The sequence below is a fragment of the Lontra canadensis genome, unplaced genomic scaffold, assembly GCF_010015895.1.
Source record: "Lontra canadensis isolate GAN:19392208 unplaced genomic scaffold, GSC_riverotter_1.0 scaffold98, whole genome shotgun sequence".
NCBI lineage: Eukaryota > Metazoa > Chordata > Mammalia > Carnivora > Mustelidae > Lontra > Lontra canadensis.
In genome coordinates this window covers 7,612,131-7,683,045 of record NW_022631092.1, presented here as the reverse complement: position 1 = coordinate 7,683,045, position 70,915 = coordinate 7,612,131, and the positions used below count along the sequence as shown (strand labels likewise).

The 70,915-nt window shown below is 50.5% G+C and overlaps 1 protein-coding gene across 10 annotated transcripts; it reads right to left on the bottom strand.

Annotated features, from left to right (window-relative positions):
* Positions 1-27,867: 27,867 nt before the first annotated feature.
* JDP2 (Jun dimerization protein 2) lies at positions 27,868-66,803 on the bottom strand. Of its 10 annotated transcripts, none has more exons than XM_032837270.1 (5): positions 66,734-66,803; positions 55,846-56,069; positions 49,036-49,173; positions 35,503-35,607; positions 27,868-28,558 (listed from the first exon to the last, which is right to left on the bottom strand). In XM_032837270.1, exons 2-5 carry the CDS (start codon positions 56,044-56,046, stop codon positions 28,373-28,375), a joined length of 630 nt encoding a protein of 209 aa, XP_032693161.1. In that variant the 5' UTR covers positions 56,047-56,069; positions 66,734-66,803; the 3' UTR covers positions 27,868-28,372. The 10 variants fall into 10 exon arrangements, 8 of the variants coding, with proteins under 8 accessions (XP_032693161.1, XP_032693160.1, XP_032693163.1 ...); XM_032837269.1 differs by lacking the exon at positions 66,734-66,803 and adding an exon at positions 66,558-66,576; XM_032837272.1 differs by lacking the exon at positions 66,734-66,803 and adding an exon at positions 65,892-65,910.
* Positions 66,804-70,915: the final 4,112 nt, after the last annotated feature.

Below are 70,915 nucleotides of genomic sequence, written 5' to 3'. Positions count from 1 at the left end.
CTCTGTCCAATGAATGGATAAAATCTTTTTTTTTTTAAATCGGGAGGTGGGGAAAATGAGGTAAAACATAACCGAATTAAATTCTTCAATATTCAGAGTGAGGTGGGGGGGTCTTTAAATAATGTCTAAAAGGGATAAGTTGGGAAAGAGAACTACAAACATATTTTAGAATTCTGGATACAACCACCAGAAGCACAAAGCCCAAACACAGTTTTAAACATTGGCTTCTAGAGAGTAAGTCTAGGAGTGTAGGCCTGGAAACTCAGTAAACTTTCACATTTTCTTTATCTTTTTCACAATTCTTTGAAATGTTATTACCACATCCGTAAGTCATTTTTACAGTAGTTAAAACCAACAGCAACAGCAACAAAATTCCACTCTGGTAATCTTGTGGACAAAGGTTCTCCTTTTACCTCAATCCAACAGACCCACTGATCCTGTGGCTCCTCCCACCTCGTTCCCGGGTAGAAGGCCCACCAGGGAGGCAGACAGCGACTGGGCTTACAAGGTGCCCCACAGTTTCATTTGTTAAAAATCTTAGATTTAACTTTTTACTTATTTAAGCAGAAAAGAGAACGGTGGCTGATAGGGAGTGGGAGGAGGGGAAAGGAGCAAGTTGTTCAGTGGGTATAAAGTTAACGGTTGTACAAGATGAATAAGTTCTAGAGACAGGCTGTACCACATAGTGCCTATAATTAACGAGATGGTGTTGGGCATTTAAAAACCTGTTGAGGGGCGCCTGGCCGGCTCAGTCAGTGGAGCGTGCGACTCTTGATCTCAGGGGTTGTGGGTTCGAGCCCCATACTGGGTGCAGAGATTATTTAAAAATAAAACCTTAAAAAAAGAAAATTTGTTGAGAGGCTATAACTCCTGTTAACTGTTCTTAACACACACACACACACACAGAGAGAGCAAAAGGACACGAAGAATTTTTTGGAGGCCAGATAGGTTTATTACCTTGATTGTGGTACTGATCTCACGCAGTATATACATGTGTACTAACTCATCCAAATGTATACATTAATTATGTGCATTTTTGTGTATCAATTAAACCTCAACAAAGCAATAATTTTTAAAATTTTTTACCATTTAAAATATTTATTTATAGGGCGCCTGGGTGGCTCAGTGGGTTAAGCTGCTGCCTTCGGCTCAGGTCATGATCTCGGGGTCCTGGGATCGAGGCCCGCATCGGGCTCTCTGCTCGGCAGGGAGCCTGCTTCCCTCTCTCTCTCTCTCTCTGCCTGCCTCTCTGTGTACTTGTGATCTCTCTCTGTCAAATAAATAAATAAATAATATATTTAAAAAAATATTTATTTATAAAACCATTTTATGTCCCACAGTTCTGAGTAAATACCATCATGCCACCCTTTTTCCCCTGACTTGCTTTAGTCCTGGCTTGGTGAGCAGAACCTAAGAGGACAGCAGCTTGCGAAGATACGGTGACAGAAGTCGGGGATCTAACATCCAGTGTTTGGAGATTTCTACTGTTGGGAGAGCCGCTGGGGTTGGGAATCCTCACTACCAGGGGTCTGCATTGACGTAACTCCTAACTGAGGAAGGTTCCCCCGGTCTCATTTCCAGTCTGGGGAGTAGGGATCCTAAGAGCAGCACCCCTATCCCCGTGGGTTTGCAGAGGGAGTTAGAGGAGAAAAGGACTATAAAGAATTTAGCACAGTGTGCCATTCCTCCCACGTTGGTTGTGCTGGTGTCATTGTGGCCTTGTTTAAAGCCCGGGGGTTGTGCTCTGCGAGCCCTCGTAAGGCATTTCATCTGGAAGGAGCTCAGCCCCAAGGACAAGAGAAGGCTCCAGTGCTTCAGAAAGCCCTCACTCTTGGGCCAGAGGCAAAGAAAAGGGGAGGTCCACAGGAAGAGATCAGCCTTGGTGAGTTCTGCACTTTTCTGTTGACCGCGCTCAGGCCATAAGGTCCAAATTTCAGTTACCTTCTCAGAAAAAGAAAAAAAGCCCTGTCTCAGGGGTACGCACATCCAGGAATTCAAACTGGGAATCACCAGGCACAGGGTTTTCTAGAAGTCTAGGCTATTGCTCCTGAGGTTTCCTGATCTGAATCACCCAGCACAGGGACTATCAGCTGTGGCTGTGACTCAGGCCACCGCTGCACATCTGGCTGATTCTGAGGAGGAGATGGTGGCCCAGACTCTTCAGGGCTCCCGATCACATCTGCGGAGCAGTTCTCCACAGGCCCTGTGGGGTGGGGAGATTATGTTAGAATTTCTGTGTGTATAAAAAAAAAAAAGGTAAGAAGGAAATGAAGAAGCTATGATCATATTTAACATATTAGTACTTAACATATTAGTATAAGAACTAATATCTATCTTGTCAATAAATGTGCACATAATGCTTCAGAAACACGTGTGTTTTGTGTCAATGTTATAAATATGCGTAGACATCTTTCGGATGCTCAGAAATATCGAACAAATTAGGTACACAAAGCGGTTTGGAGACCTCGCTCTGCCTGTCACTCTCCTAGCTGGCAAGCTTTCTGGCCAAAGCCTGGAGACGTCACGCAGCGGCGGCTTTAGTCACCTGTTGTCCTTCTCGGAAGCCACCATTGGGTTTCTCAACACTGCGCTTCTATACCTGCTGTTTCCTCTGGGTTGTCCCTTACGCTCTCTGGCCTGGCCAACTCCTGTCTGCCCCTTGGGCCTCCGCTCAGTTGTCATCCCTACTAGGAAACAGTCTCTGACCCACCAGGTTGGACATTCTTCAGGGACCATCTTTGCTTGTACCTTTACATCTACTGGTTATGAAGTTGTATCCCCATGTCCATCTCGCTCACTAACTGGGAGCCAGGAAGGTCCTACTTCATCTCTGTTCTCCAGGACCTAGTGCAATGGCTGAAGTGACCACTGGGGTCTCTTCTCTCCCATTCATGCCACTGTGAAGACCACTGACTAAAAATATATATATAATCCATATATAATATGGATTAACATCGCTGAAGTCCCATTCCTTTTGGAGACTGGGTCAAATTGCCATCACCAGGCCTAGGGTCTCCCTTTAAGAAAAAGCAGAAAGTTCCCCTTCAACAACATGCCCTGTTTCCGGACTGTGGTTCCTCCAGCACAAAGCATAACCAAGGACTTCCCCTAGTGGCTCTGTGAGAGACCTGGCTGATGAGCTCCTTCTGCAGAAACTCGATAACATCAGACTATGGTAAGGGTTCCAGGCAACAGACTGCCCTTCTCGTGTGACTGGAGGATGTGCCTCCGAAGGAGGTAAAGGCCTCCTCTGGGCAGGGGTCTCCCCAGGCACAGAGCAGTTGGCTTCTCGGGGTTCTCTGCGGGGTCTTGGGGTTTCTCCTTGTTACTGCGCCCTGCGTATCTGCTTCACCTGCCCCCTCTGCCCTGGCCTCCTCCATATGCCTGAAGACGGATGGTTCCCTGTACCCGAAAGAGCCCCACCTCAAGTCATCAGAGGAGGCTGAGGAGCCCCTCAGGTCACAGTTCCAAACCAAGAAAGAGAGGCTATCCTGGGTCCATTCTGAGTCCGGAGCCCACTCCTGGGCCACTCAGCCACTCACAGTGGGTCTGGGATTGGTCTTACAAACATGGCTGCCGGCGGCTGATCATTCTCAGAGATCGTGGCGAGGCACACCCTCTCAGAAGTACCAACCATGGGAAGTAAAGAAGGAAGCAGAAAGGAAATAGGCTGAGTTTCTGTTTGGTGCCAAGCGTGTCAGCAAGTATCTTAAAACAAGGAGTCAGATCTGAGAGGATGTGAAGAATTGAGTCTCATCCAGTTCCCCAACTGTCCCTTTGTGCAAGCCCCGTACCAAGAACTCTGAAACGGGGCAGAAAGTGGAGAAGACAAATGCCTACCATTGAGGAGTTAATGGCTCAGTTAGGAAAAGTCACAAAGGAGCCTAAACTGGCATCAGGAAGCCTGGCCCCCCTCCTAAGGCCACCCATGACACTTCCATTCCTTCAGGCCTGGTCATTCCTCCTCCTCAGGGAGGCCTTCCCTCACTACACCTGCCTGGATAATGTGGTATGACAGAGAGAACCAAGAACTTAGAATCAGTCACCACCAAGGACCTGGCTCTGCCTCTGCCTGCCACCAACTAGCTATGTGACCTTGAGGGCGCCATTCGTCCAGCCTCGGTTGCCTCCTCTAATGGGCTGAGGAAGCTTGAGTAAAATATAAAGCCTGTGTGACACAGTTGTTTCTCCCATTGACTTGTGAATTATTTCAAGCTGAAAAAATGTAATACGTACGCTGGTTAAGAGCATGGGCTCTGAGGATTCTGAGGTCTCTTCTCATTGCAGAATGATCTAGAATGGGCTGACCTGCTGTCTCCTGTGGCATCCCAGGCTTTGCAAAAGGAGAAGGCCTCCCACCTCCAGGGCTTTCCCACACCTGGGAGCGTATCAGCTCTAGATGACACACGTGACATCTGGCTATGCTTGGACTTCGGCCGGCATTATGGACAAGGCCCTACAGCTCTGAAGGATGCAAGCCTGCAGCCTCTGTTGCTGGTCCCAGGATGGTCCCAATTGCCAAACTTGGAATTATAATGTGAAAGAAATCCCATCAAGGATATCGCATGTCTGTTTGGACCATTGTGGGACCGGAAATCTGCCCGTTTCCATTTTTTAGTGTATGAAGAAAGATGAGAACAGAGGCCCTAAGTATTTTCCAACGTCTTGATTGTTCATCCAAGAAGAGAAAGAGGAGGAGAAGGGAAAGAGGTTGGTGAAGGAGAAGGGGAAATGGCAGGAGGAGAAGAAACAGGCGAACAGGGAGATGGGGACAGGTGAGGAAGAAGAAAATGACGCTGTTGGGGCGCCTGGGTGGCTCAGTGGGTTAAAGCCTCTGCCTTTGGCTCAGGTCATGATCTCAGGGTCCTGGGATCGAGTCCCACATCGGGCTCTCTGCTCAGCAGGGAGCCTGCTTCCTCCTCTCTCTCTGCCTGCCTTTCTGCCTACTTGTGATCTCTGTCTGTCAAATAAATAAAAATCTTAAAAAAAAAAAAAAGAAGAAGAAGAAGAAAGAAAATGACACTGAAATTAGAGACAAAGAAAGAAAGCAATCACTAAGAGCCCGGGGTCAGGGCCGTGACTCTAATCCAGCACCAAGCCTCCCGCACCTGGGTCTGTGAATAGTGATGATGCCGCTGCTTTCTGTGCCCCTAGATAAAATCTCAAGTTGTCAAATGTCACATGTCTGCAAATTGGAGCCTTGAAAGTCTACTCGGAGGGATATCAAGAAAGGAAACCCTGCTACCTTGAGATTTCAGCTATCTCTTATGTCCATCTATGCACAGACTTCATTTGAAATTGTGTTAAATGAAATCAAGAAAGGTTTACTATAACCAGCCCCCTCCAAAAAAGTGGGGGTGGGGTTGTGGGGCAGGATCAAGAGTCAGACGACTGAATGGAATCACAGCTGCACCACCTGCCAGCTCTGTGACTTGGGGCAAATTAGTTCATGCTTCAGCACCTTTGTCTTCCTCACCTGAAACCCAAGGATATTTCCAGTGTAGACGTCATGCCGCCGTTTGGAGGGTTCTGTGAGATTTTGCATTCGGTGCACTCGGGGGACGGCAGCCACTGCCATCGTGAACATGACCACAGGCAGCATCCTGTCTCTCCTCTGGAGCTGACTATGTGGCCCCAAGGGCGGGGCCCCATCACGGTCATGGCGGCATTCACGACACTGCCTGGCACAGCCAGGCAAAGGGCGTCCATCCTGTGAACTGAACTGTTGAGGTCCTGGACCAAACTGCCCGCCCCTTGGAGCCTCTGATATAGAATCCAAGGGGATGAAAAGTTGTTCCGACGTGGGACCAGACCCGAGAGCCCATGTCCAGTGACCTCCTAGTTCCCTCCCCAAAGCCAAGGATAATTTAACTCCACGACTGGACAGTTTTGCAGGCCGCGTGGCTGGGATGAGAGAACCGAGTCTGAGAGAGACCGGTTTTGTCTGGGTTGACCATCTTGAGCGTTAAATTCTATATCTATATGTGGTTTCCTTTTTTCCAATAGTCTCCTGGATATATGCATTCGCCTGGGTAGTGGGGAAATGCAGCGTGAACACCTGGTGAGGCCCTGGCTCACCAAAGCCACAAATGAAATCAGAAAGAGCCTCCACCAGCCCATGTTCCAAGGCAGACTCTCACCTACACAGAGGGGCACCCACTAGCACTTTCCCAATGCCGTCCCTTCTCTGCAGTGTCATAGACAAAGCGCAACACTTGGATTTCCCTGCACCAACGACTAAAGGTCACGTCTCCAGGAGCACATAGTGAGTGGGTGGCTGCCCTGAGATTGCCAGCAGGCTTTAATTGTCCTTCCCAGATGATCACAGGAACAGGGAGACGGGGTTGTAGAATCCACCTTTGAAGAAACGAACATGTCCTACTATCGTCCACTCACCCACTCAGGCCGAAAAGGCCTCGCCTATAATGAGGGTCTCCCCGCCACCCCCCATAAAATCTCCCCAGGTCAAAATGAGTGTGAGCCTGCACTGGGTCTCCCAGGTGCCAAAGACTGGGATCCATGCCAGTCTTTAAAGTCTAATCATAAAAGATACTTCACTGTGACCAGACTTCTTTTAAAATAAGTTGTTCCAATTTTCTTTATCACATATGTATAAAAAAGCTGAAAAATTCTAATAGTACAGAAGTACCAGTATTGGTATTAGTAGAATGAAAACGAAAGAGATGCTTCCAGAAATAATAATGGCAGCTACCGTTTGCTGAACACCTACTATGTGCCATGCACTTTACAGTCGTGATCTCCTTTCAGGCTCACACCCATCTGCGTGGTGGGGGCTCTGAGAATCCTGTGCCACAGATGAGGAAACTGGAGTTGCCTGACATCACACAATGTTGAAGGAAGAAAAAGAAAGTTAAGATTGTAAGTGCGGTCGGGCCATGGTCGAACACAAAGACTAGGATGGAAGAAGCCCAGAAAAATGAAAACCGTTGATTTGATGGGATGATAAGTTCATGGGGATTTTTTTTCCTCCTTGGCCAACATCTGTGCTGTGGTGTGCCATACTGAGGAGAGAGAAATTAGTGTAGCTGTCTTGGGGGTGATGCCTGGGAAGCCTGTGGGAAGGGGTCGTGGGCTGTTCATCTGGTGACAAAGGCCCCAGCTGCCTGTTCCCCCCAGGCCACCTCCCTGCATTTTCTCAGCATCTTTTGTCGATTGCTGAGTGTATGGAGGGACAGTTTAGGGGAAACCCCTTCTCCAGCTCAGATTGGCTTTGGTTCTTTTTTTAAACTTACTGCAAATTTGTTTCTTTGGAACCTGGAACCTAGGGGGGTTTTTCCCTTCCCTTTTATGAATCAGCACAGAACTGGCCTATGTAGGCCAGAGAAGCTTCTGGAATATAAACATTGTTGAGGTCCTACTGCTCCTCAGCCTACAGATTCTCCCTCCTGCCTTGGATTCACTGGCTGGGTTTCAGCCCAGGCTCCCAGCTGCCTCCTGTCCCCAGAATCCCAGGCCCAGAAACAAGTTCCCACACCCCTAATCCCAGAAGCAACCTGCAGTGTCACTGTAATCCACATGCCTTCTGAAGGGAGAAGGCAGCGGGGAAACTCTGATCCCCCTCTCCCAAAAGCTCAGCTTTCCCTGTGGGTATCATGAGAGATACCCCGTCCTTACCTCCAAGAAGAACCCTAAGCCAAGTGGCCCCAAAGTCCATCCCCTTCCCCCACCCTCCCCCAGGCTCCAGGTTCCCCGCCCCTAGTTGGTACTGAGAGCAGTAGCCCCATACACTTGCCCTTGTTCAGGTGTCTGATATAATACGTTGTCCCCTGGGGGCATTTTGTGTCATCGACCACTCATACCCACCAGGGGTCTCTGCTTTCAATGAGCCCATTTCATAGATGAGCTGATGGAGGCTCAGAACCATAAAGTAACTTGTCAAGGCCACCAGCTGGAGGCACCAGGCCGGGATTCCTGCCCTGTCACCGTGCTGGGCCATCCACTCTGTCTTGTTAACTTGAGTTTTTCATATAAGGGTAGTTCTACTGGAATTGTGGCTTTTGTTCATGGATATAACTTTTTTTTTTAAAGATTTTATTTATTTATTTGACAGAGAGAGATCACAAGTAGACAGAGAAGCAGGCAGAGAGAGAGAGAGGGAAGCAGACTCCCTGCTGAGCAGGGAGCCCGATGCAGGACTCCATCCCAGGACCCTGAGATCATGACCTGAGCCGAAGGTAGCGGCTTAACCCACTGAGCCACCCAGGCGCCCCTGGATATAACTTTTTTTAAAAAAGATTTTATTTATCTATTTTGAGATCGAGAAGGAGCACGAGCAGGGGGGTGTTGAGGGAGGGCCAGAGAGAGAGAGGGAGAAGGAGGAGAGCAGGGAGCCCTATGGAGGCTCCATCCCAAGACCCTGAGCCACCCAGGTGCCCCGAAACTACCTTCTTCTTAACATCAAGCTGTGGGAGGGGATTTGTAGCACAAGAAGAGGAGCAGGGATGAGCCTGAGGGATTGGAGCCGAAAAGGGTCTTGGAACCCCTGAAAGAGGGGCAGTGAGTTAATCCTGGTCCCTTCATTAATCCCAATCTCAGCTACAGGCCAGATGCTCAGGGACAGTGAGGGGAAAAGGAAAAAAAAAAAAGACCAATGTTAAAAACACTAAGTTTTGTCCCAAAATAAAGACTTGGCTTATAAGGAAAAAACCCTTATCTTGTTATTTCCAGAGTCACCTGATTTTCAGTGATCTATGATCACCTGGACTAGTTTTTCTCTATGATTCAGGTTTCTTTCTCTTATTGCATTCATTGCGTAAGTTACTGCAAAGTTTCTGGGGGAAGTGGATAAGATATAAATCGCAAACAAATAAATGTGAGGCACCATTTTATCGTGAGGGTGGTGGTTTGTTTCCTGAGTTCAAAACCAGGCCCCATAGAGTACATGTGCTGGAACCGATTGAGGGAAGAGACATCGGTGTGGGGCCATCCTCGGGGGCAGGTGCAAAGACACAGACAACCTGTGACCACATGCGGTGTCTCGGTTCCACTCTTAAAGTACAGACGCCCTGACCTCAACCTCAGAGGGCTTTCCAGCCCTGTTCCCATCCATGGTTCTGAAACTTACTGGTGACCACTCCCACCCACATCCTCTGCCTCCCCGGCCACTGGCCCCAGACATCATCCATTCAACAACTATTGAGCGCCGGCTGTGTGCCAGACTCCGCACAAATGCTGGGAATTCAGCTGTGGTGGAGACCGGCTTAACCCCTGCTCAAATGAAGCCCCCAGAAGAACGGAAGGATAGATGAGTAAATAATCATTCCATGCAATGAATGCCTCAGGAAAGGAAGTCTAGAGGAGGGGCACCCAAGCCAGACCTGAGGGGTCAAGATTTCTTACGAGGGGAATTATAATTTAAACCCAGATCTCACGGCTGTTTGACATAGGCATGGCAGAGACTGGCAGGCAGGTCCAAGTTCCGTTACCTTCGGGTGCGGAGTCAGGCTACATTTCCCAGCCTCCCCTGCGGCAGAGCTGTGTGTTAAGGGACTACAGCTGGGGTCAGTAAGCACCAGTAAGCAGGTTCCATGTTCTTTGCTCACTCATCATCTGAATGCAGAAGACTCCAAAGGCCCCCCGGGAAGAACAGGACCACTAGATGGGAGGAGCCTGGGTCTCGGACTCTCCATGGGGAAGGCCTTTCCACCAAGTGGGAACGCCCTCATGACTTACCGTACACATGAGAAATGAAGTTCTATTGTGTAAAGCCATGGGCTCTGGGGTGTGTGTTATAGCAACTGTGTCACCCTAACTTATAATCAAGTGGGAGTGGGGGATAAAGCGTTCTAGAAAAAAAAATCTTAGTAAAAACAGCCTACCCTTAGGAAGTAGCAGTCAACCAAACAGAAGGAAGGAACAGAGGCTCCAGAGCCAAACCAATGGGATCGAACTCATGTTCTCTATTTCCTAGCTGTGTGATCTTGGGTGAATTACTTAACCTTTATGAATATCAACTTCCATGGTTGTAAAATGAAGATAACACCTTCCTTGAAGGATTGCAGTGATTATTAAATAGTACCTAGAATGGTTCCTAATACAGGAAAGGCTTTCCAAATAATCCCTTTCTCCTAACTACATGCATTCTTAGAATGACGTTGAACTAATAATATGCTTTGGTAACTGGTAATGGTAACAATAATAATAAAACATTTATTGAGAACTAATTATGTTCCAGGAACTGATCTAATCACAAGCCTCTGAATTAGTCACTACTTTCCCCCAATTTTACAGATGAGGAAACTGAGGCACAGAGATGTTAAGTAACGTGTCCAAGGTTAACAGCTGGTAAGTGGTAGAGCCTGGTAAATCCAGGCAGGCATGGTTACAATTCCCTTGTTACAGCTGAACAGCAGAGTGACACAATTTGCTTAAAGCCACACGGTCTCAAAGCATCCCACGTTGGGGGCCTAACTGCTTGTGATTCTGGTGGAGAACAGAGCAGCCATCTCAGACCGTGAGAAGCTCCGTCCTTTTGCAGATATGCGGGTGGCTTTGGTAGTAATGATGCTGACCAAAACCAAAGATGGCTTTCGTCAACTGTAAGAAAGTAGCAGGTGAGCACGCTCCGGGTCCTGGCCCGTGGTGAAACTCAAGCCCTCCGGCCATGAAATAAAGACCGAAGAACTTTGGTTTTTACAAAAGTGACATTTTATAATTTTCCTCTTATTTTCTGTCAATTCTTCACATTGGGAGTGATCATTTTCTCTTTATAATACCTTTTTACTATTCAATTCAGTTTTGTATTCCAAAAAAAATTCTATAAGAGCTTTAAAACTTAGCTGGGGCAAACTTCACTGATTTCAACCTTGGGGATAGGGGGGAGGGGACAGTTCTAAGAAATGGAACTTAAGAGGGCAAATCTGAAGTGGAAGTAACAGCCCAGAGGCGTCTGGGTGGCTCAGTGGGTTAAAGCCTCTGCCTTTGGCTCAGGTCATGATCTCAGGGTCACGGGATCGAGCCTTGCATCTGGGCCCTCTGCTCCGTGGGGAGCCTGCTTCCTCCTCTCTCTCTGCCTGCCGCTCTGCCTACTTGTGATCTCTGTCTGTCAAATAAATAAATAAAATCTAAAAAAAAAAAAAAAAAAAAGCCCACCAAAGGGTGGGGGGCGAGTTGGGGGTTGTCAGACTTGCTGAGGTCCCAAATAACCACCAGAGGGCAGCAAAGGCATTGGTCAGAGAAGACAGAGGCTCCTTTGAGGTTCTTCCAACCATGGAAGGATGGAAGGTGAACAGGAAAAATGAGAAAGGGCCTCCTCGATCACTCAAGGAGCATTTCCTAGATTCGGGATCCTAGCCATCTAAAAGAAAATTGGCTTTGAACTTGCTGTTCAGATCTTCTAACTAACACATGGTAACCGTAGAAAAATTGGAAAATACAGAAATATGTCAAGCAAACCCCTGTAAATACCAACATCCAGAAAAAACTGTAGTTATTTTAACATTTAAAAATATTTTTTAATTTAAATTCAATTAATTAATATGTAACATATTATTGGTTTCAGAGGTATAGGTCTGTGATTCTTCAGTCTTCTGTAAAACCCAGTGCCCATCATAAAACACACCCTCCCCAGGGTCCATCACTCAATTAATTACCCCATCCCTCCCACCTCCCTCCCCTCCAGCAACCTTCAGTTTGTTTCCTATGATTAAGAGTCTCTCATGGTTTGTCTCCCTCTCTGGTTTCGTCTTGTTTTATTTCTCCCTCTGTTCCCCTATGATCCTCTGTTTAGTTTCTTAAATTCCCCATATGAGTGAGATCATATGATAATTGTCTTTCTCTGACTGACTTACTTCACTTAGCATAATACACTCTAGTTCCATTCACGTTGTTGCTTTAATCAATATCTTTCTGGATAGATGTAGAAATCAATGTAGATTTAGACACAGAAACACACAGAGATTTACATATTTTTTTGGCTTCATGAAATTGATATCAGTATATACACATTGGTTGTCCTTTTCTAGAAATTCAACAGCAGCAACAAAATGTGCATATATATATCTATATACATAGATAGAGATATACAGATAGATAGATAGATGATATGACATTCTCTTGTCCAAATGTCTCTCGCTTGCTCGCCTGTGAGGCCCTGGAAAGCCAGCCCCTGTATCCAGACAGGGGATGGGGCACAGGCAGGTGAGGGCTGGCTGGGCAGGAGCAGTGTCCTCGGAGGTCCACTGGCCACTCTGCTGGGTCTAAGCTCCTGCAGTTTGGCGGGGGGGGGGGGATTTGTGGAGTTTTCTAGCTAAAAAAGGCTTTACTTAGTGAGCAGGTGCTCAGAGTTCGTTAAATTTCATCAAAATGAGTCACACTGAAGGTGTGAAGGACTGAGAGTTTTAAGGAGTTACCACTTCCTGCTTCCACACCAGCCCCGCATCCTTTACCCCAGACAGAAGCCAGGTGGCACTGGGGGTCCAGGCAGTGGCCACAGGCATGCCTATTCTCTCCAGATGCAAAGCCTCCATGCCGTTTCTTCATCTTCAGGTGTGACATCTTTCCCCCAAAGAAAATCACCACATCCTGACTCTGCAACCTCCTCCATCACTGTTAAATGAGATTCAAACCTGAAAAAACCACTGAAAGTGTAGCAGTGCCTAAACGGAGTCTTAAGTTCGACACAGGTGCTCCCCAGGTGAAGGGAAGGGGGAGGGGTGCTGCATGGCACTTGCCTAATTCACACGACTAGATGGGACACCACTGATCCCCTAAGGGAATTCTCTTGGCCATGTGCTTTGGAGTGAGACAAATCTAGTTTTAAGTCAGCTTCATTCACTTCCTAATTGTGTGTCCTCAGGCAAGTCACAAAACCCGGGTTGTTCTAGGGGAGGGGTCAAGGTGACCAGGTTGGAACAGTTTTGGAGGCAGCGTTGCCTGTTTTGTCAGGCAGGAGGGTAGAATGAGGAGCCAGAGCAGGAGGCAGCCTCGTATGTCACACCGGGGAAGATTGGCAGGAGCTATGGCAAGATTTGAAGGAAGGTTAAAAAACGTGATAATATACAATATAGTCTGTTTGTACCAATCTCACAAGGGTTATGGTAAAAAGCAACAAAACGTGTTGGAGGAGTCTTTGTTGACAGAAACATACGTCCCTGGCACCCTCCTCTTGTACTTGGGTGACGACGGTCAGCTCCGTGGTGCAGGTGGGAGTGTTTCCCACATGCCTCTTCGTCCTGGCCACGCCCATGAAACACTCCCAGTGCGTGTGGTTCACGCCTCTCACACCCACTGTGCTGACGCTCACAGCTCAACGGGTGCTCTTCCCGGCATGCTTCAGGCTAGCCATGTTGGGGTGAGGTGTGGAGGGTAAACCGGTGGGAGGAAAGGAAAGAGGCCTCCCTCCCGGAGCCTGGGGAAATCTGGGTGCTGAGGAGAGAGACAATGGTCAGAGGCCAAGCCTCCCCTGACCTCAGTGTACCCAGACCCTCACCCTGCTCTGTCAGCAGTGACCCTGACTTTGAGCGCCTTCCTCACGCCCCTGTGTAGCAAGTTCTCAGTCCACCTTCCCCACTACGGTCGGGAGGCAGCGTAACAGGGACGAATCCAGACCTGTGGGTTGCAGACTGAATCCTACCCCGGTCCCCAACCAGTGCATCGCAAACAGCACATCAAGTGGGCAAGCAATGGCAAAATTCTGGGTCTCAGTGTCCTTGCCTGCCAAGTGAAACTAATATTAGTTACGAGTTCTTAGTTTATTGACAGATTTAAAAGCACTTAATACATCTAAACTAAAATCGTTGTTACTAATATTAATTGTTTTCTTTTTCTAGCTCTTCCCCTGGCAGGGGACCAGATTATATCCCATTCAACTTCCTATGATAAGCATATGGACCGTGCCTAGGGCCATGATACTTTTAGGAGGCCATGAAAATGCTGTAATTTCTTTTGAGAAATTATACAAGAGGAAAAAAGGAACATAACCCAGCTGGGGTTTTAGTTGTCTTTATATCAGTACAGTTTTAAAAATATAATTTTTAGTATATTTTTTAACGGAGGAAAGGACCCACAAAGTGTGTAGGGCTCTGGAGAGTTACGCGGAGCCCTGAGCACAGGGGCTGGACATGAGGCAGATCGGGTCTGAGTCCCAGCTGCACCACTTGGCTAAGAGCACGAGCCAGAGAAACATAGTGAATTTCCCTGAGCTGGAGCTTTTCCGCCTGATAAAAGGGCCGTCTGATAACGCCTACCCCTTACGTCATTGAATTCCACCCCCACATTTTTTAATCACTCACTATATCTCTAATTATGTATTTGATGTCTGTCTTTTCCCACTAAGCTGTACGTTCCACAAGGGCAAGAATTGTGTCTAATTTCACAGTTCCCATACAGAACACTTAAGACACTCTTATTATGTGCCCTGCATTGTCCTAAATGCTTTCCATGCGGGACATCAATTCTGAAGGGTTTTAGCCCCATTTCACAGATGAAGAAACTAAAGCTAATCAGTTAACTGACTTGCCCCAAATCAAAGGGTAAGATGTATGTCTGTGTGTGTGAGAGTAGGTGGGTGTGTGCGAGTAGGTGGGTGTGTGCGAGTGGGTGGGTGTTAGGGTTTTAACCCCAGGCCAGGGGAAGCCATCCTCTATGTGACTCTGATAATCTGAAATGAAGATTTGTTTCTGAGCAGGAGGCTGCGAAATGGGGGAGGCAGAGGTCATTAAAGAGAAGTCTTCCTAGCAGACAAATGTTTTCGATTCCTGAAGAGGGATGAGTTCAGGTAGAGAGAATGATCTAACCACATCAGGACTGGGGCTTTAGAAGAGAACTGAACTTTTTTTTTTTTTTTTTTTTTAAGATTGTATTTATTGGACAGAGAGAGACACAGAGAGAGAGGGAACACAAACAGGGGGAGTGGGAGAGGGAGAAGCAGGCTCCCAGCCAAGCAGGAAGCCGGACACGGGGCTCGAGCTCAGGACCCCGATCGTGAACTGAACTCTTCTTAAATTAAACCATTGAGATACAGAGACCATCTGTTTCAGCACCTAATTAGCACTTAACGTAAATTTGTTTTGTTTCCTTAGACTTTGCCTGTGGGTGTTATGTTCTATTAGGTAACAGTCTTCTTTCAAAAAAATAGAATCCCCCTAGAGAAATGATCCCTTTCACTGCACAGAGAGCCCTGATCCCAGAGAGAAGTAATCACATTCCTTGGGGCTTAAAAACAGAGTGTAAGAGAATCAAGACACAGAAAGCCAGGGGACAGGAGGGTAGTGGAGCAGGTGCAGAGATGAAGAGAAAGACACTTCAGCAAAACCTCAACAGGAACATGAGCATCTGAGCACAGCAATCCCACACAGTGAGTCCCTATTCCCCTAAAATACAGAGAAAAGAAGACACCAAAGACAGATCAAGAAAAGCAAAGGAAAGTGATTTGTCCACATCACTTGAGGGACGGATGCTATAGAAATCAACATACAAATACATAAAAGCATGCATGTATGAAGATGTTCGCTGTGGCCAGGTTTATAACAGCAGTGAGGAATGGCGGGGAGAGAACTCAAACACGCAGCAGTATGGGAAGGGTTGAATAGCGTATGTTTCGTGCGTACCATGGCGCTCTGTGCGGGTTCATTCTAGCAGACCTGAAATTGGCATGAGCTGATTTACGGAAATACAAGGCATTCACGATAGTGCAGACCGCTGCCCTGGGCACGATCGGTGCTGATGAAGAGTGTTGTTTTGTAAGCATGGATCTGAGGAGTTTCATCGTGGCTTTTACCAGCTTGTCAGCAGTGTTTGTTTTCATTTTTACTTTTGGGGGCATTATTTGTTGATCACAGTGAAATTAATGATTTGTACCTGGTTTTGGAGAGACCCCACCTTTGGAGGTATCTGCTGCTCGTGCAGGTTATACAGAAAGCAGTATGTTTGTATGGCTAGCAGGAAAGAAGAAGCCCATGTGGAAACTCCATCTGGGGGCACCTGAGTGGCTCAGTGTGTTAAGCCGCTGCCTTGGGCTCAGGTCGTGATCTCAGGGTCCTGGGATCGAGCCCCACATCGGGCTCTCTGCTCAGCAGGGAGCCTGCCTCCTCCTCCTCTCTCTCTCTGCCTGCCTCTCTGCCTACTTGTGATCTCTGTCTGTCAAATAAATAAATAAAATCCTTAAAAAAGAAAATAATAGAAATTCCATCTGGGACTTTCTAGATCTGAGGTGTTCTGGGACACATCTGCGACCCAAGAGAGAAAGTGCTGTCTTGCAGGGGTCTTGCAGGCGAGGATGATTGAAGCTTACACCTGGCCTGTCTGGAGCCCTCGCTCTCTTGCTTCATTGCTTGTAGTGCTTTACCTGAAGTAAACTGCAGATCTGCGAGCATTGTCCATTTGTTCTTGTGACTCTTCTTTAGCAATCAAACCGTTAGTGCCCATGACACCGGACAGTTTTCAAAAAAGTTAGATCTACATGTACAGCCTGGAAAGAGGTCCATAACATGAGTGAAATAAACACGTTGCAGGCTAATATGGTATGTAAAGCCTGATTTCATTTTAATTTTTTTAATGTGTGGTGCTGTGGATAGCTAGATACAAATATAGCTATATTTGTGGAAGCTTAGGGGAAAAGTCAGGAAGCGCGCACACCAGATTATAAACAATGGTTACTTTATTGGGGATATGTAGAGTGGGGTGATGAAATGGGCTGGAACGGCTACTTCTTACTTTACATGATTTTTTTTTTAAAGACAGAATTATAGTTTTTTTCAATTAGTAGATTTTTTTAAAGGTTTTATTTATTTGACACAGAGAGAGAGATCACAAGTAGGCAGAGAGGCAGGCAGAGGGAGAGGGGAGAAGCGGGCTCCCTGCTAAGCAGAGAGCCTGATGCAGGCCTCGATCCCAGGACCCTGAGATCATGACCTGAGCCGAAGGCAGAGGCTTAACCCACTGAGTCACCCAGGCGCCCCAACAGATTTTTTTTTTTTTTAAGCACTTTCATGTTAACAGAAAAGTTGAGCAGAAAGCACAGAGAGTTCCCATAAACTCCCTCATCCTTCCACACCACAGCTCCCCGCAACAGTTTCTACACTATTAATATCTTAGTATTAGTATTAGTTTGGTGCATTTATTATAATTGACAAACCAATATTAACATATTGTTATTAATTAAAGTCTATAGTTTACATGTGAGTTCACTCTGTGTTGTAAAGAACTATGGGTTTTGACAAAGGTATAATGTCACAGATGCACCGTTATCCCGAATTTCAGTATGGGGCAGAATAGTTCCCCACCCTAACAACCCCTGTTCTCCACCTGTTCCTCCCTCCCTTCCCTCAGCCCCTGGCAACCACTAACTTTTTACTCTTCCCATACTTTTGCCTTTTCCAAAACAACATATAACAAACAATATACTATGTAGCTTTTTCCTGCTAGCTTCTTTCACTTAGTAATATACATTTAAATTTCCCACGGCTTTTCAGATTGGCAGCTCATCTCTATTTGCTGCTAGGTAACATCCCATCTTCTGGACGCTTCACTCACAGATTGAAGGACATCTCGGTTCCTTTCAATTTTGGGCAATTGTGAAGAAAGCTGCTCTAAACATTTGGGCGGACCTTAAGTTTTCAGCTCATTTGGGTTAATGTTAAGGAGCACGATTGCTGGGTTGTATAATACATCTAGCTTTGTAAGAAACCGCCAAACTATCTTCCAGAGAAACTTACCAGTTGGCTTTGTCACCAGCAATGAATGCCACCTATGTCCTCGAAACTCTGTACCCCCACCAGGATTTGGTATGACCAGTGTTTTGGATCTTGGCCATTCAAATAGATGTGTAGTGGGATCTCCTTGTTGTTTTAATTTGTGATTCCCTGGTGACATACAATGCTGGCATCTTTTCCCATGTTTGTTGGCTCTCTGTGTATCTTCTTCGATGAGGTGTCAAGGATAGTTTTTCCTTTTTTTCTTACAGTTGAGTTTTGGGAGTTCTTTGTATAATTTGGATGCAAGATCTTTTTCAGATACGTGTTTTGCAAATATTTTCTCCCAGTTTTTGGCTTGTCTTTTCATTCTCTCAATTATAAGTCATTTAAACACTTTTTGTGTGTTTTTCAAGTTAATGTTCAAGTAAAGAAGATGAAGGTGACCAGGAATGACTTACTGTAGCCTCCTTGCCTGGCTGGACTACTAGTACTAATTCCTAGTGAGGAGGAATTGACAGCAAAATGTATTATGCTTGTAAACAGTTTTTGTATTTATGTAACAAATTTAGCAAATCCTATTAATCGTTTAACTATAGTTTATGATGAAAGACACCCCCCCTTTTTTTTTTTTTTTGCAAAGGCTTAGTGAAAGAATGGCAGTCCAGTAGGAGGAGTAGAAATTGTGGATTTCAGGGGACCCATTAGGTCATCTGCTCCTTGGTGGGGAGCCCAGGCAAGGATGGAGGCCAACCGCAGGGGGCTACCCGTACCTCCACCTACCTGACGCAGAGTGGGACCCCACAAATCTGTGCCCCAGAAAGTGACTATTTTACTGGAGCTTACTTCAGGAGTTCCACAAGCAGTGACCTTGGACTCACCCCCCTCCCCTTTCTAATGAGGGAAAGGAAGTCTCTAGAGCCGGGGCTACAAGCTGCTTTAGAAATGCAAAGGTTCAGCGACTAGAAGGAAATGCATTTGAGGGAAGTCTCTCCTGGTTTCCCCTGAACCTTCAAAGAGAAATAGAGCTTTTTCAGAAACCCTGTAAAAAGACAGAGTTCAGAGGCCCTGGGCCCTGAGGAGATTTCTTCCCAGATGGTGTTATGCAAATCTGGCTTAATAGAAGAGTGGACTGAGTCTGTATTTTAACCAAAGAAAGGCAGAGGAAGGAGAATAATAATACCCTTCAGATTTGGGCTATAAATACCACCGTAATAGGGCTGGGAGGGAAGGATCTGGGGCCTTCAGGGAGCTTGAATGGGCTGTGAGGCCTGTGGCTGCTTTGTCAGGGTTTTTCTCACAGGAGGGCAGTAGAAGCTGGGATTGAATGACTGTAAGGGGCACCACGTGGAGAAGCCTGAGGACACAGCCACCACCACAGGGCAGGCCCTTGGCCACCAAAGAGGGCCAGGGCAGCTGTCAAAGATTAAAACACTGACAGGAAAGCTACTCTAGGGCAGTAAAATGACAAGATGGTCACCAAACCGTGGTGGATGCCCACCCAAAATGGGGTTTTCTTTTCCCCCAGGAGGAAAGGGCACAGCTTGAGGGTCACCTGACAGGAGGTAGAAGCTCCCTACCTTGCTCTGTCTCCTGAGGGACTGCTCTCCTCAAAGGCAGGGATTCTGTACCAGGTCCCTGTTTGCCTTCCAGCCTGGCTCAGTAAATGGTTCTTGGACTGAATCCCGGGGTGCTGTCGCAGTTTCCTCATCAATAACGTGGGACTTGAAGCCACCCACCTCACAAGAGCATATGGTAGATACTCAGTAAAAATTAGGATCTGTCCTTCAGTTCATTGGTGAACCATAGCGTCTGCGCGAGGGGGCAGCCATGTCTTAAAGAAGCGGAGTTACATGAGTCAGTGACCCTCTGAAATCCTCACTGCGATTTAACTCCAGAAACAATGTGCCCAGGATGTTAAAATTAAAGATTTGACTGAAACACCAAGGCACAATAGATGTGAAGCCCCATTAGCAAGTGCAGGCTTTATAAATTTTAAGGAATGGGTTCCAGGATGATTGGACCCTTCTCCAGTTTGAGGGCATGAAAAGGGGTCCCAGGGACACCTGGGTGGCTCAGTCGGTTAGGCCTTATGCTCGGGTCATGATCCTGGGGATGTGGTTTTGGAATACAGGTGAGGTTCAGTGGGGTGGGGTCTGGAGCTGATGGCCAAGAGTCTTTGGTGCAAAAAAAGGTGATTTTGTTAAAGCTTAGGGAGAGGACCCATGGGTAGAAAAAACAGCTATATTGTGAGGGGGTGGGATTGTGAGGGGGTGGCTGATTACATACTTGGGGGTTGGGGGAGGTAAGGGAAAGGGAGGTTTCAGAAGAATTTTCATGTATTAAAGAAGACTCCCCAGGATACTGGGAGGCCTTGCCATTGTCAAGTTAAGGTTGTTTTTCCCTCTGGCAAGGCAGAACAGGAGCATGAAGACAGTTGGGAGCTTTCAGGAGGAATGTCACAAATATCCCACGGGGACAGGGTGGGGGCAGGGTGGGGGGGGTTGCAGGTTGTTAGCTTGTCCTCAGCTTTGCCTTCTGCTTCCTCATCACCGGTGAGTCCTGGGATCCAGTCTTGCCACCCATCCCTCACCCCGACCCGTGGCTCAGCAGGGGGGAGCCTGCATCTCTCCTTCTGGCACCCTCCACTCCCCCCCCTCTTATGCTCTCTCTCTCTCTCTCTCTCAAATGAATAAATAAAAATCTTTACAGAAAGGAAAAAGCGGGCTCCAGATGTAGAGAGATGAAAAAAACATTTGTAGAATCATTCTTTTGGAGAGAAGTGTGGTGGTACAGAGTTCCTATTCTCTGCCAGGCAGGAGGAAGGGGCTGGTGCCTCCTTTCCCTAGAGCCAAGACAGAGGGAGCTGCCCTGGGACCCCTTGAAGAAGCGGTTGTTCTGGGCCAGGTCCATATGTCCTGAGTGTCTCTGGACAGGGCACAACCAAGAGGATCCCAAGGCCAGTGTGGGCTGGTGTAGCTGGCCTTGGTCCGTCCAATAAGGCCATCTAGAACATGCTGGATTGCACCAGAAAGAAGCTGGAGGTAGACAGTCTCTTGGGCCTGAGGAGAGCACTTCCTACGGATACATCTGCCCAGTTTGCCCTCAAGCTATAGACTATCAGACTGAAGCTGGCCTGTGTGGGCAAGGGGAGAAGATTTGAACACAAAAACTTAGAGGTTTTGCTTTCTTCTTAGACTGGACCTTCTAATGAACAGATGGAGAATGGAGATTTACAAGGACACAGGGCCATTTCTTACCTGACAAGGAGCATGAAAGTTCCAGGCCTGCAGGAAGGCAAGGAAAACTGATCCTCATGGATACATTTCACGGGGACCATGGGAGACAATACATAAGGTTTTATTTTAATTTTTCATGGGGTGCACATTCACAACAGCCAGCATCTTATGCACCGTGGAAACCTCCAAACCCCTGGGTGAGCCAGGTGATATGATGGCAGAGCCTATGGGGACATGTCCCATGGTGGTAGAGCTCTCTGCACCACAGCCTGAGCTCCTCAAGAGCCCCACTCCAGACTGGCAGCTTTCCAAGTCACTGTGAAAGGGGTCAGAGCAGTATTGCCTTTTTTTTTTTTTTTTTTTTAAGATTTTATTTACTTATATGTGAGAGAGTGAGAGAGAGTACAAGCAGTGGGAGCGGCAGGCAGAGGGAGAAGCAGGCTCCCCATTGAGCAGGGAACCCAACGCAGGCTCAATCCCAGGAGCCCGGGATGGTGACCCCAGCCGAAGGCAGACACTTGATCCACTGAGCCGCCCAGCCATCCCATGAGCAGTATTCCTAAGTGAGGTATATATGCTGCCTCCAAAACCCAAAGAGGTCCCTTAGGCCCTGAGCCCCTTTCTCAGCGGTGGGGTGCAAGGTGCAATTACCTGTCCTTTATCTTGAAGGGGGTGCTTTGGAACGCCGGGACACAGGACCACTAAAAACTCCACCCACGCGGCAGGCGCCCAAACACTCATGGGGCTTCTTTCCCATGGGCTGGTGCTCCCGCGCCTCACTGGGGCATCCAGAGCGCGGGCCACGTCCTGCTCTGCGGGTCCTATTAGCATCTGGCCTGAGTATAAGGCCAGCAGTTGAATTCTGTGGAAGGACAGAAAGATCAAAACTCTGGAAAATCATATTCCGATGGGGAGCTGGAGAGTTAGTACAGCACCCGCCCCGCCCCCCCCAAACCTGGCCAGACAGTGAATGCTATTTCTGCTTTCCTTGCAGTAAAAGTGAGCTGTTTTTGATTCTCCTTAGTGATGGGAATTAAGAAGCATCTACCAATTATTAGCTGCTTACCGGACGCCAGAGGCTGGACCATCTGTTGGAACAGCGCTAACACATCAAACACGCAGCGGTGACTGGGAGTAACAGGAGCCCACCGCTGCCCCGCACAATCCACCGGGTCTCCCCCGCCCCGCCCCCGCCAGGAATGAGTCCCTCGGGAAAAGGATAGAACCCGCCCCCATTTCCTTTCATCCCGGGAGTGATCGATGGGGGCGCTGTTCTCCGCAGCAGCTCTTGGCACATACCCATCACTTCGGATTCACGCAGGTGGATAGAGGGGGCAGTTTCAAGCATTTTGGCTCAGGTTTTCCTAAAACCTTCTTATCGGTCAGGCTCTGGGTAGAGAGCTACGGGGAGGGTCTATGGGCGCATTGAACCCACTGACAGGCAGACTCTGGACGGAGTACCCTTGACCTCCTGGCTTCACTAAACCCGTCTCTAGCCAGGAGAGCATCTCGCCCTTCAGATACTCCAACATCAGGGTCATCTCATACCCGGAGTTTTAACGGGGATGTGGGATGCCGTGGTGCTCAAAAGATGTGAGAATTCCACCTTCCTCGCTGACTAGTTACCCTTTGGGAAGGTTCCTGGATGTTTTACTGAGTATGTGTAATAGTAATGCAGGCTCTTCCTCAAGGGGACCCAGCCTACCCTGCAGTCAGTGGGTTCTGGCTCTGTGAACTGTCTTAGATCTAGAAAGGGATGAGGGCCTTGCTGTCCATGATGCCGGTTAATTGCCTTCTCCTGGCTTCTACTGTTCTGGAACTCGGTAATCCCTACTGATATTAGGGAGCCCCAGTTTTATGGCAGCATCTTCTGTCAACCCTGACATGTTCAGAGCTTCTCTAGGATGCTAGTGGCCCCTCTCCAGTAGCTCATCATTGCACTAGTGAGCATTCCTCTGGCCCTCCTGAGGACCATGGTCCAGGTCACGGGGACTTCAGGCTCATATAACAAACCCATGCGAACATGGCTTCCTCCCTGGACCTTCTGACCCCTTCCTTGATTCTCTGCCAGCACTGTTTCAGGATCTCCACTTCCCATACTGTGGGTATGGGAAGGAGGAGCAATACTGGCAATGCACTAGGGTACATTCCGGTGCCAATGCCATGGCGTTGAGCCCAGAGTCACAGCTGAGTGCTCCCGTGCACGGTGCTCCCCTTCCCAGACTGACGTCCAGGCCCTGCTGGTCCAACACCCTCGAGGCACCATCATCCCCATATGCCTCCGCTGTGCCTGTGAATCCATATCACCCAGGTCTCGCAAGTCCTTTGACAAATAGGTGATTTCCTTATGGGGCAGCGACTGTATTTCTCCTACTCGGTCTGTCCTGACACATGATCCTCTCTCTCTGGTGGTCATGAGTGTGGCGGAGGTGGGTCCTGAGGATGACCACCGTGCTGCGGGGCACCTGCTTCGAGAGCAATCTGCCGCAGGTAAGGGGCAGGGGGCCGCTTCTGCCAGTCCAGAGGGTTCAAGGGATTCTAGGATTTCAAGATTCACATTTACCTAAACGGTAAATGGGTTTCAGCTCTCAAGGTCCTTTTTCCCTTTAGCATACTGACTTCGATATGGCAACATTTTCAAGGGTAGACACTCATTCTCTTTAAGGATTCTGCCACCTTTGCAGTTAGATTCTGGGCCTGGTTCTCAGCACTGTGTTCTGGGACTAGAAGAACCAAACATCTCTTTAAATACTGCCGAGGATGTCTTCTGGTTTTGTGCATGTCTTAACTTTACGGTTGGCCAAACTAAGTTTTGCATCTTTTTCCCCCAAGACTTCCAACACAGTTAATAAAAGAGAACCCACTCAAACTCCATACCTTAGCCTCGTACCATACAGATGCCACAGATAACCACTTCCCTTCCCACTTGTATCATATCGCAATCCACACAGGAGACAACCGAGTAACTGTGATGCTTCTATAGGTCAGGGATTCTCTCCATCCCACTTACTGTCCCTGCCATCTGGCTGGCAAGTGAATCCCTCCATATATCCCATCCTGCGGGTCTGATTTCTAGGGCTACTTCTGACGCCAGCTCTTTTCTCAGGGTTCCCCCTGAGACCAATGCTTGTGCTCAGGTTCTTTATTTGGGAAGTGATCCCAGGGAACAGAGGAGTGAAACAGGTCAGGAGAGAAAACCAATATAAAAACACCTACTAAGTTGGGCCAGCTCTGCGGGTCACTTCTACAGGACTTGCTTAATCTTGCTAAACCTTTTGAGGAAGCTTAGGAAACACATCCCAAAACTCTCCACCTGGACACTCTCTACCTGGAGGATGAAAGGGAAAAGAATTTATCCATTGTTCCCTCCCCCCAGTTAGTCAATGGAGGACCTACAGGCACTGACTCCCCTGAATTTCCAGGTTGCATATATGTAAGTTTGGAGGAGATCACCAGAGTATCCCAGGACAGGAAGTGGGGAGTGCAGGGCATGCCTGGGGTGGGGGTGGGGAGGGCATGATCAGCTTGCACCTGTGTGAGGTTGTCCATACCTGCTCAGACCCAGTCATGCAATAGAATTAGAGTTTGAGGATTTTAAATGGGGCACAATAGGTGCCCAGGACCGTCCACCCATATAAGGACCAACCCACAGAACTGCGGAGGCTGATGCTTCAATGTTAATTTCACTGCAGGTGGTCCAAGCATTAGGACTCCACGTGTTTCTTCAGGAATTGCCCCCAGAGCAGTATAGAAACCAAACAAGAAACTCAGTGACATATTTAGGTTTTTTAAGCCAAAACAGTATGCCCAGCTTAATTAACATTGTCATTAGCCATAACAAGCTCTTCCCAAAGAAAGATGATTTGCCAGTATGGAGAAGTTCATTCCAAAATTATAGAAATGTAATATACAGGAGTAAGACTGGTGTCAATCTCATTACTTCATGCTCAGTCACACCTGACGTGAATAACTGTGTCTGTGTATCTGCCTGTGTGTCTGTGTGTTGTGCACAGCTGTACCTGTCTGTGTCTATACTGTATCACGCACATCTGTGAGTGTATCTGTGAGCTTGTGTGTCTGTGTGTATGGTGCTTGTGTGTTGACCATCAGCTCCGTGCCAAGCCCAGTGCCAGGCACGAGGGACGCCCCGCGTAGAGACTCTATTCTCATAACACTTAGATGCAAAACAGCCTAACTTGCCAGGGAGGAGAGACATAAGAACCTCCAACTCCTAAATTATTGTTGCAGGAGGCGAAGTTATGGCCTCCCAGGGACAGAACCTGTGAATATGTTATGTAACATGACAAGGGGGAGTTGCGTATAGAATTAAAGCTGCTAATCACTTGACCTTAAAATAAGATTGTCCTTATTATCCAGGTGGGCCCAATATAATCAACACCGGTCCTTAAAGGATGGAAGAGGGAAGGCAGAGGAGTCGTGTCAGAGTGATTTGTTGTGACAGAGACTCAGCCAGCCACTGCTGGCTTTAGAGAGGGAGAGGGCCACAAGCCAAGGAATGTGGGCAGCCTCCATAAACTGGGAAGGGCAAGAAAACAGATTCCCGCCCCCCACCAGAGCCTGCAAATGGAACGCATGCCAGCTGACACCTGGATTTTAACCCAGTGAGACCCATTTTGGACTTCCAATCTCCAGAACTTTAAGACATTAAAATCTGTATTGCCTTAAGCCACTAAATCTGTGGTGATTCCTTAGGGCAACAACAAGAAATGAACATGCCTGTGGAAACGGCATTCAGCTCTTTAAAATGCCTCCCCCTCGCTCTGCTTCGAGCCTTAACTTAAAGGTGCGGTGGATTATATTTTACCTCGGGTTGGGATGAAAAGTCAGCATTTAAGGAGAAACACGTATGCCTTTCATTGCGCAGTTTGCAGAGAGCCGGGACCAGAACTCAGTGAAAGCAGCAGATCAACACTCCCCAAGGTGCCCTCACTCCTGGGCTTGGCCTTACTGACTACAAGGGCCAGCTAAACAAATCACACCCTTTGAATTATCTCTCTCTCCCTCTAGGCATTCCATTAAATTTGCATCAATTCAAAGAGCACTTGCTGGAACTCCACTGTAATTTCAGATTTTGTATTTTATTTCCTGAGTTTGCTGTGGAAGGAATGGAAAAACAAAACCTATTTGTGCTGTGGCAAGTTTTCTTTTATTATGAAATATACCAAGCATACAGAAGAATGTGACCATATCACTCCCCTCTGACAAATTCTAACATTATTCTATATTTGATTCCTGTTTTTTAAAATAAATGAAATATTACACGTACAGTTGAAACCCAGTGTCCTTCTTAGCCTTGCAGATGCTGCCTTCGGCCCCCCTCTCTCCCCTCCCCCCAGGAGCGTTCCCCATTACTGATTTTGGTATTTGATTTTGAGAGCAGTCTTGTGCATGTTTTTATAACTCTACTATCCAGTTCTGTGTGTACCCGTAAAAAAGTAAAGCATCAGTTTACATGTTCAGGAAGATTGCACACATGGTAGACTGCATATAAACTCTTGCAAATTGCCGTCCTCTCCGGCTCAACACTGTGTTCCTGAGTTTTATCCGCACCGACACCTGTAGCTCTGGTTCATTCTTTTTAGCTGCTGAATAATATTTGATTCTGTAAAAATACAATTTGTTTATCTGGTCTTCTCTTCACATGTATTTAGGCTGTTTCCAGTTTCTCTATTACAAACAGAGCTTCAGTGACATCTTGTCCATTTCCTCGGGCCCCTGTGCTCGAGTTCCTCCAAGGCACAGACTTAGGAGGGAAATTGCTGGGTCAAAGGATGCGTTTTGGGTTAGCATCACCGGTAATTGCCAAATTGCTTTGCACAGGAGTCACACCAATTTCCCACTAGTGGCCTCTGTAAGTTCCCTTTAATTCGTATCCTGACTGACACATACTGGTTTCTGCCCATCTGATTGCTAATGGGTCTTGTCCTTCTTTGGGGTTGCATTTGTTGATTCTCACAGCAACTTTGGGCGGAGGCCTTATTTATGACCACCTGGCAGGAAGGCACGGGGAGGCCCAGGGAGGGGATGAGGAGCTCAGCACCGATGACTGTGGCCATGCAGGAGCCGAATGAACCTAGGAATCATGAATCCCAGCATTTGTCGCTAGAGGAGCTGAATACAGAACACAAACTCCGCAGCCACCTTTAGAGAACAGAAGATAGGAAATCATTGGCACTAGGTCATAAGTAACAACTATCCACACTGGCAGAGAACATGATAATTGTCATTTTATGGTGACTGCTCAGCTCCTTGGAGACTGACTGGCACACACAGGGCATGCACTCGGGACACTTGCAGAGGAAAGAAACTAAGGAAGTACTGCAGAGTTCTTGAACCTCTCCAAGTCTTGACTTCCGCATCTGTAAAATGGGCACATAAATACTTACCTGGGAGGGCTGTGGTGAAAACCAAGGGCCCACAGCAGATGCTCCAAACATCCCCTGATACCACACACTGGGAGGCCCCCCGAGCGTGGCTGCACCCCACTCCCTAGGCAGACACCACAAGAGGCAGCTGAGTAGGTAAGAGTAACGTTTACTGAGCAATAAAGGACTGAGTACTATGAAGGGTTTACCAGGATGGAAATGCACCCCACGCCCGCCCCGGCCACCCCCAACACCCAGAGACGACTACAGTACTTAGGGTTACACACAATGGCCATAACTGCTGGATATCTGCTCGTAACAAACAAACCATAGCATATTTATACTATATCACATCGAGTGATTATAGAAATCCATATATATATTGCTTGTATAAAATCTTTTTTTTTTTTTGTAAAAAATATTAAAAAAAAAAAAAAAGAAAGTATAAAAAAACATGTGCAGTTGAAAGCCCTGCCAGGACAGCCAGTCTGTAAACATTCGGTGAGTATGTGCTTTGGAAGGGCGCCCGCGCCTCGTGCCCGCAGCAAACTCCGGCAGGGCCGCGGAGGGTGCGTCCCGGCTGCCGCTCCCAGCTGGACCCTGGTGGCCTCGCAGCAGGGTCGGGAGGCAGGGCCGGGGGCAGGCAGGCTGCAGTTGGTCTCTGAGTTCCATGCCCAGCCACATTTCGTTTGCAACTCAAGGCTTTTCCTGGCTGCTCCGAGGTCTCTCCGCGGGCACCCAGTGGAGAGGTCAGAGCGGCGCCCCAGGCCATTCGCTGGGGTGTCTCTCTGGCCAGGGGTCTCTGTCCTGCCTCCTTCGAGCTGGGCCCCCGGCAATGGCAGCTCCATCCGAGGGTCGACTTTGGTCTCAGCGCTTGGTCCTTCTGGTTTCGTCAGCCCATTCTTCCCCTTATGTGGCTGATCGGAGTTTCACAAAAAAAAAAAAAAAAGCCCGGCCAGCGCTGGCTGGGCTGAGCCTCGTTGTCAAGTTTGTCATGCAGCAAGGAAGGGCCCTCTGGGAGCCCTGGTTCTCTCCCCTCTTCCCAAATCCTCCTCCTCGTCCTCCTCGTCTTCCTCCTCCTGTTCCCAGCCCATGGTCACTTCTTCTCTAGCTGCTCGAGCAGCGGGTTGCCTTCAGACTCAGGGGTCTTGACGCTGTCTGTCCGGACAATGCAGGTGGGGCGGTGCCGGTTCAGCATCAGAATGAGCTGCTGTCGCTCCTGCTTCAGCTCCTCAATCTGGGTCTTCAGCTCCGCATTCATGAGTTCCAGCCGCTCAGATTCCTGGAAAAGAGACGGGGCTGTCAGCTCTCGCTGGGGACCAGCTCTACCTGGGGAGGTACAAGGCATCCCCGGCTGGCCTCTGCCTGTCTTCTGCCTGTCACATTCCCACTGGAGGAAGCATTGGGCCCCTGGGGTAAGTGATTTTCTGCAGCAGTGCCCGTCACAGTGGTGACACGGGCCGGGGTCAACGTGGGATGAACCCGGGTTATATTCCGGGGACCAGCCCGTCTCTGGTCCCACCTCCCTCCCCTCACTCAGTGCACTCCAGCCATAGCGACTTCCTTGTTATCACTCAAATATGCCAACACACTCCAGCCTCCTGGCCCTTGCCCCAGAAACAAAGGGTGGGAGAAGAATAAGGGTCCAGGGTCACTACAGCAGGGGCAAGAAGGGTCCAGAGGGGGTGAGACGTGGCCCACAGTTGGCAGTGCGGTGCTTAGATGTGTGATGTGTAACTGTACGTTGGGGCCAGTGGGATCCCCGAGCCCAGTGGGGTCATGTCATTCCTCCTAAAACATGGGTTTTCTGATTATTAGCCCCAAATCATTTAAACAGCCTCTTCTTTATCCTCTGTTATCTAGAAGTTTTGCCCATTGGGAGGCACTCAGCTGCCATCCTTCTGGATCCAAAATAAAGTTTCACATCTCAAGTGAGATTCCCAGTGAACTTCTAGCTTAGCGGGAGTCCCTTTTTCCAAGGAAAAGGAGCCATGCTGGCCATTTGATTTTGGGGGCGTTCACCTGTTCGGAGTGTGGATAGGTGATGAGCATATATACCAATTCAAGGCTTGGGGGTCAAAACAGTGAAGACTGGAAAGCTCCTGAATGATGTTTATGGGACTGTGTCTGAAAACCGGCAACCAGTTCGAGAGCTACAATTTACTCAAGGGCCGGCGACGTTTTCGCCCACTGGTTCTCAACTAGGAGTGGTTCTGCCTACCGGGAGACATTTGGACGATGACTGGGGACGTTTTTGGTTGTCACAACTGGGGAGGGGGTTGCTGTTGGCATCAAGTGGGTAAAGGCTGGGGGGGACGGCCAAACAAGAAGAACCATCTAGACAGAATGTCCACAGCTGAGGCTGAACAACCTGTAGCAGGCAAAGGACAAGCTGTGGTTGCGGTTGCGTGTGCGACAACTGAGCTGGGTGATGCCAGCTTGGGTCCGGGGGCTGGCCCCTCTGCCCGGCAGGGCCAGGCTGAGCTGCCTCCTTCGGGGGGCCCTCGGGGGGTGCCCACACACATCCCAGGGCTGCTGACTGTCTCCCACCCGCTGGCCTGCCTGAACTGTCCTTGCGCTGGTCTCTCAGGTCACAGCATGGGAGCCCAGGCAGCTCAGACGGCCAAGACGCACAGGCCTCGTGACCAGACACTGGGGGAGAACAGCCTCGAAAGAGGAAAAAAATGCTCAGGGGGAAAATATTAAAAACCAGCTATGGTGGTTTTTGGTTCAACAGGATGAAGCACGGCGGGGAGGCTGGCCCTGTCCCCTGTTCTCAGAATTCCAAGAGAAGTCATCTCCGGGAGCCGGGAGAGAGCCCACGTGAAACCATGAGTCCATGACCCATCAGTTGGGGTCACGTAGGTGCTAATCTTGGGTGCCTGCTCACTGGGTCTAATGAGCTCGTGACCTTGGGGACTTCTCGCAAACCCTCTGACCGTCTGGTTCCCCCGAGCCAAGGTTTTAGCTCCAAGTTTGAGTCCTCGGAGGCTCTGTCTCTAGGAGTCTCTGCTCAAACACCCACCAGCATTTGTGAGGACTTGCAGGTCCAATGAATGTCTTAGGGACCAGGACCCACACAGCGGGGAAGAGCTTACTATGGGCCCATCAGGGCTGCAGGGCTTAAAAGACCTTCCAAGAGGCCTAATGGCTAGGTCTGGCCTCAGGTTTAAAAAACGGTTGAGTTGAGAGGGTCGGTTGGTGTGGAGGAGAGGGGACATCAGGAAGGGAGCCCTGAGTGAACACGGACACAGACACGGGAAATAAGCTAAAGATGTGTTTAGGAGATGAGATCTTCCACTGTGACCATAGGTCACTTTAAGACAGAAGGCCAGAAGGAAGGTGAATTTAGAGCCAACTAAGACAAAGCTTCAGGGTTTGGAATCAGAGTCTAGAGCAAGTTTCCTCACTACCCTGAGTCTTTGTTATCTTAAATATAAAAGATGATGCTTGTGGGGGATTAAAGGAACTCAGGGAAAGCACTTGTCAACTGAAAGGTTAGGGTGGCTTAAGGAGGAGGCTCAACTTTAAGTGTTGAGCAAGGGCCTTTGAAGAGACAGAAGGAGAAGAGGAGTAGGATGGTTCAGAGAAGCCTGGCAGGCCCAGGTGACTGGATCTGGAGAATGAGAGAGGCTGCCTGGGGGAGGGGTCCAAGGACTGCGGTGGGGGACAGGGCTGCTGTTTGGGGGTGGCAAGGAAGCTGCTGGGTTGCGCGTGAGTGGACGTTAAAAGTGGACGTGCGAGGTCCGGTGTCAGACACGCCGCAATCCGCACCACGCCTCCCCGACCTCCTTGACCGCGCGTCGGACCAACGTCATAGACAAACATCTGTGCCACACAGAAACCCAAGTAGGCATGTGGCTTCACACATTCATTCATCACTGGAATGGCACTGCGTTCTGTTGGTTTTAAAATCTTAGAATATACCGTGGACCATCCCAAACTCTGACCGGCCAACTGTCAGAACACAACTAAGTGCTTTGTAGTTTTATTTCCTTCTGTTTTATGGGGTGGTGCTATGTCTTTATTTATTGGGAAAGTAGAACTGAGTTCAGAAGAACCTTTTTTTTTTTTTTAACCACGATTGTAGAAGTTGTCTGTGGTTTTATAACAGCAACTACCTGGTCTGTTTTCCTCATTAATTAAGAAACGTGGGCTAGGATCGTCACATGTTAATTACGAAGCAAATAACTTTGCTTGCGTTTTTGTTTGTTGTTTTGCCTTCTGGTAGATATTTATTGCCCTGGAGAAAATGAAACCATTTGTTGTTTTAGAATAGAATTAGTGCAAGCGAATGAACATTGTCTCTTCCACGGCGCTCAGCAAAGGCCGGAGAAAAGATACAGGTGAGGGCTGGGTGTTCTGGCTTTTCATCCTGGCTGTGGGGCCTTGGCCAAGTCAATTCCTTTCTTGGGACTTCCGTCTCCTCCCAGAAAATAAAATGATTGGCCCAGGGGACTTTCAGCATTAAGATTCTCTGATTTTATCTTTTTTTTTTTCCCCAAAGATTTTATTTATTTAGTTGACAGAGAGAGATCACAAGTAGGCAGAGAGGCAGGCAGAGAGAGAGGGGAAAGCAGGCTCCCCGCTGAGCAGAGAACTCGATGTGGGGCTCGATGTGGGGCTCGATCCCAGGACCCTGAGATCATGACCTGAGCCGAAGGCAGAGGCTTAACCCACTGAGCCACCTAGGCACCTCTCTGATTTTATCTTTTAAAAAATAGTTACCCTAATGCACATAAAGTAGAGTTCTGCTTCCCAACTTTTTTGGTAATTATTGGGAAGAAGGCTGGTATGGCCCCTCCTGAGCCCAAAAGACCTGTCTGAATTAAAATCCCAACTCTGCCACTTGAGCTATGTCCCTGTGAACCAGACCCCAATTTCCCTGAGCCCGGCAACCCGAACAGCATGTTGGCAGGAGAGGAAGCCCCAGGCTCTAAGTCCCGCCTCAGCTGCTGTGGGGTCTTGAGCAAACTTCCAGCTCTCTAAGGCTCCGAATCCTCACTGGAGAGTGGGGGCTACCTCACCACCTTCAGGGTCGTGAGATGGAGCCCCATGTTGGGCTCTGTGCTCTGTGGGGAGTCTGCTTAGGATTCTCTCCCTCTGCCCCTTCTCTCTCTCTCTCTCTCAAATGATAAATAAATATTTTTAAAAATAATAAATGAATAAATGGCAAGAGAATTCCTCAGGTCTGTGGAATCTCAGCCATCTGCGTCTGTGTCTTAAACCTCACACCCAACTCTGTTTCCGAGGCCAGAGGGGAAGAGAGGAGCACGGGAGGAGACCGGAACTGGGCTGGCTCCAGACAGGCCTGCCCAGACCTCCCTCCCAGACCCCGAGGCCACCAGGGACACCTCCACAGTCAGGTAACTGGGCTTCTCACTGCCCCAATCCCTGTTCCACACTGCAGCCGGAGGGATCTTTCCAAGGCCTGTCTCTCTCCAACGGAAACCTTCCATTGCTGTCCATGACTGCATAATCCATCATCATAACGGGGACACTTGTGAGAGTGAAAGCGGGAGCTATTGATAAATAGGCCAGGACCAGAGGCATAAAAGGGGATTGCCCTAGACTGCGCAGCACAGAGGATGATCCTACATAGCGAGGACTGGGGGCTGCCTGTCCCTCCATTCTCCCCCTTGTACTGTACATTGTAGCTACAGTGTAGCTACAGCTACACTGACATGTTTTTCAATTCTGTAATCACATCCTTAAACACCGCCTGCCTCTAGCCTTTGCTTGCACTGTTCCTGCTAAGCCCCTGTTCCTGCTAAGCCCCTCCATGCTGTCCTTCATCTCATTAGCTCCTGCGCCTCTTTTATGTCTCGATAAGCAATCTTTCCTCAGCGGGGGCGAGGCTAGGACCTCGCGGCATGTTCTATCAGCCCGCCCGGCTTGCCCAGTACCCGACGCAGCGCGCATGACCAGTCCCCGCTTCCATCTGCTGTCCCATGCAGACGTCACCTGCTTGTCTGCTCTGCAGCGGGTACTCACTACACACTGCATGGGAGGAGGGAGGGATGGAGAGCTGGAGGCAGGGGTGGATGGATAAACAAAGGGATAAATGAATTCCAGCTCTAACACTTGCTAGCAGTGTGACTTTGGGAAAGTAATGTGACCTCTTCTGAGCTCTAGGTCAGTCTCTACAATGGGGATAACCAATGTTTATCTTACTGGAATGTTGTAAGATTAAACGAGGCATGTGAGATGTCTGCATACAGTAGGTGCTCAGCAAATGTTCCTGGAATGTGAAAGACAGCTAGCAGCATTCATCGGGCACCCTTCACTGCACCAGTGTGTGTTCACTTGGCATATCTTGCCTGCTAACAGGCTGACAAGCCCTGGAAGGCGGGCATCTGGTGTGAGACTTCTCCACTCCCTGCTATGCCCTGCCCAGCTCTTCAGGCACTCAGGGCTGGAAAGGAGGTGCGGGACCCTCCATCCATCTTCGGGCCTGTGGGAGACCTGTGCCTTGGAACCTTCTTGAAAACTTCCAGCCCAGTGTTGGTCCACCATCTCTTCCAAGAAGGCTCCCAGCTCTTGGAGTCTAACTCCGACCTATCACGGCCATTTGCCTACCTCAGATACTCACAGCCCACTGGTGTACACATGGCCCCATGCTATCTACACCTGTGACCTTGGATTTTCTCTCTGCTTGTTGCAAGCATGAGAAGAAACCCATATATTCCTCAGCATCAGAGAAAACCAAGGCCACGTGAGCCTTTTGTCTCCAGCTCCCACAGGAGAGACTATGTCTGCTCCTTCCTATGTGTCCCCCATGGCAGCTGGCACAGTGCTAGGAACTTAGTACATGTCTAAAAATGTCTGTTAATGAATCAACGACTGAGTGAAAGAATGAACACACGGATGGGGCGCCTGGGTGGCTCAGTGGGTTAAAGCCTCTGCCTTCGGCTCAGGTCATGATCCTGGGGTCCTGGGATTGAGCCCCGCATTGGGCTTTCTGCTCAGCAGGGAGCCTGCTTCCTCCTCACTCTCTGCCTGCTTCTCTGCCTACTTGTGATCTCTGTCTGTCAAATAAATAAATAAAAATCTTAAAAAAAAAAAAAAAGAATGAACACAAAGATGAATGAATGAATGAATTAGAACTAGCAGAGTGTTAAGAACAAATGCTTTGAAGTAGCCTCAGGCTTGAATCTCAGTTCTACCACTCAGCTGCTGAGGGTCCTGGGCAAGTAACTTAACCTCACCGTGCCCTAGTTTCCCCATCTGTAGAGAGATGATAATGAAGGCACCAACCTCACACAGTTATCAGGCCAACGAAGAGATAATACACTCACAGGACTCGGCACACTGCCCAACTTTACAAATGTTAGCAACGGCTGCTACCTGCTGCATCCCACAGAACAGAGCCGGACCCACGGATACTGGTGTTACTATCATTACCTGGTAATGAACAAGCTATCCAGGGTAGGACGCTGGAGACTACCAGCGTCTGGACTGATGAGCGTTCCTGGTCATGTCCCTCCACCGCTATCTATCATTTTTGAGACATAGCAAAGGCTTAAGAGCTGGGACTCTGGTTGGGGGCTGGGGGGTGGTTTGGAGAACAAACACCCTGCTTGGCACGGTCCATGTGAAAGGGTCAGGACCCGCTTTGAGGGCCTGGGCGGGGGGTGGGGGAAGGTGACCCCCTCTGGTGGTCTTCACGCATGCAGAGCTGGGTCGGACCCCAAGGTCCCTGGGGGCAGAGGCTTGGGGGTCCCCCTGGTGGGGAGGGGAGGCTGAGGCCAGCCAGATGAGATGCGGGGCTGGAAGAGCCCCCTGCAGCTCAGGGTGCCAGGTGCCTCTCTGGTGCTAGGAGACTCTCCAGGTGCCAGGAACACGGCTCCCAGCTCAGCGGCTGTCGCCTACATGTTTAGCGTACGCCCTAGACGACTTTGGCAGCCACCAGGGTTTCGAAATGAGTAGGCACCGTCCTAGGCCATGTGGGTCAATCAGCACCAGGTCTGATCTCATAGAGGGGACTTGGCTCCTCCCAGCTTCTCTGGTCTTCCAGGGATCTGGCTGGGCGGGATCTGAGGCCAGTGGCCCTGGGTCGTCTTGGGCTGGGGAAGGGGCACTGGCTGGGAGTCAGGGGAGAGCCGAGGGGTAGCGGCCGTGGGGACAGATGCCAGCAGGTCCACCTCGATCCCACAGGCTTTGGTGACAAGCTCACTGTGAGGAACGAGACGGGTGCCCCGGCCCCCCCCCCCCCACCCCGCTCACCCGCTGCAGAAACTCTGTGCGTTCCTTCTTCTTGTTTCGGCATCGGGCTGCGGCCACTTTGTTCTTCTCCCGTCGTCTTTTCCTCCGTTCCTCTTCTTCATCTAGCTGTGAGGGCACAGAGCCGTGGTCAGACGGGGAGGCAGGCCTGGAGGACAGCGTCCCTCCTGACACACACAGACGGACGGACCGCCCCCTCCTAACTCACGTCTCAGCAGAACGTAAGCCGTCCCTGCCTGACAGCCGGCGGCTTCCCGGCTGGTGGGATGGAAACGTCTCCCGGCTAGCTCACCGGTCATTCTGGAGCAGGTGGGCAAACCTGGGAGGGGTCAGTGGCCCAGGAGAGCAGGGCGGTCGGGTTCTGCCAGAGTTCAGGAGGCTCCGAGCCTGGCACGTCTACTCACACAGAGGTCTCTTGCCCAGCCCAAGCCTACTGGGCACTATTTTCCAGGCCAGTGGTTCCCAGGCACTTCCTTTAAAAAATGCCTTGGGCACGAACACAGATTTCACATTCTACTCCCACGCACTTCCACCTCCCCAGGCTACCCTCCCTCCTGGTCCTTCCAGAGGCTCCCACCTACCTCCTAGTGCTCTCAAACAGACTCCCCAGTCTCCTCACCCAGTTCTGATTCTTTTCCTGTCTTCTGCACACTCCTCCCCTGACACCTACCTGTACCCCAGGATCCCAGGGCTCCCCAGAGTACCCTGCACTGGATACAAGCAGAGGGGCTTCCTAAATCTCCAGCTTGGCTTGCTTCTCCCCTGGGGCACCTTAGAAAGTTCCCCACGCATAAAACAGGGCCCATTAAGGGAAGGTAGCAATTCACAGCCCACCAACCCTGACTTTCAATGGAAGTTGCAGGTTCTGTTGTTTCCTTAGTAATAACAACAAGAGCTGCTCTCCCATGCCTTTTTGTTAAATGCTTCCCACACAGGTCATGCTATCCTCACAATCAATGAGGAAGGTCCTGTTGCTGACCCATTTTACAGTTGGTGGGACTGAGGCCCAAGGCCATCCAACTAAGAAATGGCAGGGTTGGGATTTCAACTCGGATTTCTCTGACTTCAGCCTTCCTGCTCTTGACTGACCACAGGCCCCACACAGCCCCATCAGGATCAGTTTGATGCAGTGCCTCTCGCTGCCTGTTAGCTACGCAGAGGATCTGGAGGACACACGGGACCAGCTGGGCAGGGGACAGCTTAGAGTCAGAGGCCACTAGAGAAGTCGCTGGATTGCTCTGGGCTTGCCAACTCTCTCACTTCTCAAGCCAGTGGGGGTGAATCTGGCAGCCTGAGGCCTGGAACAAGGTCTCAGCCCACAGGGCTCCAGGCCAGGAAAATAAACAGCCTCTCTCCGTGCACTCCCGGCATGCTCTAGGAGCTGAGGACCCAGAGCCTGGCCAGAGACCAGCACCCACGGCCATCGGCACAGGCCCCGGTGAGGCAGCCCTTTCTCCTTCTCCACCACCTCTGAGCTTTTCCCTGACCCACGCCCACCCCTCCTGGGAGGCTGGCCGGAGAGGCTCCTTGTCAACACCGCCACACCCAAGCACCTCCCAGCCCCTTGGCCTCCCTTGAAACCGAACCAGAAGTGACAGCCCCTTTGGCTGACCTGCATCTGGGAAAATAGAAACCCGGACAAAACTGATTCCACCCAACCCCAACCTCACCCCCAGCACCGCCGAGGTAACCGTGACGACAGGCAGAGGGAAGGAACTGGAGGAAGTGGCTGGCAGTGCAATCTCCCCTCGGCCAGGAGGGTTTGCCCACAAACTGCCAAGCCAAGGGTGTGCAACTGGGGCAGAGTGCGGGGCTCACGGGGCCGGGGCAAGCCGGGGTTCTGTCAGGGAAGCCACTTCCCAGGAGATACAAGCTCTGTCCTCCAAGACCCCGCTCCCCACCCCAGACCTGCACAGAGCCAGATGCAAACGGAAGCTGCTCCTGCCACAGATTCGAAGGGGCTCAGTGCTGGGCATTTAAGAGCTCAGCTGGGCCAGGCTGATGCCCACATGGGGTGTTGCTCCAGCCTCCCTGTCCCGCCTCATCCACCCCCTCCAGCCATCACCCTCTCTCCAAATGTCCCCCCTTCTCCAAGCCAGCTGGGCCCTCCTGAGATGACCTTCCTTTCCTCCTTGAACTCTTACTCGACCTTCAAGAGCAAATGTCACCTCTCCCAGGAAGGCTCTTCTGACTCCCCAGAAAGAATTAACTGCTTTGTGCTGCCACAGCACTGAGTACCCCACTGTAAGAGTCTCTCTCACGTCCTGTCATATTTGTCCTCCCCGCTGGGCTAGAGGATGGGGGACCTGAGCAGCCCCAACACCTGGCCAGAACACAGCGCTTCATACAGGCTTAGCAAATGTTAGTCGAATGAATGAAATAAAAGATACCAGGGAAAGACGGCACAGGCTTGGACTCTAGAATTATAAAAGCGATTTATTGCCTGTGTTTGTCTCTGCATTAGCCTTTCCCCGGTGCTAGTAAGGAGCCCTTTCCACCAGGGTTGGCCTCTTCGGTCTGCCTGCAGGAGGCCAGCAAAGCTGGGGGGTTCAGTCCTGTCTTCCCCAGAAGCACGTGGACCACAGAGCCTCGATCAGGGGCAGGCCCCTGATGTGTACGGTGGGTCTGCACAAATCCTGAATAGGCCCGGACACAGTCTGGGCTGGGCAGTGAAGCTTAACCCCTGCTAAAGTCCCACGGCCCCCCAGTAGCCTCCACGCCCACCCCCCAGGCCTCTCCTGCACCCCTGCTCCCTCTCAGCTGACATCTCCCAATAAAGCCAGAAATGGCCCGAAGCCCCACGACCACACCTCCCCCAAGGACACCGCACAGTGTCTTCCCCAAATCCTCCTGCTGCTACACAAGAGCCCTCCGGGAACATTTGGAAAACGGCAGCTTTAGTCCTGCCAAAAATAAGAGGGGAGCTGGGCAGTGCCCTCAGCCTTCTCTTCCCCACGGGCACTCTGTGTCCCCTGCCTGGGCCAGAAGGGAGACGGCCCTGCACCACTGCCACCGCCTCCACCCTCCTCCCAGCCTTCCCTCCCGACAGGTCAAGGCTACTTCCCGCTGCTCCGATGTGCCCCAGGGTCCCTCAAGCACTTGGCCGGGAGGAGGTGAGGCAGCAGACAGCGTTCTCGGCACACACAGTTCAGCTCTCTAAAACTGGAACCCCAAAACGGGGCATGACGATTTGTTTTCTGCAGATACAGCTGGAATTTACGAGAATATTTAAGAGGGAGGCAGCTGGACACATTTAAAGATCCAGGAGATGGGTGCCTGTTCTCAAAGTGAGCTCAGGCTCTCCCCAGTTCCCAGGAAGGCCCAGGGCAAAGCTGTCGGTGTTCTGGGGTGAGAAGAGAGGGTACCCTTGTGCCACACTTCCTGTCGGCCCCTGTGCCACACTTCCCATTGGAGGGACAGGCTAGGGGACCCATAGCCGAGAGGGTCCTCCTGCCAGGCAGTCCCTCCTCAGAGAGGCTGTTCTCAGAGCTCTGCTGTGGGGCTGGGGGACATGAGCCCCTGACCACGGCTGACTGGACGAGATGTGATCGGCTGACCAAGCTGGGCTGCGTTCACTCCTGGAAATCAGAAATCTGAAATTGGGCTGCTGGGCCGGGGGGCAGCCAGCTTCAGCCCCGGGCCCTGAGAAGCAGAAAGACCAGGCTGCTGATGTTCGGAGACGAGCAGAAACCAAACACCCTGTGTCAGGACAGAGACAAACACTCAACCAGAGAGGGGTGTCGGGGAGACAAAAAGAGGGAGTGGGTGACAGAGAGGAAAGCAGGGCCAGGCCCCCGGGTGCGGCCAGGGAGGCGCCCAGGACACACAGCGAAGGAGGCGCTCATTCTCGAGCTCACACAGGCCCAGGGCCGGCACCCGAGACTGACTGCCTCCTTCAACGGCCTCTTGCAGGGTATCCTGTTTGCCTCATCCCGTCCAGGCCCTGAGAGAGAGACGGAGCTCCCGACAGAGAAGGTGACGACAGAGATGGAGAGGAAAGAGAGAAACACAGAAACAAAGAGGCAGAGCCTTTAGAAAGAGGAACACAGAGGCATGAACAGAGGTTGGCGGTTCATTCAGGCCAAGAGGACAGACAGCACATGCAGAGAATCCTCTGGATTCCACCCCTGGAGGGGCCCTTGGGTCCTGCCCCTTGGGTCCCTGATGCATACCCCTGAAACTACCCTGAAAAATTCCTCTTGTGGCCTGGAGGGAGTTTGAGAAGGTTTCCACCTCTGGGACACCAAGGTCTCTTCCTTAGGAAATCAGGTGATGCCAGATAATAATGGAGGAGCAGAAGGTGTCCCCCAGGGATTCGGGATTGGGGGGAATCACTGCTACCCAGGAGCCATGCTTCTAGAACACTGAGAATATGGCAGAGTTGGGACGCTGAAGGACTTGAGCAAACAGAGGTGGGTGACCTCAGCAGGCATCAAATCCTTGGGCCTAGAAGTCCCAGCAGGCTGATCGGTCTCAGGAGACCATCTAGAACAGTCCTGTTACCCTCCCCCATTTTTACAGATGAGAAAACAAAGATATCAAGGCTGCCTGGGGGCAGGGACAGCTTCGAATCCAGGCCTTTTGGCCTCAGGGCCCAAGCACCTCCGGCTCTTTGAAGGGCTGGTGGTCTCTGTCACGGCCCCCCTGTCCTTTCAGCTCTGCTCCACTGGAGACCGGGCTGTAAAGCTTCTGGCTCTGAGGGCCATGACTATGTTGTTCTCTTTCCGATTTGGGTCTTTTAAAATAAATACAATTCATTGCACAAGGAACGCTGGATGGGTCCCGTCCAAGCTGACCGGCTTTGAGGAGGGGCCCCCCCGCCACTCCCCTCTCGCAGGCCATGTGGCTTTCACGTGGTAGCAACCTTCGCCCAGACTTGACTTTGAATTCTGATATTTCATAAGCATTTCCAAAAATATATCTGGCAGGGCCCACAAAGAGATAGGACAAGAAAGAGTGATGACGCTGTGTAACCCGGGGCACCGGACATATGGCCGCTCTCCTACGGACGGAGCAATGAAGGTGAGAGCAGTCAGGCAGGTGACAAGCAGGACTGGCGGGGGGGATCAGAACAAGCCCCCAACACTCGCCAGATAGCCGGAGGTCTGAGAGGCCATGTCGTGCACTAGGAACCACAGCACGGACAGAGAGAAGCAGGCCGAGTGGAGACTCAGGGCATCAGGGCGGTTAACCTGGCCTTCAGGGCCTCCGAGGCCTGTGTGCTCCTAGGCAAGTCTGGAGTCCAGACTTGAGCCCAGACATGGCCTCTCTGAGCCTCTGCGTCTCCCCGTGCAAGGAAAGCACTGAGCACTACAGCCCAAGCTTGTAATAAGGACTGAGTTCTAGTCCAGAGCCTGGGACACAGGAAGCGTCCGCCACATGCCAGATCTCGGGCCTGCCTTCCCAGGTGAGGTAGGGAGACAGTGCTGGCACAGCCTGGGGCACCCCCCCCCCCCATGTGGCGGAATCTGGCACAGGAGACCGAAGGCGGGGGGGGGGGGACGTGGAGGGAGGGAGGCTTGGGGGTGCTTCAAGGCACACAAGCTGTCCTTAGCAGCCCTACAGCCTCCACATTAAGCCCCAGCCGGGCACACTAGGGTCCCACCCCCCCACAGGAGACACACAGCACGGAGGAGCCACATTTCAACACCAGGGACCCGGGAGCACCCTGGGAAGTAAACACCCAAATACCAAACATACCAGACATTCCCCCACATAAACACGACTGCACTGAGCCCGGGCTGCGGTTCCTCGCCACTCCCCTGTCCAGCCATGCATCCACACACAGAGCAGGGCAGTTCAGGGGCAAGACCTCTGCAAGCCAGCAGGGCCAGGCCCACAACCCTCCTCCTCCACAATTCCTCCTCCCCGGGGGGAGGAATGAGGAAACCCCGGGGGCCTCCATCCAACACCCTGGCTGACCCCACCACCCGCACCACACAGGGGCCAAGCCCCCCTTCCCATCAGCATCTCTCCAGGGCCGGAGCCGCTGGAAACCTTCTGCCCTCCTCTCCTGTCTTCTCCAGCAAGCTTCCCCCTCTCTCAACGGCCGTAGTCTGGATGTCAGCTGTGAAATCCTGGGCAGGGTCGTAAGAGAAAATTCAAGCCAAATAGTCAGTCTAAGGCTCGAGTTGCAAACTCAAGTCACCTCCAGGGGCCAAGCAAGGAACCATTAGTAAGGGAGGAGGGCTGGATGGGGCTGGGGTCGGCCCCGCACTGGCCACATGGCCTCAGCATGGACAGATCTTCCAAGTTTTCAAAGCTTGCTGAAAATAGGAGTTTTTAAGTAAAATCTTCCAGTTTTCAAAGTTGGCAACAAATTCCATCTTGAAAAGAACACTTTAAGGGCTGAACTTGTGTGGGCAGCTGATTTAAGGACCCCCAGCAGGGGACAGACCCCGGCAGGGTGGGTCCTCAGACACTTGGCTCTAGTCACCGAGATGTCCCCCTCCATGACTGTGGGCCAATCAGTTTATCTCTCTCGTCCTCTGGCTCATCTTCAACAAACACAATATTGCCTACTTCTTGCTAACCTTCAAACACCTTTCTTTGTAAGGGGGGTTTTAGGGGCTTTATCTCACAGGCAAGGAAACAAGGCAAAGGTCAGCCCAAGGTTGCAAAGCCAGGAGCAGACGGGCTCCGAATCCATGACGTCACGCTGCCTTCTGACAGGGAGCTGGAGTCAAAGCTCCCACAGGCGGCAGCCAGCTCTGACGTCCCCGGGTTTTTACTCACCCAACCTTCAAGAGCAGTGTTGGTTTGACTGAGGGGAGAGGGTGGAGGATGTGGGAAGGACACCTTTTCCCTTTTAAAAAGTTTCAGAAATAGTCACTTCACAGATTCTTAGAGCCAGAAAGGGGAAACCCCTAAGCCAACCCCTGCATTTTATAGATGAGAAGACTGAGTCCCAGAGAAGGGAGTGGATTCCTCCAAGGCTCATTCTCGAGGGCAGGGCCTGGGTCCTCATGAGTCCAAAGGATGCTGCTTGCTCAGCTCTCCCTTGCACCGGGGGCCTTCTGGCTCTACCTGACTCCCTCTTTCTAGAATTCTCTGTGCTCTGGAAGCACAACCCTGACCTCGTCTGTCCCTCTTCTACTTCTCTGGCCTCTCCTTTTCTGTCCCTTGCCCAGGACCCTCTTCCTGTCCCCATCAGGGTGATGTCTCCCAGGGTCCCACCCCTGGCCTGTGGCTTTTCTCACTCCACGTGCACCAGCCACGGATCACTGTGCTTTCGACCACCATCTGTGTATGAATGCCAACCAGATCTCTGGCATCAGGCTGAAACATCCAGCTGCTAGTCTGGGTGTTCAATCTGGATGTCCCTCAGCCCCTCAAAGTCTTTATCCTTGATTAGCTACTTCCTTCTACTCTCTGCCCCAGGCTGGCACCATGGCCTACGTGCTCACTGGACTGAGACATTCAGGCCTCCCCGCTCACTCATGTGTCCTCTTTATGTCCAGTTTTGGCTACCCAGGCCGTCCCATTCTACATCCTGAATCCTCCTTTTCCCCATTGCCACTTTCCAGGCCTTCCTTCCCTCTCTCTCTCTCCTAGACCTCCTAGGAGGCCTCCTGACCCTGCACAGCCCTATCCTCCATCCCAGCCATGGGAGGGGAATCTTTCGAGAATGCAAATTTGATCCAGTTACCGGTCTTGGGTTCTCATTACCCTCAGGATAGAGCTCAAGCTCCTTAATGTGTCAAGTAAGGGAGGCTTTGACTTGGCCTCATGAACTCTGGTTTCAGCGCCCATCTGTCCCCCCCACCCTCCATGTTGCTGCGGCCCTGACCCTCTCCATACCCCACACTCCGCAGGCCACATGCCTTTGCTGTCTCCTTGGCTTCCTCTCACCCTGTACATTCAGCTCAAGCATCACCACCTACAGGAAGCCCTCCTTGGTTCTCATCCCTTCCAGGCTGAGGAGGTGTCCTTTTGCTCTGGGCTCCCATAGAACTCTGAGCTTATCCTGGCCCCTGTCGTGCTGTATTGTGACCTTAGTTTCTGCCCCCTCCATGAAACTGGGAGTTCTGTGAGAGCACAACACGTGTCTCGTTGGCTTTCTGTGTGCTCTGCACCTTGCTGAGTCTGTGGCCACCCGGAGTGCTCACTAAGTGTTTGCTAAAAGGAGGCCTGATCCACAGAGCTGGTGACCTGGGCGAGACTCCTCACGCCCATTCTGTGCCCTCTCCACTTCAGCCCGGATGTCCCCACGGCCAGGCTACAGCAAACACACCCACCTAGGAGCAAACCCACATGGTGGGTGCCAGGCTCACTCAAAGCATCAAACCAGCCCAGCCAGCCACCCGGTGAAGGCTCTGGGTGAGCAAGCGCTGCCAGGGGCAAGGCCTCCACCTGCCAGGATGACTCACCGGGCTCCGCTGGCTGCGAGCGCAGGTGGTCAGCGCACTCGCACTCAGCGTCCACAGGAAGTGGCGGGGAGTGGCGGGGCTGTAAAGCAAGCCCCATCCTGAGGTTCCGGAACTGAGCAGACCTAGAGATCCTAGCACCCTGCGGCACCCACAGGCCAGGAAGCTCAAGTTCAAAGAAGGGGAGGAAGTCCGCCTCCGACCCCGGTCAGACGGTGGCAGGACCAATCGGAACACCACCGCTTCCTAAACACCTTCTAGAGGGAGGGAACGCTTTCTTTTTGTACTGAAAGCCTGACACTGCTGCCATTGTTGGGGCATCAGAGCCCACGGTGGGGGGAGGGGGGAGGGGGACGTTTAGGGCAGGGTGGGGGATCAATGCCAACTGAACTGACTTCTCAGTCTCCTCACATCTCAGCAAGACAAAGCATCCCCCTGACCTTGGCCCTCCCAGCCCCCTGTCCTCAGTAAGAACCTTCTCCTGGGTTAAGAGAACCCGGAAAACAATAAGCTGCTGAGGCTTGGGGCTGGTTTCTATGAGCAGAATAGGGAAGGGCCATTCTCTCAGAAAGCAGCGGAGAACAGCCCGTTTCCACAGCTAAGAAAAGACAGCATTGTGTTTGGAACAAAGCCTGAACGAGCCAGCTGGGCAGGGTGACACCCATTTGTGGATGGTCCCGCAGAGAAAAGCACAAACGCTGTTCCCGCAAAAGGGAGCTAGGGGCCAGGAGACATGGGAAAAATCACCTTGGCCGGGACGGAGAGTCTAGCACTGAACAGAAAGGAGCTGATGATTGCCAGGAAAACCTTTTGCTAGAGAAGAGCTATTTGAAGAATGATGGCTTTTGTTGAAATACGTCTATTTCAGGCCTGTTTCATATTTATGGTTTGGTGAGGTTTCGTTTCCCACGAGGCCATCAATCAATTTTCTTGCCCAATTGACATTCGATTCAAAAGATGAGAAAGGGAGAGAAACAGTGGCCCCCATAAGACTCTCCCCACCCCCAAAAGACTGGTAAGGAGCAGAATATACCTGGCAGGGCAAATCAATTTTCTCAAAAAGAGTTAATAACACAGTTAAAACCGATTCTTTAACAACAGCAGTGTAATATGCCTTGATTATGCTGGGGTTAAAAAAACAACAACAACAACAACAAAAAACCAAAAACCAAAAAAAACCACGGACAAGAGCTCCTGCAAAATGACTACCTACAATTAAATGAAAATGCAGTTGTTGCAAAGAATTTTCATGAGCAGAGCTGTTCTCAAAGTCCCGAGTTGGCCAAAGTAGAAGAACGTTTCAAGTACCATCATCCTATTAAAGCCTTGGAAGTCATCTGTCTTTCATCATGAAGGTGAAAATCAAGGTCCTTGGCTTAATTATTCTCCACCAATGCTGTTCGGTTTCATCTGTATGCAGGTTGTGCAGCTAAAACACGGATTTCAGCCAATTTCTTTCAAGCATAAGGCATAGATAACAGACAAATCACTGAGCAGAACAGGCGACCTCTATTTGGCTAATAAAAATCCCACCCAGGTGACACGACCAGATGAATTCACAGCCAGGGATGCCTTGGCCCAGAGGATGGAGGGGTTTCACCATGGGTGATACATGTAAGGAAATGGATGCAATAAAAGTTGAGAGATGGGGAAGGAAGGGCTTTGCAGCACGCAGGCAGGTAGGGGTGGGGGTGGGGTGGAGCCAGAGAGCTCCCCCAGCCCCAGGATCTCAGACCAAAGCCCTGAGAACTCTAGCCAGCTACAGCGATGAACAGCTTATCTGATCTTCCCTCTGAAACTATAAAGCAGCCGGCCTACTGACAAACTCTGCAGCTTCATTAATGCAGAAATCCCTTAGGCTGTGAATGCTGGCAGCGGGGAGGTTCTCAATACCTGGAAATAACTGGTTTGGAAATGTCTGCAAACTCAGAAGGCAGCCCCGCCTCACACAAATTCAGGTGCCGCACACATTAATGGGCAGCTGATGGCGTACAGGTCCCTCCAGACAGTTTGAGATCGCTGTCGAGAAAAACGTGTTCTTAGACCCTCGTAGGCATTCTCAGAGAGAATCATTGTCAGTCGGAGCTGGAAGAGACTCTAGGGTCATCTAAACCTGCAGAGAGGGCGCCTGGGTGGCTCAGCGGGTTAAGCGTCTGCCTTGGACTCAGGTCATCATCCTGGGGTCCTGGGATAGTGTCCCATGTCGGACTCCCTGCTCTGCGGAGAGTCTGCTTCTCCCTCTGCCCCTCCCCTGGCCCCCACTTATTCTCTCAATCTCTCTCTCTCTCCCTCTCTCTCTCAAATAAATAAAATCTTAAAAACAAAACAAAACAAAACAAAAAACCTGCAGAGAGCATCAGAATGCCCCGGAGGGCTTGTTTCCTCCCAGATTTCTGGACTCCACCTTCTAGAATAGCTGCTTCAGTAGTCTCAGAATAAGACCCAAGAACTTTTAACGTGCTCCCGGATGCTGGTCCACTGCTCTGCAGACCCCACTTGGAGTTGCGCCAACGTGAGCCAGTGGATTTCAGATTGGTTTCGGCAGCAGAAGTCTCTTGCTCAGATAATACCACACTATACTAAACACACTATACTAAATTATTAAGGGGCTCACATTGTATCACAGACTTACTGTAGTCATTCAGTGAGAACAATCAGATGTGTTGTGATTGATGTGAAGCCTTTCGCTCCGAGGTTATGGGGAACGGCTACAGATTTCTGACAGCCTCAGGATCCAAATTATTCCCATCTCATGTTCCCTTGCACACGCAGATCAGTAATTACCAGTGGCACGGGTGTGAATACGGACACAGGTAAATCACACTGTATTAGCTTGCCCTGCACGCCCATCAGTTAAAGAGGAGTTGCAGGAAAAGCTCTTGTTCTGAAGTCTACACAAAGTCAATTAACCTGGTGGCAGGCATCGCCCCCGTGGTGCTCCCCAAAGCGTTAGATTTGATAACTAATAGGTATGAGCATGTGTGTGGGTCTTGATTTTAAAAAAGCACAGAATAAAATTATGCTTTAAAAGTGGCTTAACCTCTCAAAATCTCAGTTCTCTCACAACGAATGGCACCAATAACACCCACCCGCTGTACGGTTGTTAAACAGATCAAAAGAGATGATGTCTACAAAAGCAGTTTGCAAACTATAAAGTGCATTGCTCACGTGAGCCTTCTATCCTGAACCCAGATGTCCTCACTCCTTCAAAGACCTGGGCCGGTTTATATCGCACGAGAGGTTTCCACCAACGGCCACAGGCTACAACCACCTGCTGGCTCCACCCAGACCAACTGATTCAGTCTCTAGGCACCATTCATGTCAATATATATATATTTTAAAAAACTCTCCAGGGGACTCTAATGAGTAGCCAGAATTACTCCATATTTCCTCCCAAGTTCCATACAAAATCCTGCCAGATAGCTCTCGTTGCTTCTGGATGGCCCCTAGCAATAAAAAGGAAAAGAGGAGAAAATGCCTCTAACGAGATCCTGTTTTTTTCACTGCTGTTGCCTTAACGTGTGGTGGTGGGGGGGGGTAATCACTATAGCTACGAATTCTGGAGCCCAGATACATACCAGGCCATTTACATGATTATGTCTTCGAATCCTCCCCACACCTATGTGGCATAGCTATTATCTTTCCTCATTTTAAAAGAGCTCTATTGAGATGAAATTCACCAATTTGCCCTCTTGAAGTCCACAACTTGATGGCTTTCAGTATATTCACGAAGTTGTGTGACTATCACCACCAAAAATGTTAGAGCATTTTCATGAACTCCAAAAGAAACCCCACGCTCCTTACCAGCCGCTCCCCACCTCTCCCATCTCCCCCAGCGCCAGGCCCCAGGGATGGTTCTCCTTGCCATCTCTATGGATTTGCCTATTCTGGACATTTCCTATCAATGGAATCCTGCAGCACATGGTTCTTTGTGACTGGATTCTTCCACTAAATGTAAATGTTCTCAAGTTCATCCATGTTGTAGCAAGTATCCGTATTTTATTCCTTTTCATGACCAAGTGATAGTCCACTGTACGGGTAGATCATATTTTTTTAATCTGTTCTTCCACTTATGGACATTTGGGTCATCTCCACTTTTGAAATATTGTGAATAATACTGCTATGAACATTCATGTACACGTTTTTGCATGGACATCTGCTTCTTTCTACTGGGTACCTATCTAGGAATGGAATTTTTGAGAATTATTTTCTCAAGTAGTTGCACCATTTTATGTTCCCACCAGCAGAGTATGAGGATTACAACTTCTCCAAAGGGTCACTAATATTTGTTACAATTTTTTTGTTTTAGTATAGTCATCCTAGTGCCTGTGAAGTGGTCTCTCAGTGGTTTTCATTTCTTTGATGGCTAATGATGTTGAGCATCTTTTCTTGTGCTTATTAGCCATTCACGTATCTTCTCTGGAGAAATGTGCATCACCCATTTTTATTATTGAGTTGTAATAACTCTTTACATATTCTATATACGAGATCCTTATGAGATCTATAATGTGCAAAACTTTGCTCTCGTTCTGTGGGCTATCTTTTTACTTTATGTCCCTTGAAACACAAAAGTTTTTAATTTTGACAATGTCAGATGTACCTATTTTTTATTTTGTTGCTTGTAGTTTGGTGTCCTATCTAAGAAATCATTGCCTAATCCAAGCTCACAAAGATTAACGGCTGTTTTCTTCTAAGAGTTTTATAGTTTTAGCTCTTATATTAAGTCTTAGATCCATTTTGAGCTAATTTTTGCATCTGGTGTGAGACAGGGGCCTGTCTCCCCCATTTATACAAAGGCAGAAACTGAAGTTCAAATGCCTAGTAACGTCTCCAGAACCCAATTGTTCCAATGCAACAGTCCTGCTTTGCTACAGTGCCTCCAAAGAGCCAAGTTTTTCTATCGGTGCTGGCTGTGGGGAGGGGCAGGAAGAAGGGTTATGGAGCCAAACTGTGTGGGAGCTTGCCATCCAGAACACGCAAAGGCACCGTGCTTAAGAAGGGGAGCCCTGCAGCCACAGCCGCTAAGCAGAACACACACAGCCCCAGCACAGGGCACGATGTGCACAGCCTCAAGGGGCTGCTAAACCCAGAGGAAGCCCATGATCTGACTCCCAGCACCTCCGCAGCCTGCCCAAATCTGCCTGTAAGTCCCAGGTCTCAGAGCTCCAACCTCAGGCCAAGTGGTCTTGTGTCTTGGGGACGTGGTAGAAGGGAGAGCAGCTTGGCTGGCTCCAGCGTTGTTCAGCCAGCGGAGCTCACCGGCGAGATGACCCAGTTTCCCAACTCTGAGTCCATGCTGCCAGTGGACCTGGGGACACCAAAGAAAGACGGCCAGCCTTAACAGAAGAGGCCACTTTGTATGGCTGCTAAAAAAACCGATGGCTCCCGGGACTCCAGCAATGACCTTAACACCACAGGAAACAAGATAAGGGTCACACAAAGCAGCTTAGGAGAAGACAGAGGGTCGAAGGGCCTTCTCATTTACGGTTTTCGATGGTAACTAAAACTGGCTGCATGACACTTGCATGAACAAACAGACACAGGAAGGTCTGCTTGCTTCCCCAAAATCCAGGTCAAAGGTGCAACACACTGGAAAGGCCAATGCTGTCAGAACGTGTGGTGTGATTCACTGCACATGGGCCGCAGCCCCTAGAACAGGCAATTTACAATCATATTGTGCTGGAGTCAAGGTCATCGTTTTACACCGCGCCTCAATTAATCTTCATGATGCAACTCGGTGAGTATGAGTTTCCTCTTTTTATAGAGAAAGAAACCGATGCTCAACAAGACAGCCGACCTGTCCAAGGTCATACAGGGAGTGAGCCAAGGAGCCAGACTTCCAACCCAGAAGCTTGAGCCCAAGTCCGGAGCTCTTTCCAGGCTCCAGAAGCAGACCCTCAGGTTAGGAAGCCAGGATGGTGTCCTGCACCTGTGACACGTGGGACCTCCACACATTTGGGCCACTCACCATATCCAAGGGCAAAATACCCTCAAAGAAATGAAAGCCCAAGGAACAGTGTTGGAATCGATAATCCAAACAAACTCGCATAATTAACACCTTGGAAAAGTGAAGCACATTCCTGTCTTATGTTTGTTGTGTTATCTTACTGAGCGCCCGGCATTACGTGAGACCTTCCAACCGCATTCGTCCATTTGCTCATCAGAGCAGCCCCAAGGGGCGAGTACTAAGATTACCCCCATCTTAAGGCAGAGACTCTAAGAAGGCAGCACAGGACTCCCTGCACTTTGCAGAGGTGTCTGATTTCTAAGGACACACAGATGCAGCCATGTCCCCACCACCCTCTCTCCAAGGGACACTGCCCTCAAACGACAGCAGGTGTGACCAATTGATGAGGTGAACCCAGAGCATCAGAACCCTTGTGAAGGCTTGGGGTCCTGCATCCCAGGGGACTCGGTAACACGGGGGCCAATGATAAAGACATCCAGAGCGGCCTTTAGCGATCACTCGCTCTCCCTCAAATGAAACTATTAAAGGAAATAAAAAAGCTAACGGCTCTTGACAGCCTGCTAACAAAGTGACGGAACTAAAGCGGAAAGTCAGGATTTCAGAGATGAGCTGGGAGATTCCTGTTCCAAGAAGGGACAGATTGGATCTCTCTGCCAAACAAGTATGAGACAGAAAAAGTGTCTGAGTCAGGGAGAAGAAGGCCAATGCTATTTCAAAGAGCCGCAAATTAAAAACCAATTATGCAAAGCTTGCTAAAAAATGTCAGTGGGCTGCTTTTATGTTTTAAATCACTAAAAACACAAGCGTGCTTACGCCAACGTTTACCCAGCACATCAGATGATTTGGGGTAACTTTGTACATGCTCAGGCTAAACACGGACGAACAGTTGGGTGCACCAACTCTGGGATGACCACCCGAGCCGAGGATGAGCACACCTTCCAAGACCACCCAGTAGCCCACAGACTCAGATTCATACTTCATCAGTGGTGAAAAGCCCCAAAGTGTTTTTGGGGGGCCCCTGGCAGAAGTTGGGAAATGACCAATGTGAAATTCACAAACGGCCAAGTCTTTCCCGCTCTGAGAATGACAAGGACGCAGACCCAGTCCCCACGTGGAAGGTGTGCTAGCAAGACAGCCCAGGTGGGGATGCACACCCTGATTCCTCCAGGTGAAGCCCTCGGAATGCCCCCAAACAAGGATCAGAAGAGCCCAAGGAGAAGCATAAACAGTAAAAGGTCCCCAAGTGTAGCTGAGGAATCTTTGAACCTACTAAATATACAGATTCCGTGGACTCTGCTCTCATAGCTTCTGAGTCCATGGGCCGACGGTCAGGCCTGGGAATCTGCATCTATCAAGTTTTGCAAGCAGTTTTGATGATTAGCTAAGTTTTAGAAACAGTTGGTTTGATTTTCATGATTTTCTTTCTTTCTTCCTCATTCTCTCTCTTTCTTTCTTTATTTTCTGCCTAAAGTCCCTAAAGTCCAGGAATAAAAAACAAATGGACAATGTTTGGAGATAAGAACTGAGAGATACAGCAATCGAGGGGTAGAAAGTTTAAGGGACTTGCTAAGTTGACAGAGTTAATTAACATTTAAACCAACAAGCATGTATCAAACAAACAATCCATGCAAGGGACTGCACACAATGTGGTGGAAATAAAAGGAAATGTAAGATGTCATCCCTGTCTTTGGGGTCTACACACAGGACACACACTCAAAAGCAGGCTGTGTGGAAGGCAACAGGGAGTAGTGGGGACTGTGGCAAACTAAAGGCTTGTGCTAATACAGTGAGCATTTGCTACTCAGCTCTAGCTTCTTGGTGTTTATGAGGGTGTGGGCCTGGACTGACCAGATATTCTGGATTTGTTTTAAAGGAGCCAGAAATTCCACATTTCCTGGCTTTTAAATCTAACAACACATTCAATTTAAAAAAAAAAAAAAAGACAAGAAAGAAAACCACACAGTCAGGGCCAAATGAGAGTCATCCGTAGGCTGACTCTTGCCCATGGAATGATGGTTTGCAGTCTCTTTCCTAAAAGGTCATCCAGTCCAAACCCTGTTGAACTTGAATGTCCTCCAGGGCCCTGCAGAGTGGACCAGAGGGTGAGGGGTTCCCTCTAGCAGGTTAAGTGTGTGTGTGTGCCCTCATGTGTGCAAGGGCGGGGCTTCTGGTCTCCCTCTGTCCATGCTGGAAATGCATTCCAGGCACAGAGGCAGGGTGTGGGCCCAGCAGCCCACTCGGAGATGCCCCGGGGAGGGCTAAGATCTTCAGGCCAATAGGAGCTAGTTGGCTGAGGAGTCCGGCTGGAAGGGGCTACAGAATGAAATGCCAAAGAAGGACAACTCTGGAGAAAGCTAGAGAGCACAGCTGTCTTGAAAAGGACTGTTGGAAAGGCAAGAAGAACAAAGAGGCTAGGGAGAAGCATCAGCTCTAGAAATCCCATCCCCCCGAATATGACAGATCCAGAATCCCCAGCCAGCCATCCAAACGAGCCCTCTGGCCATTCTCCATGTGCTTGCTCGGCGAAATTCGTCCTCACAATACTGACCACTACCTGACCTTTCACATCACACACTACTTCACCTATCTGCATTTCTGGGTGCCCCCGACTCTGATATACAGCTCCAGGAGAAGGGGCTTCCTCTGCTTTGTTTATGGTTCAGTTCCCAGTGCCTGGCACGGGGCCAAGCACACAGTAGTTGCTTAGCACTATCTGCTGGACCAGCGGACTGCTGCCAAGCTCTTGGCACAAAACAATTCAAGTGTCAACCACATAATAATAACAACATCAGCACAAAGCACTCTATCATTTACAAAACCTGTCGTTTAACTTAATTCCTCCGATGTTCCTTTACTGAAATGCTTTGTGTGTTTGGCCACGGCCCAAGAGAACGCTGGCCTCTGCGAGGCGGACTGCCCGCCGGCCAGCTCGGCCGGCTCTCTCTCCGGGGCTTGGGGGACAACAAGGCTCCAGAAGTGCAGGGTTCAGCACTAACAAGGGCTGTGCATTCAGAATGATGGAACATGGCGGGGGCTGGGTTCATCTGGTCTCCTCGGCCTGACAGCAGGTTGATTAGACACATGTAAGAATGGAGAGAGCCGTGGGGAGGTGCGGGGTGGGGGCAGCACAGTCTAAGGTTAACACTCTGCCTCTATAAAGTTTGACCGCTGGGCTGACTTCCCAGCTGCATGGCATTGGACCTCTGTAAGTCTTATTGACCTCATCTGTCATGCGGGCACAAACCACCATCACGGTAACAGTCACGTCTAAGGGTTCCATGACACTCTTTATTTTTTTTAAGATTTTAAAAATTTATTTGACAGAGAGAGAGATCACAAGTAGGCAGAGAGGCAGGCGGAGAGAGGGGGAAGCAGGCTCCCTGCTGAGCAGAGAGCCCGATGTGGGGCTCGATCCCAGGACCCTGAGATCATGACCCCAGCAGAAGGCAGAGGCTTAACCCACTGAGCCACCCAGGTACCCATTCCATGACACTCTTGACAAAGAGCGCCTAGCACCGCACCCAGCCCGGGCCCCCACCCCAGCAGCTGCGCCAGCGCCCCCAGACAGCCCCAGCTCCGCCACTCTCCAGCAGTATGATCCTGGGTGTCTCCATCTCTTCCTCCCTAGACCTCAAATTCCTCCACCTTAAAACGGGGAGAACCCAATCACCAGGATCGGGGAATGAGGAATCTGCAAGATCATTCGTTCGGTACTTAGCACGGGGCCTGGTGCAACTTAAATGCTTAATAGTTGTGAGCTAGTATCTCATTATCCCTCAAGAAACTTCCACTAGTCTAAAATGCCAACGTGAAGAATCCTCCAAAGGCAGTTTGCCACGTGCAAAGAAATCGTCGGGACAGAAGGTTCTCCAGTGGCAAGTTTCTCCCCCACCTCCTTTCTTTTTCCGTTGCTCTAAGAATAACCCTCCCCCAATCTTAGGTCGGCCCTAGGAAGCATTTGGAGGTCAGTTCCCAGTGCGGGGCTGAGCTTGCTCCTGCCGGCGCTGTCTGCAGGGGCTCCATCTGCCTCTTCGCCCCCACGGGGCTGCAGTCTGACAGTGAGGGAGGGGACATGCAAATACGCCCTAAAAACGGCTTGTTATTTTCACGGCCTGGCTGTGCTCGTTTGTGGGGGCCTGTGAAGACAGCGCGTCACTGTCAGGTACAAGGCATATGCCACCAATCTGGGGGAGGCTGTGAAATGTAAAAATACCCAACCCAAATAAAGCCCTTTTCCAAAGAAAAAGAAAGCTCCTCGGGTGCCCTCTGCAGAAAGGGAAGGAGGTGGTAACTCAGCCCCCGGGGCAAATCCCCTGCTGGGCCAGCCCTGACCAAGGCACCTGGCTCTTCGATGGTCCCACAGGCTCGGCGCCCCAGTGAAACTGCTCAGCTGCTGCTTTTCAGCAGCAATTATACCGTGGAAAGACCCAGAAACGGATGCTTTCAAGTGATGAGCCTGGGAAAAGGAATAGCAAAAAGACCAAAGACGAGGGCCCTCCATAAAGAAAACAGAGCACTAAAAAAGCCAGGAAGTGCTATTAACAGCACGTTGATTTACAAAATCAACTCAGAAGACTGTAATTACCGTCGACTTCCATCTCCAACTTAACAGGCTTTGACGGGCACCCACGATGCACCGCATCCAGGTGTCTCCTGCTCCGGTGGGAGCCAAGCAGTTAAGGTAAATGGAGGCAGCTTGTGCTAACAAAAGCAAAAGGGGAAACAAAACCAAGGACAATAGGGAGGGGTGGGGGCCTGCGGCAAACTGGAGAGAGGAAAGAGGTGAGGTAGAGCTCTCCATTCCAAGTAGCCAGGCCACAGTGGGGTACCGTGTGTCCAGGTCTCCTGAGTTTGTAATCAAAGATTAAAATCCAAATTTCCAGGTGAAATGTTGGTTCAGGTTTCTTTTCAAACACTGTGGGCCAAACCAAACACCTCTGAGAGCCAGATCCAGACCGCAAACGGCCAGTTTGCCACCCCTGACCAAGCCCCGGCAACCCCTCTTTGCAGATTTGATGGCACTCCTGGGGATTGGGAGGCAGGGGGAGCAGAGCAGTAGCATAATAAACCCAATGCAGTACCCAGACCCCCGTCCCCACTCAAAAGTCCCTCCCTCCTGAGTGTCCCGCCCTCTGAGCTCCAGGCCACAGGAGGGACCCACATCCAGGGGCACCATTACCTATGAAGAACCTCACTGGGGCAGGTCTTGGGACTAACTACCACCCCTGGGGACGTGGCTGGGGGCGTGTCCTGCGCAGAGGCTCACCCACGCTGAGGACTTCTGCTTCTCACCAGTCCCCAGAGAAACGCTGCTCTTCTGCAAAGAAGGCTCATGGGAACTGTGCCTCAAGGGACCCGAGGAGGCAGTGCCTGACCTTCAGGTCCTCTACAAACATTACCCAAAGCAGATGGAACCAAGTGACCGTCGCCATGCCTGTCTCCGGCAGCAGCTGGGGAACAGATTTCCCACACACTCTCCCCCAGTGACTACCTTCAGCTCCAGCCTGGGGCCAAGACGGGTAAGAGGCAGGGAGGTGCCTCATGATAATCATTTTTAAATTATTTTTAAAGGTAGTCCCCGAATGGCATTCTCTTGTATGGTTTCCAAAGCATGCGTGTGTGCCCACAACCTCCCCCGATGGTCCCAACAGCCCAGAGAGACGGCCAATGCATTATTATTCATTACTGTTATTATTAATCACCCTTCCTTTGCCTCTGGGAGAACCAGACACAGGTTCAGTATCCTGCCCAGCCAGACCTTCTCAAACTTGAACATGTCCGTGAATTCCTCGGGAGAGACTGTTAAAATGCAGATTCTGAGGCAGAAGTTTCTGGAGAGGTCCTGAGCTGCCGCATCTCTAACGAGCTGTGGGGTGACATAGATTCTACTGGTCCTCAGACCCCAGGCGGAACAGCAAGGCTCAGGTCCCTCAGCGAATGCGGGGCTGGAGCTGGGGCTGTAACCCAGGCGTCTACCCTCGGAGTGCCCTCAGAGGAACAAGGCTCGCTCACCTCACTTTTCACGGGTTGGGGCCTCTTGCCCAGCTTCACCTCCAGGAAGTGCAAGGGGGCGATCATGGCCCCAATGTTGCGGATGTCAGCGTATTTCAGCTCCTCTGCAGTCAGAGCCGAGCTGGGGAGTCCGGTAAGGGGGCCGAGCCCTGGCAGAGAGCCTGCAGTCACGGAAGGGTCTGGAATCTGCCCAGGCATCATAGCAGGAGGAGCGGCAGCCCAGCCTGGAATGGGTGGGAGAAGACCAGGACATGCGCTTAAGCCCCCATGCCTTGAAGGGGGGCTCTTCCTTTCTTTCACTAATGCTCCCCTGAACCCCTTTCCCACCCAGCTGCTCCTCCCGCCTCTACATCCATTCTGTGATAGCGGAGAACTCTGATCAGTTGGTTCCCACCAAAGTTATTCTTGGCACTGAAGGCAACGCTTAACCCAAGCATAGGCCACACTGACTTGGTATTTGCTATGAGCTCGGCACTGTGGTAATCCTTCCGGGAGCCCCACGAGACGGGGTCAGACCCATTATACAGATGAAGAAGCCGAGGCTTAGGAAGAGAATTCACTCAAGTTTGTACACCGTTAAAACTGGAGAAGCCGGGATTTAAACCACACCGGGCTGCCTCTGAAGAAAACGGGTTACAACAGTGGGATCTCAGGCCCCAGTGCACCTGTTTGAGAAGGAGTTATTTTTGCTCTGGTGCAGTGCCTCCCCTCAGATCACACACCCCGCTCTGCATACTTGTTAAGACACCCTGAATATGAAATGAAGCAAGTCAAAGTTCAAGGTAAGCGTGCAGGTGAGTGTGTGTGTCTGGTTTCTATGGGGATAATACGGAGGCAAAGATGAAATGGACTAGTGGGTACCTGCCCAGCGGAGCCCAGGGTTAGAAAAGTCCTCCTGGTCCCTTTATTCTCCAAGCAAACCCATATTCTGGTTCTGCCAGACCCAGAAGGTGTATAAAGGAAGACAGCTGCAGGCATGAGAGAAAGATGGAAGTCAGACAGGTCAACACCAGGGAACTCTTATTCCTTCTCTCTGTGTGGAGAAGCTTGTGGGTAAGAAACGGTCACTTCAAGACACAGATAGCAGTGAAGAAAGCATATCTGCCAAGAAAGCCAGACTCATCTGGTCCCTTCGAGGGCTCGTATCTATCCATCCATCTATCCAGCCACCCAACTGATGACCACCTATGAGTCAGGAGTCACTGAGAATATGGAGATCTGATGTGTACCGCCTTGTAAGTCACATTTTAGTGCAAAGCTGCTCCAGGATGTCAGTCCTGCAAAAGGGAACTTCTCTCCCTTCCCACCTCTCTGCATAGGGCCATAAAATTAAAACCTTAACGATCCTGGAAATCCTGGGGGAGCTCTGTCCTACCCTTCCACCTCCATCAGCCTCTTCCCATGGAAAGGGATGTATTTGGTGAGACAGGGGAGATGTGACATCCCTTGGAACACACTTTCCCGCTGGGCAGATTTCATGTTCTCCTATGGCCATGCTGTCTTGGGCTCACTGCCTCCCTCAGGAGTGGTCCCGGGGGCGTAACCCACAACTCTCTGTCTCCACTCATGCTGCCAGGTCTATTTTGCAGGACAGAGGCCCACTAGGGAGCCCCTTTTGACCACAAGTATACACCATGTTCTCCATCTCTGTTCTCTTTTAAAGGTGAAAATTGCTTCCCCATCCAACCCTATGTCTCTTTCTCAATGGGTTCTGCAGTCTGAGGGGAAAAGCATGTGAGGGATTGGCACCCTTGAACCATAAAGACTCAAAGACTTCCACTGGACATCTCTTTCCTTAAAAAACGGTGTGTGTGAGTGGACAAAGGACCTGCCATTTTGCCCTCAGCACCCCAGCGCATCTGCCTATGAAGCCGTTTGTACAGAGCTCCCTGCCAGGCACCCGAGTTCACACTTGGTACCCCAGGCCCTATGTCTGGTCTCCACCTGCTCTGCCTCCCACACCGGGCCCCTCGCCCCTCCTTAGCACCCAGTGTCCCCCGGGCCATTTCAGAAAAGGATCTGAGACTCATTCACATCAAGTCATCATCTTAGAGATGGAGGAGGCCCTGCACTTATCTAACCACATCCTCATTTTGCACATGAGGAAATTAAAGCTCAGAGGGGTGAAATGACTTGTCCAAGGTCACACAGAAGAAAAGGCAGGGCTGGACTCCCGGTCTCTGGATTTTAGAACCAAAGCTTTCTCACTCTGCCGTTTTTGTTTTCCCCCCGGAGTCCAAGAGATATATATGCAGATACTAATAATCTTTTAATGGTGGACTTTGAGACACTAGACCCTAGCAAAGGATCACTCTCTTGCACCGAGGACCCTCTACTGTGCCTTCCATGCAGATCCAGGTTTAGGAAATTCCCCAAACAACCCCATGGTATGCTGGGTGGGAGACCAGATGTGGACGTGGCCCCTGAGACATCTCTATGTGGTAGGTCAAGGTGTTGTGACCCTTCCTAAGCCTAAACTGGACTGAAGGCACCCTATCCCACCTCCAGAGCCAGGCCTGCAATGCAGAGAGGCCTGTAGGTTTCCGCACCAGAAGGTGGCTCTGGGGCAGACTGGATGAGCTGCTGTTTCCCAGCGCCTCCCCCAGGGAGAACAAGAAAGGGCCCAATGGAAGGACTCATTCCTAGGTGGCAAAATGATGCCTGGGCCCAGCCACAGGGACACCTGGCAGGCACAGGGGAGTGATTTCAGGCTACCTGAGCCAAGCTGACAAAGGAAACTCACATCTCCTTTCCAGAAGAGGAGAAACCCTTCCCATATCCCCTCTGCCAGACCTGAACTCATGCCACAGGGAGTCAGTGACCACCCCCCCCGCCGCCCTGAAAAAAAGGATGCTTGAGCTAGTCAAACCAGACAGGCAAGAGGAGGCAGGGAAATGCTCTGTGCCTGGTGTTTCAGCTGGATACAAACCCCTAACGGGATGGGGGCACCACAACTCTGCTATGCAGCCAAGCAAAAATATAGCACAAAATCCCCTCCTTGGCTAGAAGCCCCAGAACCTTCCCGTACTGCAAAGGCCAATTCCTACTGGGCAAAAGGTGCGTGTGGGCACTCAGTAAGCATAGGGGTGATTTCAAGAGGGAAGCAGTAGTCATGGCTGGTTGCTGCCCCCTGGAGCCCCAGGGCCTAGCATCATTTCTGGCACAGAAAGGGTAACCAACAAATACTTGGTGAATCAATAAAGAAGTAAAAATGAATGAATGAGTAAGTGATGAAAAATAAAGTCACGATGGAACAAAACTGAGCGAGTGGGATAAGGATTTGTCTCTGGGAGTTTAGATGCTCATTATCCACCTCCAGATCATTTGTTCCCACAGTAGACCCCAAGAAAAATCCTCCAGAGGCTTCTGTATGTTTCCCTGCCTAAACCATCTCAGAAAGATGGAAGCCAGACCCCACTCTATTCCGGGAATGATAGGCTCTGTTCGCAGCTTCTGTTTATTTTCATACAGATGGTCTAAATGAGACACTAACAAATGATCCCAAAATATAATAGTTTCTTTGCTACCGTGGGACCCCCTCGGAGGGGTAACCCCCCGCCCTGGGAGCAGCAGCCCCATAAATTCTTGCCATTCCTGCTCCCCTGTGAACCCATCCCAATGGCAAACTGCGCTCAGAGATTCAGCCACCTACAGAAGCAAAAATCCCCCTTTCCTCGCAGCCCCTCCTCCCCACCCTGCAAGGGCGCCCCTAACTGCTTAGATACAAACCACAAAGTCCTTAACACATGCCATTCCTAGGAGACAATCGCAACAGCTGACGTTCACCAGCGCGAAGTCATCCTAAACGGTTGGGGTGGGGAGGGAATTTGGGGGGGCTGGGGAGGGTGGCAGAAGATTGAGCTGCTGCAGCGGCTGCCCTTCATAACCAGGTCCTCATCAACTGGAAAGAGCTGGCTCACGATCCAAGGTTGAAAAGACAACTTTGGTGACTTGAAAAATAAAATAATTTGATGTGATTTAGGGATCTATAAAAATGGGGGAGGGGGGCAGTCGCCGGGAACCTATAATAGCCAGGAGGAATTTACCCACTTCAAGGAAGACATAGGAAAGATGACAAGAGGTGAAATCATCTCCCGAACTGCTTGTTCCATACGGAAACAATTTAGGAGGAAAAGGAGAGCTACGCATTAAAAAGCTTTAGGGGAAGAACCCAGAGATTTTTCCCTTCAAGCCCAGGAGGTCGGAAAGCAAGATAAACACCGTCCATGTCTCCATTAGTAACTGGGATGCATAAATAAAGAGCAAGCTCCATACGTTGGCAGAAGACCAAAACTGGCAAACGGGGCTTGACCTCAAAAGACAGGCCCAGAATCCAAGAAGATTTGGGCAATTTGGGACATTGACCAGGAACAACTTGGAAACTAGCCAATGAAGAAAAACTGGGTAATGCACAGATCCGAGATGAGACTGACAAGTAAGGCACGAATAAGACGGAAAGCGTTCGGGAGGTCACAGCAGACCCCAAGCTGCTCTGGAACCCAAGATTTTGGGAGGTTTGATGCAGCTCCCTAGAAGCGGGCTTGGAAAAGATAGGGACCAGATGGGTCCAAGAGGTAAGAACCTAAAATAGAGATCCAACATCTGTATCTCTCTGTTCTGACTTCTGGGGGCGAGGGGTGGGGGTGTGTCTTAGGCACACAGTTTGGGGCACTGCCTTGTACAAGCACAAGAAAAGCCACAATATACTTCAATTCCAGACTGGGTCCCCTTGGAAGATACTAAGATGAAGAATCATTTCAGCCAAAAGAAGGAAAGGTAGAGGAACCTAAGTTTTCCCCTCTTATTTTCTTCTCTTGTGTACTGTACGTAACTCTGTAAGATACAATTTTTAATGAAATAACAGTCTTGCTGTGATGGGTGGAGCTTGTACAGGGCTATCTTGTGAGAAAGTGCCCAATAATCATCATTTTAATCTAGAATGGTGAAGACAGATTAAAGGTGGTGGGACGTAGGTTAAGAGAAAGTCAGGATCTGCATCATGAACTCTCTGTCCATGGAAATAAAAGTTTAAGGGAAGCTCTAAAGTCCCTGGGTCTCTTTGAGAAGGCCAGCACCCCTCTAGGCAAACAGCTGGACCGGGCTGGCATCGGGAGCCAGGAATGGGTGTGTAAAGAGTGCAAAAGGCCTGAGGCCACAAGGCTCAGCACTAAGAGAAAGCAGAGGTGAGTGGGGGCAGGTCAAGGAGCAAGGCTGCTCACGGGTCAGGGTCCAGGAACACTAGTGGTGTTAGAGTGGGTAGCCAGTGACTGAGAATCAATGTGAGGGGGTGGGAGGTCTTGGGAGCCAGAGCCTGGGAAGATTCCCAGGAGGAAAACGGGGGTGGGGAGTGGGAGGACAGAAGTCCATGGGCAGGAAGGGGTGAGGCGTGGCAGACAGAAAGGTGCCAGGCCAGTGATGATAAAACATAGTATCAACTATGGTGAATCTCAGAGAATTAAACAGCAAACCTGTTCTTGGAGCTAAGGAATCATCTGGAATGATCTCTCTCCTGGAATCTGAAATGAGGTGGGTAAATCAGCTTCCAAAAGATAAGATGATCCAGAAGGCAAGGAGCAAAAGAACGGAGAAAACTCTAAAACCGAGAACAGGGGCGTGGCACCGGTGTCTCCGATGGGGGCCTCAGCTCTGCAGGCAGGACAGGGAGGCAGGCAAACAGTAGGAACGATGGAGCCCCATCATCCGAAGGGGAATCCAAGCTCTGCCCCTTACTAGCTGTGTGACACTGGGCGAGTTCCCTAACCTCGCCACATCTCACTTTCCTCCGCTGTAAAGTGGGAATAATGTTATTTGCCCTGTAAGACTGAGAAGAGGATTACATTAGTTAATACCTGGAAAGTACCTGGAACAGCGCCTGTACCTAGTGAGCGTGATGTCAGTGTGGCCATGAAGGCCTTCCTTCCTGGAGGGACACCAGTGCTGGATGACCCCGCGACCTCCCTTCCGCACGGTTCCCACCTAGCACTGATCTCCCTTTCCTATGACTGTGAAGAGGGTTCTTCCCCAGAGGACTCTCTGCTGTCCCACTTTCCAGCTCTAAACCCCAAGGGGACAAAACCACCCTGCATCCAGGTCGTTACTGAAGAGAAACAAAGGATGCCTGATCAGGGGCGCCTGCGTGGCTCAGTGGGTTGAGTGTCTGCCCTTGGCTCAGGTCATGATCCCAGGGTTCTGGGATCAAGTCCCATGTCGGGCTCCCTGCTCAGTGGGGAGCCTGCTTCTCTTTCTCCCTCTGATACTCTCCTGCTTGTGCTCTCTCATGCACTCTCTCTCTCAAATAAATAAATAAAATCTTTTTTTTTTTTTAAAGGATGCCCGATCAGCGGTGGGTGCAAAAGTGCAGAAACGAAGCCCAGCACCCATGCTCTGCCTTAGTTTCTCCTAAAGTTTCCTCCAGCTGCCAGAACACAGCTGCATAGATCACTGGCAACAAGACACCACCAGGGTCTTCCACGCTGGCCTCCAGAGGCAGTGGGCCAGCATCATCCGAGTCCTTCCATCTACTGTATCCCCACACTGCTTAGAAGGGGTCAGTCCTTACATCCTCCCAAGAAAGGAATGAGGGGTGACAGGATCAGAAGACACCCCAGCATGCATGATCCTTGCATGTCTATCCCAGCCAAAGAAGAAACTGGAACCTCTCCTCCCAGGAAAGAGTCTTCTCTGGAGACCAGAGAAATGCCTTTGATAAGGCCCTGCCTATAAACACTGCCTAATGTAGGTGCTCAATAAAAACACATCAAGGCATTTCTGCCAAGATCCTGATTCCAAACAGCGAAGAGCTGGGAAGGCACTACCATTGGACAAGCTTTCCCTCCTCTCTTCCCCGCTCACCCCATCTCTGGTGTGGGCAGTTCACAGTATGACCCATAACACAGACCTGCACACACTGTGTGACAAATTCTTGGCCCTTTAAAAAAAAAATCCCATTGGCCAGCTCAAGCTTTGGAAATCAAGCTTTGCAAACGGAATCCCAGGGGCTGCAGCAAGGAAACAGACTAAAAAATAACAATAATACAAAAAAAAAAACCCAGAACGGTGGGCTCTGGCTGGGCCTCCCACAGCCAGCTATGAGTGTAAAGAAACACAGACTGAAAATTCCAACCTTGGGTCGCTAAGGCATTTGTCTCTGCTGAGCTTCGAGAGGCCAAACCACACACACGCACAAGAGTGCACACGCGCATACGCACACACGCGCGCGCACGCGCACACACACAGCACACAAAGCTTGGCAGCCCGTAAGTTCCAGAGCTGGTAACACAAGCCACGGAACCGACTGCCAAGACAAGCAACAGAATGAGCCAGGCCCAGTTTCATTGGCCACCATATGCTGCATATGGCCCGGGACGCAGCCAAAACAGTGTTCTCACCCTCCTCAAAGGCATAGGAGACCCTCTGTTTTCAAACACACCTCCACAGAGCCTTAATTAAAGGAAAATGGAAAAATAATGTGCCTGCTGCCCCCCCACCCCCGCCTATATAGGTATGCACACACACATACCCATACACACTCACTCTATTTTTCTCTTCCTCCCATTTCGGTTGCAAACATAATTCATTCACATGGAAAAAAAGCAAACTGCATCCTGCAGCAGAAAAGCAAAGAATGGAGCTTGCCCTCAGCCCTGGCTCTGGCTGCTCAAGTTGAGCTGGGGCCGAATGAACACAGAGCAGGCCAACCTGGAATCGCACGGGGCCCCTCTCTTCCAGAGCCCGGCTCGAAACAGAGACCTCCGCGTGAGAGACGGTCCACTGCAACACCAGCAGCCCCATGACAAACAGGGCACGGGGAGCCTAGCCCTTCCCATCCTGCCAAGGATTCTGTAGGTTGGAAAGGATGCCCACAGGCCCGCAAACAGGTGGGGGAGACAACAGACCCCAGCGGCTGCAAAAGCTAGGCAGTGAGTGAGTAGAGAGATCCTCATCTAAATCCTTCCTTCGGGGACGCTTAGCACTTCCCAACACATCTCCCTGGAGGTGGCTGGAAACAACCTAGGAGGAAAGTCAGAGGCCTCAACGCCCATGCTTTCCAACAGCCCTTCAAATCTCACAGCACCCAGCTCTTCAGGAGGATTCTGGAGCTGCCGGCAGCTCTGAACCAAAGCCAAAGAAGAAGAGGAACAGAAGAGTCTTTGACAAATCTGTCCTCCCTGTTTTAAACAAGGCACAACCTTCACCAGCCAGAGGCACAAGAATAGATCCTGCTTCTCTTCCCCGGTCCTAGGTTTATATAAAACCAGAGCCACGCTCACACCTGATACCTGGTTAAACTCTCCCCTAGAAACCTGCAAAGGAAGATAAGGCGTCCATCCAAGCTGCAGCCAGATTTGCTGGAAAGATGAAAGCAATGGGAGGTGTTTTTAAAAACCCTCAGGGGAGGAAGGTGGTGGTGGGGGGAAGGGAGATGATCTGGGAACACTGCCTGCAGCAAGGGCTTAAAGGACAAGCAGGCACCCCATCGTGGTTCAAAGCTTCAGATCAGATGCTCCTCAAAGTAAGACCTCGAGGAGAGTCCACTGAGATTTAGACCGGGGTACGCACACCCACGCAGTCTGCAAGGCCTGTTTTGAGAGACAGACCTGAGCACATCTGCCCTGAGCACATGTCATCAGGTCATAACCGGATGCCCTGAACTTACACTGTAGGGAGAGCCTTACACTGAGCAACAGTCCGGCAACGTTGCAACTGGAGCTGACCCAAGGGGTCAGTTGAGTTCCTCTTCCACCAGCCTCTCCAGCCGCAAGGATGGCCCATCCATCCCTGAAGAAGAGCCAAGACCTCCCATCTTCGCAGCTCCTCCCACTGACCCAGGCAAAGCCTGGGTCTGCCACTCCAGGGTCCTGAGATCCTGCCCAAATGGCCCAATCCCTCAACCTCCTTTGAGGGGCGGGGCAGAAGAGAGTCTTCTAAACTGGGCTGGGCAGGAGAGGAGGGGCAGGTTACCTAGAGGAGCAGGCTTGCCTCCTTATGTAACCTGGCTTGGGAACCAGGGGGAGCCCACGGGGGACCTGGGCCGCCCCCTTCGCCCCCAGCCCGTTCCCAGCCCAGAACCCAGGAGCAATGGCCCTGAGAGAAGCCCTCGCCATTGGGCTGAGAGCCCCAGCGCTTCTCCAGGTCCTCTGAGAGCCGCGCTTCCTCCCAGCGAAGGGGGTAGGGGCCGGCACGACTTGCCAGCAGGTCCCTGTCATCCCTCCACCAGCACCCTGCACCTCCCCGGCCTCTCGGCCTCCACCTCCACCTCCGCCGCCCGTCTCCCCGTCCCCGGGCAGTTTTCTCCCCACTCACCCGGTTCCCCGCCGCCCGAGGGGAGCACCTCCCTGCAAACGGACGGGGGAGGAGAGCGCGGGAGGGAGCGTCCCGGCCGCCCCGCGGGCCGACGGAGCCTACCGTCCCTGGGCGGGAACCAAAAGGCATTCACCGGCTCCCCGGCGCCGGGCCGGAGGGGCCCCGGGGCTGCAGCGCCCCCCGCCCGGACAGGCTCGCGGGGGTCGCGGGGGGCGGCCCGGGGCTGCGGGAGCCTCCCGGCCTCCGCCCGCACGGGGGCCGCCGTCCCAGGTGCCCGCGCCCGGCGCGCCCCTCCCGCCCCGCCCCGCCCGGCGCCCCCCGGCGCGCGCCCTCGCACCCACCGTGCACAAGCCGCGGGCGGAGGCGGCGCCCCCGGGGCCGGGGCCCGGCTGCAGGCGCCGTGCCCACGCAGCGCCGCTGCTGCCCGGCCGCCGAGCTCCGCCCGGTGCCCAGGCCCGTCCCGGCCCGGGAGCCGCCGCGGCGCCAGCCCCGCCGCCGCTGCAGCGTCCGCCGCCGCCAGCGCCCCCCGTCGCGGCCGCCGAGCGTCCCTCCCGCAGGCTGTGGCGGGCGGCGGGACGGGTTGCATCAGCCCCGGCTATATAGCGGCCCCTGGGCGGCGGGGAGGGGTCGGGAATGCGGAACCCGCCGAGCTGCCAGCTCCAGACGTCAGAGGGGGACGGAGAGGAAGGGAAGGAGGGGACAGGGAGGAGGGGGTGTGGATCCGGCGCCTCACACCCACTGACCTTCACCTCCCCCGCCGCCCCGGGCGCCCTCCTCCCGCCGCGCGCCGCGCAGCTCTCCCCGCAGGGCCGCGGCTGCCCCGGCTCCCGCGCGACCCCAGGCGCCCACCCCGCGGGGAAGCAGGACGCGGCGGGCGGTTATGTAAGAGCATCCCCGCGCACGGCCGCTTCCACCCCGAGACCCGAGCCGCGGCTCGCGCGCGGGAAGGGAGAAGGCGCGGCGGGACAAGCCCCAGAGCTCCCGGAGACACTCGCAGCCTGCGTTGAACCATCTTCCTCAGTCCTTAGCGTTTCCCCCCCCCCCCAAACCGTGAGGGGGTTTCAGCACATTTTCATCCTCGGACTCTGCATGCCTGAGGGAGTGAGGGGAGGATCTCGCGAGCCGCTTTTATTTTCCGGTGGAGAAGGATGGGCGGAGGATTACCCCCACCCACTAGCCCACCTGGGCGCCCTGCGGCCCGGGTTGGCTCCCTGCAGGGGGCTGCCCTCCTCTGGGGCTGCGGCCAGAGCCCACCGCTTTCCCTGGGGCTCCACAGGCTGACCCCTGGGCTTTCTGTCCCACTCCTGCAGGCTTCTCTCGGCTCAGGGACGCTCCCGTGAGCAGACCCAGCCCTCAGCCGACCCTAAGTGGCCTCTTCTTCCCCATTATGACTTCCACTGCCAACTTACTCCCGCCTTTCATCCTCCTCGAGTGGTAGATGGTTAATGGCGACTCCAGAGGAAATGCACCTTCCAGTATGTAAAGGCACAGAGACACAGAGCCCCCCTGCACACATGTGGCTCCCAAGGCCTTGGCACCCTGGTTGGCATCTCCTACCTCCGGACCCCCTGGATGCCCAGCCTACCTTTCTGCCTAGGCCAGTAGGAGTGACCGTGTTTATATTCGGTAACCTTCAGCCTCCTTCCCAGAGTGATGTCAGGTCATCACCCAGAGAAGAAAGGAAGTGAAAGAAAAAGTTCATGCCTTCTTGGAGCGCAGATGCTCAGAGTGAAAGAAACAAGACTTGAGACAGATGGGAGCCGATGAGCAAAAACTAAGGAGCCGTCAGTGTGAGTACAGTCAGGCTTTATCCTCCTTACTTCCCAGTGCTCAGAATCTTTCTGGATGAGGGGACTGGTATTACCAGGGGATGACAGACCAAGCACCCATGACATTGACTGACCATTTTCACCTTCACCATCAGCTCTCTCCCTCAAAACATTTGAAGTGAGCCAGTAAAAACAAAGTAAGGTCCTCAAAGAATATACGATGGAAAATGAGTAGTAATCGGATAGTCTTGTGGAAGAGCATAACTGGAGCCCCAGAAAGGCCAACTACACCTTTACTACGGCAGAAAGATCAAAGCTGGGTACTGTGAAACTGCCTTATGATGTTTCCCCCATGAGACTGAGGTCTGGACGTTTATATGGAAGAAAACATGGAACAGGCGCAATGTTACTTTATGCGTCTTCTTCTGGGACTTTGAAAAAACTAAACTGATCTATGTGTGGGGACTAATAATTAGCGTGTGTGGTTAGAGCGAGTCCTCTCCGGGGCCTGCTTTGGACCTGGCTGGGCCACCGGCAGTCCTACTGGGCCTTTGCTTCCCCCACAAATTAAATATGCTACAGGGGTGGCACCGAAGGGTAAGCTGGGGGTCTCTAGCCCCCTCCACTTCCCTAAAATATCCATTAGGTCTTCTCTGTTATTTGATACGGATTTTTTCAGCGTATATAGAATGCCATGTAAACAGAGCTTCAAGCCCTCCCTGCCAGCCACATCGCCCCCTCCCAGATCTCTACACAGTCATTGCCTCTGGAAGTAGCTGGAGAGAGAGGCCATACATTGGCTCATTTATGGAGATGTTGGCCTGCCTCTTCCTACCCTGCTGCATGGAGCTAACCACTGGCTCTTAGGGACAGACAAGAGACCAGTCTAAGACAGTTTGAATTTAGCTTTCTTACCGCTTGCAACTCAAAGAGGCCTGATTAATGCACCCAGGCCTGGCCAGTGGCCTGACTGAGAGAGTGTCATATATCCTAAGTGGGTCTGAGGAGGTTAGGGATTTTGAGGATCTCCTGGGAAGAGAAACCGCCAGAAGCTTGACCTGAAACTGCCAGAGGGGGACCACTGAGAGAGAAGCTAATGCAAAGAAAAGTATAGGATAATCAAGCAAGGGAGGGAAAGGCATCAAGCTCTGAGGGCATTGCCAGCCATGGCTGATGTCATCCCTCCCTCTGGAGTTTTTAGCTGTAAGAATCAGTAAATTATATCCCACCTAAGGCAGTTTGAATTTAGATTTCCTATTATGACAGTCCTTAACTTAATGATGGTTCAACGGATGATTTTCCAGTGTTACGATGAGGCAAAATCCATATGCATTCATCAAAAACCATAGTTTGAATTTCGGTCTTTTCCGGGCCAGTGAATATGTACTTGATCCTGTCTCCTGAAACTGGGCTGTGATTGCCAGGCGCAGCGCCAGGTCAGCCACGCGATCCACGAGGGTAAACAACCAGTACACTGACCATGGTTCTATACCTATGCCACCACTCTGCTTTTCACTCTCCGTGTGCAGTGCTCAACAAACTACATGAGCTATCCAATACTTTAGTATTAAATAGGCTTTGTGCTAGACGATTTGCCCAACTGTAGGCTGATGTAAGTGTTTGAGTACGTTTAAGGTAGACTAGGCCCTGCTGTTCGCATGTTGGATGTATTAAGTGCATTTTTGACTTTAGATATTGTCAACTTATGATGGGTATATTGGTATATAAGTCAAGGAAGGACTCCACTCTAAGTCAAGGAAGACCTGCGGTGCGACTAAGAAAGTCTCAATTAACACACTGGGTTTTGTATCTCTGCCTTATTCAGATGATTGCATTTGAAAGCTTAATGGACAACCATGACTCCCAAGCTCTTTGCAGACAGGAAAAAAAAGTGAACTGGCAAGGTTAAACAATGAATTCCCCAGACCTGTTTCTCCAATATTAAGGAAGAAAGTGATAGGTCCGAGTAAACAACCAATCCACTAGTCTTTGTACTAGTATTTGTTGGTCCTATATCGTGGCCTGTGAGGTACGCAAAGTTTAAGACGGGATTCCTCATTTGTCCCCACCTCTGATCTCGTTAGGAGCAAGGTCTTGAACACTAACGACCACCAATACCCGTAGTCACAGAGAGCTGGTGTGTACACAGACTGTAAGTGCGGCTAATTCCGATAGGACGGTTGCGCCCTGGAAAAGACATTCATCAGTTGTTCCAGTCAAACCCTGTAGGCCCCAGATTGCGAACTGGCAGGCTGAATTTGGTTTTGCTGTCTCAACCTTACTTTTTTTTTTTTTTTAACGTATCAAAGATGTCACACAAAAATCTAGATTTCTAACTTCTCTTGAAAAAGATGAATCAGACAACATTTAATAGTCAGGATGACATAGGTTATGCTGCGGGACAAAACAGCCTCCAAAACTCAGCAGCTCGACACAAGAAAGGCTTATTTTTTTTACCCACCCGAGACAACCGTGGGTTCAGGTGATTGTCCAGGGTGGAAGTCCCACAGGCAATGGCTCAGTATTGTACTCATATCGGCGAGTGCATGCGTGGCCACGATGGCAGGGAAAGAGAGAGAGAGGTTGGAGAGGGCCAGGCACCAGCAGTTAAAGGTTTCCTCCTGGAGTGAAATATGTCACTCTAGGTTACATTAGCCAAATCAAGTCACATGACCACTTTTATTTTGTTTTATTTTAATATTTTATTTATTTATTTGACGGAGATCACAAGTAGGCAGAGAGGCAGGCAGGGAGAGAGAGAGAGGAGGAAGCAGGCTTCCCGCTGAGCAGAGAGCCTGGATGTGGGGCTCGATCCCAGCGTCCTGGGATCATGACCTGAGATGAAAGCAGAGGCTTTAACCTACTGAGCCACCCAGGTGCCCCATATGACCACTTTTAATCTCAAAGAGATAAGGAAGTTCAGTCATCCCAGGTACCATGGAGGAGAAGGGAATCATGTATCAGTGAATAATTACTATCTGCCACAACACCTACTCCTTAATGGCAGCAGTGGGTTGCATCCCACTAGAAGATGCCCCCTGAGATGGGACTCACGAACCCCAGTTTGACCCAGTCTCCACCCAGCCTGCCAGGTCATTTACAAGACCCGCTGAGCCCCTGGGGACATTTGATTTCATAGTTCCTGGTACAAACAAAGCCAACTTCAATATTAATTTTTCTGTGTTCCTGGTGATTCATGGAATTATCACAAATTTTTTAAAAACAAGGTTTGGTTTTTTTATTTGCTAATTTTAAAGAAAATGACATAAAGAATTCTTCGGTGAAGGGCAGGATGGTATTAGGAAATCAAACAAGAAGTTGAGACTCACTGTTATATATTCTGCAAATTAGGGAGACCTGTTCATGATGGTTTCTTCCTCCTGCTCTTTCCTTGCTCAAGCAAACACCTACCAGAAGAGACCAGGAGAAATGAAGGTCCCTCTCTCTTCTCAGGTGTGAGAAGAAATTACAGGATGGTGATTTGGGGGAGAGGTTTGGCTTAAAGTTTTAAAAGATATATATATCTGATATATTAAAAAAATATATATATGACATGATAAAATATAATAAGATATACATTCGTATATTAATATTATTAAAATATATTATATATAGCATATATCATATACATGATAAAATATATCATATTAAAATACATGATATATATAGTTTTTCAAGGTTGAAGTATTTGAGAAGAAAATTTGTGAGTTGAGAATGAGAAGGCTTTTCTTCCAATACCCACCAATGAGAATTTTATAAAACAACAGGTATGTCTAGAGGTTTTTTGATTTTTTTTTTAAAGATTTTATTTGAGAGAGAGAGAGTGCACAAGCATGAGCAGAGTGAGGGGCAGAGGGACAAGCAGACTCCCAACATAAGGCTCAATCCTAAGACCCTGAAATCATGATCTGAGCTGAAGTCAGACGTTTAACTGACCGAGCCACCCAGGTTCTCCTGTCTAAAGGCTTAATAATACATTGGCACCCACAGCAATGTAG

Bases quoted from the DNA above. Each gene is read 5' to 3' on its own strand.
- JDP2 (XM_032837269.1), bottom strand. The intron at 49,174-55,845 runs GTGAGCGAGCCT...TGGTGTCCCCAG, and splicing joins CCCAACCCGTGAAAAGTGAG to GTCCACTGGCAGCATGGACT. The intron at 35,608-49,035 runs GTTGGAGCTCTG...GTGCCCTCACAG, and splicing joins ACAAGACCACTTGGCCTGAG to CTAGATGAAGAAGAGGAACG.